General features: G+C 49.7%; 1 protein-coding gene across 3 annotated transcripts; it reads left to right on the top strand.

The window, feature by feature from the left end:
• The first annotated feature begins 16,869 nt into the window (after positions 1-16,869).
• Positions 16,870-53,270, top strand: Rps6ka1 (ribosomal protein S6 kinase A1). 3 transcript variants are annotated; one of them, XM_051173773.1, is made up of 22 exons: positions 16,870-17,080; positions 23,955-23,999; positions 32,325-32,441; positions 32,683-32,764; positions 34,620-34,700; positions 34,876-34,955; positions 36,893-36,999; positions 37,587-37,624; positions 38,085-38,227; positions 38,563-38,633; positions 38,872-38,960; positions 39,920-39,984; positions 40,250-40,352; positions 41,978-42,108; positions 43,699-43,824; positions 44,022-44,111; positions 44,377-44,535; positions 49,584-49,745; positions 49,932-50,008; positions 50,124-50,241; positions 51,846-51,983; positions 52,366-53,270. In XM_051173773.1, exons 1-22 carry the CDS (start codon positions 17,018-17,020, stop codon positions 52,486-52,488), a joined length of 2,208 nt encoding a protein of 735 aa, XP_051029730.1. In that variant the 5' UTR covers positions 16,870-17,017; the 3' UTR covers positions 52,489-53,270. The 3 variants fall into 3 exon arrangements, with proteins under 3 accessions (XP_051029730.1, XP_051029731.1, XP_051029729.1); XM_051173774.1 differs by lacking the exons at positions 16,870-17,080; positions 23,955-23,999 and adding an exon at positions 29,559-29,728; XM_051173772.1 differs by lacking the exons at positions 16,870-17,080; positions 23,955-23,999 and adding an exon at positions 31,157-31,481.
• Positions 53,271-70,376: the final 17,106 nt, after the last annotated feature.

The raw sequence follows: 70,376 nt of genomic DNA, 5'->3' as shown, positions 1-70,376 counted from the left end.
GCTCTCCTGGGAGATGCCCCTGTGGGTGTTCCTTTCACTGAGGGGGAGGATCCTTTCTGAATGTGGGCAGCACAAAAAGATAAAGGAGACAGTAAGCTGGATACCGGGCATCCTTCCCTCCCCTCTTCTCTTCCAGACTGCAGCTGTGAGACCAGCTGGCTAGAGCTGCTAAGGCAATACCTTTAGCCTGTACCCTTAAACTGAGAGCCAACAGACACTTCCTTAAGTGGCTTTTTATCAGGTATTTGGCCATGGGAATGAGAATAGTAACTAATTCATCTGAGTTGAAGGCCTTTAGTTCATTACTCAGCACCAGGAGAGTCAAAAGTTCATAAGATTAAAAAAAAATTAATCATTTGATATATACCTTTCCCACATTCAATAATTATTAACATTTGCCAAGGCTTGTTTTTTCCCTTTGGGACTAAAATCTCTACATGTCTGACCAAAAGTGTCTCCTTTTTATTTTAAAAACTGTCATTCGTGCTAGCAATATTTGGTTTCAGGGTCTCACACCCCCAAGTCTGGCCTTGTAGCCAAGGATGCCCTTGTACGGCAGCCACCTCCAGGGTGCTCGGTTCCCAGGCTTTACCACCACGCCCAGTGCTGATGTTTCTCCTATGTAACCTTTACTCTATGACAGGTATACTTTCTTTTAAAAAATTTTTAATTACTTGTTTATGTGTGTGTGACAGAGACAGAGAGAGAAAGAGAGAGACGAGAAAGAGAAAGGCCGTATTATACAGGGAAGGGCCTGTTTCCTAGTCACGCCTATCGTTCAGAGGACAATTTGTGGAGTCAGTTTTCTCCTCCCACCATTACAAGCTCCAATCCAGTACAAACCACCAGGCTTGCACAGCAAGTACCTTTACTGGCCCAGCCATCTCTCTGACTCTCCTTTTTCTTTTTTCTGTGCTCTTTATTTGTGCAGGCCCCAGAGTGCTTGTCCGACAAGAGGTCCCATCCCTTAGAAGACTTGGTGCTTCCTGGAAAGGCTCACTTGCTCTTGGCCTTAAGTTTCCAGTAAACTGGAAGTCAGATCCAGAGACGTGATTAGATGGGTTTAATGTATCTGGCAACAGTCCTTTATTGGTAATGGCCATATGCACTTCTTGTGTTGTGGTTTGTTTTTTAGATAGGATTGATGGAGTCACGCCTGACCTCAGACTCCCCACGGAGGCAAGGATGACCTTGAACACTGATCTTCCGGCCTCCACCATTTGAGTGCTGGATTACAGGTATGCACTACCATGGCTCTTAATTCAGAACTAAGGATGGAAGCCAAGTCTTCCTGCAGGCTAAGCAAGCACTCTACCATCTGAACTGAATCTCCAGCACTATTTACTCAGCAGATCTGAAAGTGCAGAGTGTCTAGCTGAAATATTCTAGCTGACTAATCAGTGGACTTCATGATGTCTTCATTATAAAAGTCTCCATCGACCTTTCACCTGGTTTGTTTGTTTTTCAAGACAGGGTGTCTCTGTGTAGCTTTGGAGTCTGTCCTGGAACTCACTCTGTAGACCAGGCTGGCCTCAAACTCACAGAGATCCATCTGCCTCTGCTTCTCTGGTGCTGGGATAGAAGGCAAACACTACCACACATTGGTTTGTTTTAAAATAAAATGTATTTCCTGTATTTTTATGTGTAGGGTTGTTTTGTCTACGTGTTATGTGCACCACATGTATACAGTGCCCACAGAGGCCAGAAGAGGGCGTCAGATCCCTGGACTGGAGTTACTGTTGTAAGCCACCATATATGTTGGAACCCAGCAGTCTGCTGACCCCGCCCCCGACTTACCTGGCTGCTCACAAATCACCTGGCTGCGCAGCAGGGGACTCAGTTACCATGGGCAAGCTAGTTTCCCTTTTAAAGCAAGCGAGCCAAGCGTGCTGCCTCCTGCCTTGCTCCCCTCCTTGCTCTGCCCCCTCTCTCTTTTCTCTTACCTTGCTCCCCGCACCGTTCTCTCCTCTATACCAATAAACTCCATGTGGGCGCTGAGTCTCGTGTTTGCGTTTCTTAGGCGATAAGATATAGCAAAAGAACAACATTATGGGTGCTGAGAACCAAACCCAGGTCCTCTGGGAGAGCAGCGCTCTTAAGCCCTGAGCCATTTCTCCAGTCCATCCTTATTGATTTTTGGTTTTTTGGTTTAAGGCAAAGTCTTCCTATGTCGTTCAGGCTGACTTTGAACTTGAAATCTTCCTGCCTCAGCCTCCCAGTGTTGTGTAATACAGGCGTGTACTGCCTTGGCCATCTTACTCTTATAATGTTTTTATAGTTTCCCTGTGTGTAGAACTGAGTGTTTGGAGAATGAATGTAGAAAGGCCTCAACTCCATGGCTTGTTGCTGTGTAACCAATCCTCTGAGCTCGGGTCTCCTTAGCTGAAGAGTAAGACTTCCAGACCCTCAGCGTTTCCAGACCGTCCACAGAATCACATCGAGGACTGGATCAAGCAACTCTCTGTATAGGAAATAAAAAGGAATCAACTGAAAATCAACACAGGGAAGGGGACAGAAGGATGGAGGAGGGAAGCATCCAGTGAAGGATGGAGGAGGAAGCATCCAGTGAAGGATGGAGGAGGAAGCATCCAGTGAAGGATGGAGGAGGAAGCATCCAGTGAAGCCTGGCACATGGCAGTTACTGCTGACAGTCTGCTGTCTCAGCATGCCCTTGGAGAAAGGGACTTCAGTTGGCAGTGATGGCACACACCTTTAATCCCAGCACTATGGAGGCAGAGGCAGGAGGATATCTGTGTGTTCCAGACCAGCCTGGTCTACAAAGTGAGTTCCAGGACAGCCAGGGCTGCACAGAGAAACCCTGTCTCTAAAAAATCAAAAAAAAAGAAAAAAGAAAAGGACTTCAGCCAGGGATTATTACTCTAGACTCCAAACATCCATGCTAGTGAGAGGGACTGCCAACTGGAGGGGAGAGGGAGGGGAGAGGGAGGTGAGGTGGGGGGAGAGGGAGGGGAGGTAGGGGGGAGAGGGAGGGGAGGTAGGGGAGAGGGAGGGGAGAGGGAAGTGAGGTGGGGTGAGAGGGAGGGGAGGTAGGGGGAGGTGGAGGGGAGGTGGGGGGAGAGGGAGGGGAGGTAGGGGGGAGGTGGAGGGGAGTGGGGGGAGAGGGAGGGGAGGTGGGGGGAGAGGGAGGGGAGGTAGGGGGGAGGTGGAGGGGAGGTGGAGGGGAAAGGGGGGAGGTGGAAGGGAGAGGGAGGAGAGATGAAGGACTTCCTCTGATCTGTCAAGTGCTGATGCAGTAGACAGATCTGCCCTGAACTTGCTGTGAAATTCTGTGAACATCCCTATGGCCCTGTACCTTGGTTACCTGGAGGATTCAGGTTTTTGGGGGATGGCATGGCAGGTGGGTGAGGATGTTCCCCTCACAGTAACTGCACTTGGTGTGTTTGGGGTGGGTTAGCTTGGTATGAGCTGGGAGACTCCCTTTCGGAGCTCCCAGCACATTTGAGGGCACTGGCAATTATCCCTGTCACTGAGCAGCCATGGGAGACTTGGCTTGGTGCCCAGCTTTGTCACGGAGCTACTACATACCTGTCAGCCTTAACTCTGAGAGTCCTCCAATTATAAAATAAACACCATGAAAGTGCAACGCAAACTCCCACAAGAGCAGCAGGGCCCAAGTGGGGGAGGGTTAGGAGGGGGGAGGGCATGGTGGGACTGGGGCAGTCATCTGAGAGGTGGCCAGTCTGTTCCTGCTGATGGGTGCAAGGCAGGGCAGGGACCCAGGTGACCAATTATTTTGTTGTTGTTGTTTTGGTTTGGTTTGGTTTGGTTTGGTTTTGGTTTTGGTTTTGGTTTTTTTTTTTTTTTTTGAGACAGGGTTTCTCTGTGGCTTTGGAGGCTGTCCTGGAACTAGCTCTTGTAGACCAGGTTGGTCTGGAACTCACAGAGATTCATCTGCCTATGCCTCCCAAGTGCTGGGATCAAAGGTGTGTGCCACCACCACCTGGCTCTAATTTTTTGTTTGTTTGTTTGTTTTGTTTAATGACAGGGTTTCTCTGTGCATCCCTGCCTGTCCTGGAACTCTTTTGTAGACCAGGCTGACCTCCAACTCACAGAGATCCCCCTGCCTTTGCCTGGATTATATTGTATTCTTACATTTTACTGTAATGACACCACTTGCTTACAATTTTGACCAACAGAATGATCTCTTTGGGGTCAATGAGATGGCCTCATGGTTATAGGCACCTGCCACCAACCCTAGCACCCTGAGTTTGATCCGCAGGACCCACATGGTGGAAGGGGAGAGCCAACCCCCACAAGGTGTCCTCTGACCTAACCATAGTGGCATTCGCTTGCTCCTCCACACCCTGCATCCCAGTAAATCAACATTTTTTTTTTTTAATGAAGGATCTCTTTAGAAATGACAATATTGTTGGTGCTGGGGGTTAAAGCCAGGTCCATGGACACGCAGGACACATCCACCACCATTGAGGTCACCCAAGGAGAAGTCAGTTTTGAGAAAGACTCTCACATATTCTGTCCTGGAACTCACTCCATAGACTAGGCAGGCCTTAAACTCATAGAGATACACCTGCCTCTGCTTCCTGAATGCTGAGATTCAAGGTGTGTACAAACTATGCCCTACTCAAAGAAAGGACAATTTTGTCACCATTATTTAGAATTGCCAGGATTTGGTGACAATAAAAGCCTACCCAGTTTCATTAAAATTCTTACAGATAATCCATGCCTTAGCTCTTGAACATAGCTGACTAGCTACCACTGATGGCCTCGGGCCATCAGTTCCTAAACTCTGACTAAGGTGAGCCCAAAGAGGCACCTCCCAAAGCTAACTTTCCAGTCCTGGCATAGTAAGGGACAGAGGCAGGGAAAGAGTTTATTTATTTTCCCTAATAAATTTTCCACAATCCATTAACCCTATCAGGCAGGTAAGTGAACACTGCCCAGAAAAAAAGACAGGTACACGGACTGACAGCCCTCAAAGGCACCGCAAAGGTGACAGGCTGCATGTGGTGGCTCACCCTAGTGATCCCATCACTTGAGAGGCTGGCTGATTCAACAACAAAACCCCCACAAATGTGATGTGTACCTACAATGTCCCCCCAAAGTTGTTCCTGAAGGCAGATTCTGGTAGGAAGGAAGGGAGTCTGGGAGGATCCTATTGGTCCAGAGAAAGGGGGCTGGTCACAATAACCTGGGATGCTGAGTTGCTGGGTGCTAGCTAGGAGGGTAGAGCATTTCCCTTGCCTAGAGTGGGGGCTCAGGGGAAGCTTCCTGTGAGGAAATGCTGCAGCCCCTGACAGAGCTGACCTGTCCCTCTGACGGTCTGCTCTGCTCTGCTCTGCTAAGAATGCACGTTCCTAGAGTCCGCCACACACTGTTTCCCAAGAGCCTGCTCGTAAATACTTCAGACTTTGCAGACCATATGGTCTCTGTTGTAACTACTTAACGTAGTGAGAAAGAAGCATAGAGGATCCACAAATGGAGCGTGGCTGTGTTCCAATAAAACTTTATTTACGGGTGCTCAAATACCATTTTGTTGTTGTTGCTTTTTTTTTTTTTTTTTTTTTTTCAGGACAAGGTTTCTACTCACTCTATAGAGAAGGCTGCCCCAAACTCACAGAGATCCTGCTGCCTCTGTTGTCTCCTGAATGCCAGGATTAAAGGCCTGCGCCACCACCACCCTGCCAAATTTGAACTTTATACAACTGTCACACATCATAATTTTTTTCACTTAAAATTATTTCAAGATGTAAAACCATCAGACTTGGTGGCCCTTCCTGTACTCCCAGCACTCAGGAAGCAGAGGCAGGTGGATTTATGAAGCCAGCCAGGTCTGCATAGTCAGTGAATTCCTGGTTAACAGATGCAAAACCTGAGGCTCAGAGAGGTTAACTTAAGTACTCAGAGTCACACGCTAAGAGATGGGCTGAGAGCTCAGGTGTGCCAGCTGCAGGTCCTGATCCTAGAGCTTTTGCTATAGTGAGATATTTTACTCTTTTTGGTTTTGGGTGGGGGGGGCAACCAACCAACTCCCAAGTCAGTCACATATGGAGGCTGGAGGCTTGGTCTCACTTATGAATGCCTGGCTTTAGCTTAGCTTGTTTCTAGATAGCTCTTCTTAACCTGCCTACCTTTTCCCTCTGGGCTGTTATCTTTCTTACTTCTTATTCTGTGACTGGGGGGCTGGGGGAGAGAGGTTTGAGGGGCTGGGGGGGCTGAGGGGACTGGGGGGCTAGGGGGCTGGGGGCCTGGGAGGTTGTGGGGTTGGGGGGGGCTGGGGGCTGGGGGCCTGGGAGGTTGGAGGACTGGGGGACTGAGGGGGTTGGGGGCTGGGGGTTGGGGGGGCTGGGGCCTGGGAGGTTGGGGGGCTGGGGGGTTTGGGGGATTTGGGGGTGCTGGGGTTTGGGGGGCTGGGCCTGGGGTCTGGGGGGCTGGGGTTTGGGGGGTTTGGGGTCTGGGGGTTGGGGTGTGGGGGGTGTGGGGGGCTGGGGTTGAGGGGGGCTGGGGAGGCTGTGCTCTGATGTCCTCCTCTCCTCGTCCTCTCATTCTCCCTTCCCCTTCCTCCTGTTTACCCTCTCTGCCTGCCAGCCCCGCCTAGCCTTCTCCTGCCTCACTGTTCAGCTCTTTATTGAGACCATCAGGTGTTTTAGCCAGGCAAAGGCTCACAGCCTCACTGAGTTAAACAAATGCAACATAAACAAAAGTCACACACCTTAAAATAATATTCTGCAACATTTTGTGTTAGGTTTTAATTCTTTTTAGTTATTTTATTTTGAGATAAGGCTCTTGATGTGGGCTGGAACTCATAATCCTTCCTCAGTCTAGGTGCTAGAAACACAGGAGTATGTCACCAATCCCTCCTGGAGTTTGCTTCTCATGGGGAAGGCAGATAGGCATGCAGGCATGACATCGGGTTACAGTTGTCAGTGCTGTATTCGTTTCACCAAAGTCCTTTCTGAGGTGGTGTCATTATAGCAGAAACATGGATAAAGTGAAGGCATGAAAACTATAGAAAGAATGTTCCAGACAGAGGGTACAGCAGGAGCAAACCAAGGAGAGAGCTCATTGGGCATGTGCAGCGAGCCACAGGGATGGTGACAGCAGGGAGAAGGCAGAGGACCTGAGAGAGGCCTGTCCTTCAGGGACTTGCAGGCTTGGCAAAGGCTTGGGTTTCCTTTGAAGTGCTATGGAGAGGGTTCACTAAAGTTTCCGACTGGGGAGTGACACTATTCACTGCCTCAGACCTACAGGAGTCCATGCCTCTCACCCCAGCTGAGCCCCCCACCCTCCAATGCTGGGCTGTGGAAGATTTGCTGATGCTGGTTTTCAGTCTGAGTTTCCAGTCCAGCTGCAGTACCTGCTGTCTAGCTGTGGACTATCCTATCCCTCTCTGAGCCTCAGTTTTCTTACCTATAAAATGGGAACAGTAATTTATGTCTTGTGGCATTTTGGGGAGACCTATGAGATTTCAGCCTGCAAAAGTCTCAATTCGAGACAGGAAATATTGTGCCTTAGACCCTCATGGCTCAAGCTGGGGATGTGGCTTAATAATAGGGCATTTGCCTAGTATACTGGGGTGGACCGCTGGGTTCTGTTTCAAGTATAGGGAAGGAAGGAAGAGACGGAGGAGGGGAAGGGGGGAGAGGAAGGAAGAGAGGGAAGGAGGGAGGGAGGGAGGGAGGAGGAGGGAAAGGAAGGAAGGGAGAAACGAAGGGAGAGAGGGAGGTAGGCCGCACCGCACCCCCCTGCCTGTGGTGGTTGTGATTTAAATAACCAGCCTAGTTCTGACACATCGTGATCACTTGGCAAAGACAATTACTGTCTCACGCTGTTCCACCTGCTGCCCACAGACATCTGTGCCATGACCCTCTCTACCAAGAGGCCAAGAAAGAATTATAACAGCAGCTCCCTTGGGGCAGGTCCCATCCAGACAAGGAGCTCTTCAACATCACAGCCAGCAGAGCCCAGGCCACAGCAGAGAGACCCATCCCTAGGCCTCAGCCCCCACTCCCGGCCAGACTTTGACAAGGTACAGAATGATGGCCTCACTGTGACATGAGTCAGTCATTTAACAAATACCTCAGCCACCCACCCAGAACAGCCTGTTCTAACCCCACATCATTATTAATACCCAGCACTGGCCATGGAGCATCTCAGAACATGGGGTAGACATGGAGTCTGGGTTATAGGAGTACCCCTGTCATTTCATCTCTGGGCTGTGTTGAGCATTGTACTTTGCCTCTTTTTCTTCTTTTGAGGAGAAATTGCTATGCTTATACTATGGCTTGAATGAGAAATGTCCCCAGAGTCTCTAGCATTTGAGTGCTTGGCTCCCAGTTGGTGGTCCTGTTTGAGGAGGCTTAGGAGGCATGGCCTAGCAAGAGGAAGTATGTCCCTGGGGCGGGTAGGTTTTTTGGATGCAGGCCATTTGATTTTTCTCTGTTTCCTGCTGATGAGACTTGAGCTCTCGGCTACTTCAGTTGCCTGCTGCCATGCTGTCTTCCCATGGTGATGATGGGCTCTAGAACCATAAACCCAAAATAAACTCTCTTTTCCGGTCTGCCTTGGTTACAGTGTTTTATCACAGCAACGGAAAAATAACTAATGTGGTAGCCTAGGCCAGCCTTGAACTCTGCCTTCTGAGTGCTGAGAGTAGAGGCATCTGGGAGAGAAGTGGAACCAAGTTTACTGCTGCATGGGTGCTGGCTTGGGAAAAATGCTGCTTCCTGGCTATAAGCCTCTCCTGAATGGCTGCTGTTCCTCCTCCAGGAACAGATGGCAAATGGACCTGCCCAGGTGCCCAGGTAGATAGAGCCCATCTGTCCTCTGGGCTACAGTGACACATGGATCTCCAACATCTCTAAGGAAAGGAGACATGGGAGGTGAAATGTATTCATCTCAACATGAAGAAGGCAGAGGCAGGTGCATCTCTGTGAGTTTGAGGAGGCCAGTCTGGTCTACAGAGGGAGTTTCTGGACAGCCAAGGTTACACAGAGAAAACCTATCCTCAAAAAGAAAAAGAAAAGTTCAAAGCAACCTTGTAGTGTGGTGAATCCCCCAGCACTGGGGAGACAGAGGCAGGTTGATCCCTGAGTTCAAGGTCAGCCTAGTCTAGAGTAAGTTCCAGGACAGGGAGGACTACACAGAGAAACCCTGTCTTAGAAAACACAAGCAAACAAACACAAAGTCCAAAGCACCAGGAGACTGGGGAGGTGGCTCAGTTAAGAGCACCTGTTACTTTACTCACAACCATGTGTAACTCTAGTTCCAGGGAACCTAATGCCCTCATCTGGTCTTCATGGGCACCAGGTACACATGTGGTACATACTTACATACATATAGACAAAGTTGTTTGGCAAAACTTCCCGGGGAAACAAAATACACTCAGCTATTCACCCTAGATAGGGAACCCACGGCAGACCAAAGTATGGATACCATCACTAAAGTTCAACTTGGTGAACCAGTGAGTTTTATTGGTTTACTTACAGGAGCATAAATGGCTCAAAGACAGGTCTGTCACCAAGGTCCACCCCTGCATGAGTGACAATGCACAAAGCTGGGAACCTGGAGCACAGTGCACAGCCTGCAGGCAGCTCCACAGGCTGGAGTGTCCTATCCAGGAGCCTCAGTTGGTCTAAACCCCTTCCAGGCAGCTTGGCAGGTTTCTGTTTCTTCCAGGCAGCTGGTCTAGTCTGAGTCTTCTTCGAAGCTTTTCTCCTCTTTCTGAGAGGGAGCTCCGCTTTTGTTGTTTACTCTGGCAAGGAGGGCACAGTGAATCTGGTCCATTTCTGGGAGTCCTTCCAGCCTAGGGAGCTCCTCTGCAGGATGGAATGTTTTGATCTTGGAGGAGGAAGCTGTTACACAACACACCACCCCTTCCTCTGGCTCTTATATTCTTTCTACCCCCTCTTCTGCAATGATTCCTGAGCCTTGGAGGGGTGACTAGATGCTCACTGATTGCTAAGAATTAGGCCACCATGTTACAGTGACAGTCACTTGTTCGCAGGAGCGCCACCAGTGGTTATGGGTTGAGGTTGTCAACAACCGTAATCTATGGACACAAACACACATGTATAGAAGGCAGTTTGACAGGCCCGCACCATCCATCTAGAAAAACCATGTTAGTTGCTTCCCCACTGGGAACGTATGACCTCCCCAGCTACAGATTTTTGTTCTGGCTTACAGTACCAGGTGTGAACTACCTCTTGTGGAAGGGGCTTTAAATCCAAATGGAAAGCTGTTGAGCTTACCCTTGATAGCCAAGCCACTATTGCACAAGCAGGTATATCCTGTCTAGCACGTTGGTATTTCTGCACAAAGGGTCCACAGCCAAGCAGGAATGTTGGTGACAGTTCCCCACCAGCAGCCTGCACGGCCAGCTCTGACATTATGAAAGCCAGCCAGCAGGGTGGGAGTTTCCAGTCCAAGTCCAGTTTAATTTCTCCATGTTCTACAGTCAAAACATGCACGTGCAGTGTCTTCAACAATAGGGTCTCACCGTCTGGTTCTGGGTGTACAACCCACAACTGTAGCAATAGCCTTTATGGTTTGTGGGACCTCAGCGGTATAGACCACTCCTGGCACTGGGGTTTTCATTCGACAACTTCTTGACCTCTAGGAGTGTCCTTTTGGATTTTCTTCCTTTCAATTAGTTAACCCAATCCCAGTAGGGCTATAAGAAAGGTAAAAGTAACATTGTACCTGGTTATGCCTCCAATGGCTTTCCAAATCTTCAAAGCACTTAGCATTATGTCATCTATATAACAAAACCTTTTCCAGAGAATGGATGAGAGAAGGCAACATCCTGAACCACCATTCCATAATAAATAGTGGGGTTACAAAGACAACCTTGGTGAAGCACTCTGGAAGTCTGTTGTCACCTGCTCTCAGCAGAGTCAGTGGATCCCAGAAGCTCACAACTAAGACCAAATGGGGGCTGGAGAGATGGCTCAGTGGTTAAGAGCACTGGCTGCCCTTCCAGAGGTCCTGAGTTCAATTCCCAGCAACCATATGATGGCTCACAGCCATCTGTAATGAGATCAGGTGCCCTCTTCTGGCCCACAGACAGACATGCAGGCAGAACACTGTATACATAATAAATAAATAAACTTAAGATTAAATGGAATGAACATAAGCAAGGTCTGATACAGTATGAAAAGGGTCCATTTATCTGTACCAGTTGCTTCCTCCACAGATCAAGGTTGAGCATAAAGCATGGATAGGAGACACTAACTTAATTAGCTCCCTAAATCCTTAGTCATTCCCTTCAGCTGTTATGTTTCTATATCCTGGAGCTGCTCCGTGGACCTCCCTACATTTCTTCACACCTGTTAATCTCGGTGGGCTGCCTGGAATCATCCTTTTGTTCACTGTGAACATATGTTGCTCTCATTGTGAATAAAAAGCTCACTGGCACTGGGCAGGAAGAGGTGAGATGGGAGATCACAAGGAAGAAGGGGCATGGAATCACCAGCCAGACACAGAGGAAGCAGAAGATGTGCTATGCCCTGTTAGAAAAAGGTGGCACCACATGGTAGAACATAGACAAGAAATATGGGTTAATTAAAGATGTAAGAGCGAGTTAGTAACAAGCCTAAGCTATTGGCCGATCATTTATAATTAATAACAGGTCTCTGTCTACTTATCTGGGAACCAGCTGGTGGGACAGAGCTACCAGTGGTCCTGATGGAAAAACTGCCTACAGTGTCCTTCACCTCACTTGCTCAGATTTACTTAGGGCTGAGGGGGAGCAAGGCCCTGTTCTTCCCAGCTACACCTGATGACTCCCTGGGTCAGAGTTGCCATGGGTTGGCACTATGGATGGAGCTGTTGCCTCTCCATCCACCAAAAATGATTGTTGGGGGAGCTCCTGACAAGGCAAAGCTTCTCCTCTTCTAGCATAACTTTTTGCTGGAAGGGAATATACCCTACTTAGTCTATGGGGATATTACCACCCCTGGGTCTGACCATCTTATCCTGTACTGTCCTATCATGGCTGTCTTCTATAAACTGCTCCTCAGGCTTTAAAGACTTCCAGAGGTCCTGGGCACACAATATGGCTTTCTACCAATTTTTTTCCTCGGGAACTCCAGCTCAATGAAAATCTTGCCATATTTGTCTTTGAGTAAACCAGACAGACCTCTTCCTCAGTTTTAGCTTTTTCTGATTTCCTAAGTGGCTTTCTCGAACCCTACAGGACTCTCTTTACATGCTGCTCTAGGTAACTGAGATCAGCCAAAGCCTTCCCTACTTATAAAGGTATGAATCCACCAAAGACACTGAAGGTCTCTGCTGGATCAACCTTTTCTTTAACTCCTCCATGAATATTGTTCTATCTGGCCCAGTGATCTGGGACTCAAACACAGCTCCTCTCTTTTTTGGGAGGGGGAGAAGGGTTCAAGATAAGGTTTCTCTGTATAGCCTTGGCTATCAACTCACTCTGTAGACCAGGCTGGCCTCAAACTGAGAGATCTGCCTGCCTCTGCCTCCTGAGTGCTGGGATTAAAGGCATGCACCACCACTGCCCAGCCTAAACACAGCCACACAGGCTCTCTTATTCCTATGTCCCTTAATAGTCTCTCTCTCTCTCTCTCTCTCTCTCTCTCTCTCTCTCTCTCTCTCTCTCTCACACACACACACACATACAGTCCTCCAGTTTCTAATATTTATGGGGACCTCAGACTGAGATAATCAAGCTTTCCTAATGGCTTTGATAAGCTGGTCATTCTGTCAGGGACTGATTTCCCTCACACTGTCTCAGGTTACACAGCCTTGGTCTTAAGGATGGATGGGTAGTTAGATGACTTGGTTTTCCTGCCTCCACCACAGTCACATTGGTCCCATTCACAAACCATACTGTGTCTGGGTCAGACTCCTTCACAGCTTGGTTAAGTCTTCCCTAATTCCAGAAGCTTCAAAGCTGAATATTTCATGTTCACACTAGTTTTCTTGCATAGACCATGACTAATGCCCCCATCTGCATGCTGCATTATAGATCTCTTCCCCCCCCCTTTTAAATAAAGGTTGGACTTGAATGGCATCTTTTATTGCTTTTACCATCTCTCTCTCTCATCCTCTTGTTCATCTAATTTAGTTGCTACTCCCATAGCAAGGACCATGCAACTGCTGTCATAGCACACAGGCACACTAACACATGCCATACAGGAAAGGAAACTATTGGAATTCCCTCTTCCATGCTTCCCTGTCAGGCTGCTCGGCCTCAGTTGCAAGCCCTGCTATCTGTAGCCAGGACCATACACTTACTACCCAACTCATCTTTGGCTCTGTCAAGAACCTGTTTGGGTGCCAATTCTGTTGTGTCACAGAACTTTTCCTGGAAAAAGAAGACATACTGTCTATTTACCCTAGATCAGGAACCCACAATGGACTAAAGTATAATAGATACCACAAAGTCCAACTTGGTGAGCCATGAGTTTTACTGGGGGTACTTACAGGGGCAGAAATGACTCAAAGACAATTGTATCACCAAGGACTACCCTAGCAGGGATGGCAGTGAAGCCCAATGCAGATCCTGTAAGCAGCTCCAGTCTGGAGAGTGTCCTTCCCAGGGGCCTCCGTTGCTCTAAACCTCTTCCTGGCAGCTAGGCCTGTTTCTGCTTCTTCCAGGCAGCTGGTCTGGTCACTTTTTTGCAACTCAGCTTTTTGTTTTTCCTCACCATTTTTTAAATTTATTTTTCTTATTTTACATATGGATCCCAGTTCCCTCTCCCTCCTTCCCTTGCTCCCTCCCTCTCTTCCACCCTCCCATGCCCCCCACCACCACCCTCCCTCCCATTCCCCCACACACACTCCACATGTAGGGTGATGCCTTCCAGGAGGGGTCATCTAAATCTGTCAAGTCATTTGGAGTAGAGACTAGGCCCTCCCTCCTGCCTCTAGGTCAAGGGAGTGTCCCTCCATGGGGAATGTGCTCCCAAAGTCCTTTCATGCACCAGGGATACATCCTGGTTCCCTGGCTCCACTGTCAGAGGTCCATTAGACTGCCCAGACCTACTAACCCCATATTCAGGGGGTCTGAGTCAGTCCCATGCTGGATTCCCAGCTACCAGTCTGGGGGGGCTGTTAGCTCCTTCTTGTTCAGGTCAGCTGTCTCTGTGGGCAACTCAGCTTTTTATTTTTTTTATTCCCCCCCCACCCCAGCTTTTGCTGTTGACTCTAGCAGGGAGCAGCCTAGCAGATCTGGTCAGTTTCAGGGACTTCCTGAAGCTATTTTGTAATGGTTTACCTCTTGCTTGAGGAGCTCCCCTGAAGGATGGAATGTTTAGATCTCATAGGAAACTGTTACACAACAGGCAACACTCATGCACATAACACCCAAGGAAATAAATCTTTATATGTTCAAAGTGTAGGCTGGTGAGACAGCTCAGGGGGTAAAGAGGCTTGCTGCCAAGGATGCAGACCTGAGTAGATCCCCATGATCCCCGTCCAAGACAGAGAGAACCGACTCCCAAAAGTTGTCCTCTAATCCCCACGTGTGCCCTGCCCTCTTCCCCCACTAAATAAGTACATGTAATACTTTTGGTGTTATTGCTATTTTGGGTTTGTTGTTGTTGTTATTTTTGGTTTTGCTTTCTGTTTTTTGAGACAGGGTCTCACTGTGTAGCTCTGGCTGGCCTTGAACTTGCCATATGTAGACCAGATAAATTTTAAGCAGAAAAGGCAACCCCTGACTCAGCCCTTAAGTGAGGGGAAGAGTCCTGAGACAGGGAGGGAGGAGGAAAACCGGAAGTTCCCCTCCTCTACTGTTGCCCACCATCCCTGCCCAGGCCTCCACCAGCATGCAGTGAGTCTCAGTGTGCCCCCCCAAGTGTCACTTACATCTGTGACATTTGTCACCTGTGTGCAACCTCTTTAGAGTCCCAAGGAGGATTACAAGATTGAGCAAATCAGAGGCCAGGATCTCGGGTTTAATTTGGATTTCAGATAAGTGACAGGTAATAATTTCATCAAGTATGCCCTAGTATCTGAATTTTGGCCATGAGCAGTCAGGGTTGGAGCAGGCAGTCGACTTGGACCGTGCTGACACTGATGTTCATAATTGCTGCCATCTGGCACCAAGCTGTCCCCAATGTCCTCATCTGCTACACTGGGTAGAATAGCCCCTGTCTCCTCAGGTTGATGTGAATAGCAACCACTAAGGGAAGACATGGGATGAGGGAAACACGTAGATTTGGGAGAAATCAGTGTCTACTTTGCATGTGTGTGTATGTGTATAAGTGTGCTATATTTGGGTGTGGATGTGCGTGTGTGCCCATGTATGTGTAGGCAGCTGACAACCCATGTCTTTATCTTTTTGTTTGCTTGTTTATTTATTTATTGTGTGGCTCTCTCACTGGACCTGGGGCTAAGCTGAATGGACAGCGAGCTCCAGTGATCCTGTCTCAGCCACCTCAGCAATAAGATTACAAATGTTTATTGCATGGCCAGTATCTGTTTCTATTTCTTCTTCAATTTTTTTTAGACAATATCATCATTATGCAGCCAAAGCTGGCCTCAAAGTCACAATCACCTGGCCCCAGTCTCCTGAATTAAATTTATTTCTATTTATTCATTTATTTAATTTTTTTTAAAACAAAGTACCACTATGTAGCTCTGGCTGGCTTAGAATTCAGAGGTCCTCTTCCCTTCCTAATGCTAGAATTGAAGGTGTGCACCATCACACCCCACTTTAAAATGTTATTGCATGTAAATTTATTGGGGGAAGTTGTTTGTGGAAGTCAGGGACAACTTGTGGGTGTTGGTTCCCTCCTTCCATCATCTGGGGCGTGGAGTCACACTCGGCATCGGTTACCCATTGAGCTGTCTCACAAGCCCACCCCACACTCTTCTAAACACTAATGTGCTTCCGATCCTGCGTGATTTTGGATAAATCATTTCATCTTTCTGAGTGTGTAGTAGGAGATGGTGAGTTCTCAAGCCACCTGGAGGTATATGTCCACGGTATCCAATGAAACTTAAGTGTGTAAAGCCTGACTCCCATACCCCCGAACCAAGCAAGCAAGGACACACACACACACACACACACACACACACACACACACACACACACATATCGGCAGGAGGCCTTTAGTAAACTAGCCAGTTTGTCCCAGGGCTCTCTCACCTGAGACTAAGTCTCAGCACACCTGGGCCCTACGACCTCTTTAGGCGCAGGCTAAATCCTGCCTGAGGGAATACTGATCCCACCAGGCCTAGACTCTGCCTCTTCACAGGGCTTCAAGTTCAAACCAGACCACCATCCGGCCTGCAGCGGAAGAGACGCTGACCTGGCCTGAAACCAGCGCCCTCAAGTGATAGGGCACAACACAGACTGGGAGGGGGGAAAATGCGTATTAGGAAATCACCCTGGGGGGCGCTGTGGGTCCTGGCGCTGGTCGGCTTGGGACACCGGCGTCACATAAGAGACCCCAGGCGGACTCCCTGCTGTGCAGAAGCTTTCGGAGGGAGGCGATCCTGGGGCTCGGCGACCTGAGAGCCTGAGGACACACAACCCAGGATCCTTTCAAGCCTCGGTCTGGATCAGTCCCAGGACATCCCTTGTAGACTGGCAGCCCCTCCCCCTGGAGGGAGAAGGCACATCTGGGTTTAGATTCCAAATGCTGGTAGACACCAAATGCTGGTGGCCCGGGCGGGGTCTGTGCAGGGACACACAGCCCAGGAAGAAGAAACCCGCAGACTCTCTGGTGGGCAGGGCCGAGAGTGGGTCAGGGGCTCGTGTGGAGGCGGGGCCGACTCCCAGCGCGTTGGGGGCGGGGGTCCGCGCCGGGAATGCCGCGCCGTGGGGACTGGGCGGGGCCACCCAGGCCCCGCCCCCGCGCAGGTAGCCAATGGGCGCGGCGGCGCCGGGTGACGGAGGGAGCCGAAGTGCGAGTGCCGCGGCGGCGGCGGACGGCCCAGCCAGAGCGCGAGGGGCTCGGGGGCGCGCGGGGGTCTCAGGGCAGCGGCAGGGACCCCGGGGCCCGGAGGCGGCGTAGCCCAGGGCCGCCGGGAGGAGCGCGAGCGGTTCGGCGGCGGCGCGATGCCGCTCGCCCAGCTCAAGGAGCCCTGGCCGCTCATGGAGCTGGTGCCACTGGACCCGGAGGTGAGCGAGAGGGGCGGGGGACAGGCGCCGGCGGCCGGCCAGCCCGGATCCGCACAGGGGCGGGGCGGCCCGCGGCGTCTCTGCAGCCCCGCGAGGACTCGAGTGCCCTCTTGTCACTAGCCCACTGTCCGGCTCCACCCCCCTGTGCTCCGGGTGTGCGTGTGCAGGGGACGGTTCTGCTGGACGCTCAGTACCTCCTTGCGGTAGCCAGGAGAGGAAACCCCACGGGGTGTCGAGATTTGACACCCTAAGCACCCCTAGGACTCGTCCCGCTTATCATCTTTTGGGAGCTGTGGGAGTTGCCCCAATCATTGCAGCAGGGAAAGGCTTGGGTCAGATGTCTGAGGTTCTACTAGAGACAAGGATCATGGGAATCCAGTTTCTTCCCTTTCCTTCTGTGCAAGAGCTCTCTTCATTCCTCCACTTCTGACCTTAGGAAGGTAGCCCTTCTGGACCCATGGCAGTTATGGAATGTGGGATGATAGTGCCTCTGGAGTGGGAATCCCCTGGTTTCCTTTGCCCCAATGCTAATGGCACACGCGTCTCCTTCGGGTTATGCTGAAGAGTGGGAAGAGACCTTGGACCTTGTGAAGATTGTCTCTGGAGAAGACACCCCGCATCCGTGTTCCTCTCTACCTCCTCCTTCCTTCCCCGTAGAAAAGGCTGGGCCCTTGGGCAGCGTGGCTTCTATTCTTTAGCCTTTCCCAGAAGCACCTCCTATCCCTCCAGGGCTTTGTGGTCCAACCCTGAGCATGTAGGAGGCCACTTTTGGTGGTGTCCTGTGACCCTGGGATCAAGGTCAAGTCTTAAAGCAGCAAGTTGAAAACTTCGCCCTGATGTCATGCTGGGAAGGTGGAAGGTGAAACTTTGCCTTTACTGGAGCTGTTAGGGGTACAGAAAACTGATGCAGACCTCACTTGACCCCAGAACCTAGATGATTCTCCTGCTGGCTTGAACCCTTACTTATGTTTTGGACCCCAGGGCAGTCACCATTCGTCCTGCCTCTCAGGGCCACAGGTAGAAAGGTCCACAGTGGGGACCCCAGGTCTTCAGGCACCCAGAGCATTCTGCCCCTTTAAAGGGATGGCCTACTCGGGCTATTGGAGGGTGGGCGCGGCTGGATTAGGTAACCAACCTGAAGGTGCAATTTGGAGTAAATTGTTCTGGGATCCCTGCCATGGGGTTTTTACAGGCCCTACACAGCCCTCAGAGGTTCTGTCGCTGACTCACCCTGGTAGGTGAGGAACACTGCCCTGTGCAGCCCCTGTGGCTTTCCCCCTACCTCAGGACTGGGCACAAGGCCTGCAGGAAAGCTCAGAGGTGTATTCCTTTGCCTGGGCACGCCCCTGCCACCTGGGCCTCCAGAGGAAGGTAGAGCCGAAAGGGGTATGGTTAGGGAGGGACTTAGCCTGGAGATTCATGGTGTTACACTAGCAGGTAGGGTAGAGCTCTAGGAGCTCTGGCCTCCTCCAGGGCAGCACTTCCTGCTTCCCTTTGGGAAATCCTGAGGCCATGGCCAGCCTCATCGGGGCCAGGTTAAACCGGAAACATCTTAGTTTGAACACTGTTGCACCTGAATTTGGGGACAGGAGACGGTCGGATTTCCTGGGATGGGGAGAGGATTTTTCAATGAGGTTTAGTTCAGGAGTGCTGAGTGGCCCTTAGTCCGCGTTCAGGCTATCTTGGGCTTCTCTTTTCAGTACCACAAATGCACTTCTAAATCTGCTTCCTAGGCCTGATGAGGTGCAAAACCCTGGGTGCTGCTGCTGGTGTCCCCTCCCCCCAGCCATGGAGGTGCCAGTGGACTGGGTGTTATTGTTTGGGTAACAGGAGCCATGGGGCAGAGAGGGTGTGCATTCTTACTTGAGAACAGGGCCTTGCTGTTCTCGGTGCAGATGACATGTAAGCGATACATGTGCCTGACCTGCAGGTACTGGCGCCATTGTGGGCAGCTTCTCGCCAGGAAGGAAGCTGGTAAAGGGGCTGGCAGAGGCATTTGGCAAAAGAGGTCTGGGTTCTGAATTGCCCTGTCTTCCCATTGTTGTAACCAAAAGTGGGCTGCTGGGTCCAGGTAGAATAAGCCAGTTGGAAGTATGGGTGAGGATGCTGCCTGGGTTTTCTTGGTTTTGGCAAAACAACAGTCTGGTCTCCAGGCCCTGTCCTGCCAGGGCGTCACTATCTGCTGTCCATGGATGTTATGTGAGTTTAATTTTCACAACTTCTGAAGATAGAAATTATGACTCCCATTTTCAGAGGGGGCAGCTGAACTTGGAAATGCTGGCATGTGCCCTTATATCTGGACCAGGATAAGAACTCGGCGCTCTTGCTGTTTCCTACCAAGCAAAGGAGACTTGGAGATGAGCATGGGCTGGGTTTAGACCGGCACAGGTGGCAGGTACTCCAAGAGCAGCTCCGGATGTTGGCACACACTTCTCAGTCCACAGGGCCCTTGTCCAGCCTTGGCGGAGGGCTAGCGGTGTCCTGGCACTTGGCCCCCAGGCTCCAACGGTACACAGGGCTGCCAATGCTGGGCTCAGACCCCAGTTCCTGGGGCTGCTTCCTGCCTGCAGGGCATGTACTATCTTCCTCCATCTGTTCTGGCCTCAGCTTTCCCAGGAGCTGCTCTGGACCATGAAGTGGGAAGAGGTGTGTCTGTTAGGACCGTCTCTGACTCCGGGAATGGGTGCAGTGCTCTAGGGGTTCTGAGCAGGTATTCATCCTCACAAGTGGTGCTTCTGAGGCAGAGAGAATAGAGTGCTCCAAGAAGCCAAAGAGCCTTCCCAGTCCCAGGCTTTTTACCCTGGTCCTAGGGTCTGGTCTGTTGCTCCCCAACTTCCTTCCTTCCCTTTCCTTTTTTTCCATTCTTCTAGGGCCTTGTTTGTGAGAGACAGGTACTCTACCTCTGAGCTAAACCTCCTCCCCTTAGGCCTTTTTAAAAAATTTATTATTAAAGATTTATTTGTGTTATTCTCACGAGTGTGCATGCATGATTTTGTGTGTGTGTGCCTGTGTGTGCGCACGTGCGTGTGCACATTGGTGTCAGCAGGAGCCAGAAGAGGGCATTAGATCCCTTGAAGCTGGAGTAAGCTGCTCTACATGGGTGCTGGGGATTTGAACTCAGGTCCTCTGGAAGAGCAACAAGTGCTCTTAACCACTGAGCCATCTGTCCAGTCCACTGTAGTCTTTTTAGGGCTTCATTTGGTATTCTGAGCCATAGAGTGCAGCCGTTAACAAGATAGATGTATCGTCATGGTACGGAGAAAGAAACTGAGGCTCGGAAAAGTGACATGACAGGTACAGGGTCAAATTAAGAGCTGAGTGTAGTGGCTGTGGCTTTGTGGTTACATGGCTGTGTTCTTTCCACTGTCCCATGCACCCGTCAAACAGGAAGGACAGATGCTCTGTGCCGTCTTCTCTGCCTCTTTTCAGTCCTTTATTGAAGACCAATCATTTCTCTAGCGACTCTTAGAGAAATGGCCCATGAAGATGATACCTAGGCTAGGATCCTAGCCAAGCAAGGCTTGGGAGGGGGGGTCCCTGAACTATGCTAATAAATAAATAAAATAAATAAATAAAAGCAAGTTTGACACTTCCTGCTGTGTCTTCATTAGGGATTTAGGCTTGCAGACACATGACTAAGTTATGACCCCGTGGCTGCCACCTGCTAGCTCTGGCAAGTCCCTGAGTGCTGAGGCTCCGCTGAAAAATGGGGTAGCAAGAATCTATTGTGGCCTCCTAGCTGTCCTTGCTGGGTTGACCTTTTAACTTTCATGTTGGACCCTGGCTCAGTCACTAAGGAGCTGATGAAGGACAAGTCATGTTCCGCCCCTCCTGAGTTACCCTGTATGCTCAGTGCTGTGAGCACATAGGAAAGAGGGAAGAGTTAGAGGTTGTGTGGGCAGAGGAGGTGGAGTTTGAATTCCGCCTGAGGAGGTCAGAAAGGGTTTTCTTGATAGGGTAAGTCACCATGCAAATGTTCGGTCATACTTAGGGTGTCAGCTCATTCAGTGGAAGCCCCAAAGAGGACCCACTATCACTTGCTTTGACGGGATATGTACTAAAACTGGAATGAACCAGGCAGTGGTGGCATACGTTTTTAATCCCAGCAGTCAGGAGGCAGAGGCAGGCAGGTCTCTGAGTTTGAGGCCTCCTGGTCTACAGAGTTTGTTTCAGGACAGTCAGAGTGACACAGAGAAACCCCATCTCAAAAAACCAACCAACAAGCAAACAAACCAACCAACTCCCCCTCCTCCCTCCCCCCACAACTGGAACAATACACAGAAGAGGACAGCACACAAACTCATGAGGTAGTCCCATCATTAAAATGACTTTAGCAGTGTGTGTGTGTGTGTGTGTGTGTGTGTGTGTGTGTGTGCGCGCGCGTGCACACGCACACGCGCGTGCATGCATAATGTGCATACATGGGCACTCCCACATATGTGGGGGCCATAGGACAACTTTGTGAAGTCAGTTCTTCCCTTTCACCCTTCCCTGCATTCCAGGGCTCGAACTCAGGTTTTCAGGCTTGGTGGCAAGTACCTTAAACTGATGAGCCATCTTGCGAGCCCAGCATTCCATGTGCTTAAAGCTTGAGAAAGAAGGTTCTTTTTGACTGCCTAACATGTTGTAAGGTGGATGAAAATGTGAAAATTTGTCACCTTTGTCAAGAGTACCCTTCAGGTGAATGTGGGATGAGTTTTCATGGCCGTCACTGGGACAGACATTCTTGTGGTAAATGTTGTCTGACTTATTACTTTAGCAGACCAGAAGACAAATAATAATTGTATGAGACAGGAACAAAAAAAAAAAAAAGGACAGGAACAGGCAGCTGTGGTGGTGATCATAATAATGATGGCTGCAGTGGCTCCTGCTTGGGCCAGTCACGAGCCAGGCCTGTGTATTTATGGGCTTGATTTATTGATTCTGCCCATGAGATATATTATTTTTATCCCCCATTTTACAGGTGAGGAGACTGAGCTCTGAGAAGTGAAATGCCCTCTGCAGGGTCATGGAAATGGTAGAAGCCAGAATCTGAACCCACTTCCTAATCCTTGTGCTGGGTAGTTGGAGATGCTTGCCATGGGTTTCATGGCGAGGGACTGGGACTTGATTCTAGCTTAGTCTCAGTCACAGAGGATGTGCAGTTTTGAGTGAATGGTGACGAGTTGAGTGACGTCGTGGAAGATGAGGGTTTGGAATAAGTCTGGAGGGCGGGCTGGGGTAGAGCTGGTGGGCAAGCTGTTTGTGACTGTAGGTGGGGCATCTGTGACATCTAGTCTGGGTACACTGGATTCAGCAAATATATCTGTCTAGCCCTGCCCCTAAGCCCTGACCAACTGTCCCTTCTCCTCAAAGTGTGTGTGTGGTGTGTGTGTGTGTGTGTGTGGTGTGTGTGTGGTGTGTGTGTGTGTGGTGTGTGTGTGTGTGTGGTGTGTGTGTGTGTGTGTGTGTGTGTGTGTGTGTGTGTGTGTGTGTGTGTGTGTGTGTGTGTGTGTGTGTGTGTGTGTGTGTGTGTGTGTGTGTGTGTGGTGTGTGTGTGTGTGGTGTGTGTGTGTGTGTGTGTGTGTGTGTGTGTGTGTGTGTGTGTGTGTGTGTGGTGTGTGTGTGTGTGTGTGTGGTGTGTGTGTGTGTGTGTGTGTGTGTGTGTGTGTCTCCATATAACACTTGGCTCTTGGAGAATATTAGGAGAATTAATGGGTCTCGGGGCAGGAAGGATGGCCTGGCAGGCAGGGGACAGCCACTCCAGAGCGAAGGGATTAAATGTAATAGGTAGAATGTAGCTTACCTGCTGCTGCCAAGCAAGGCTAGAGCTGCCCTATGGACCTGGTTCTTGGCTCCAAAGTCCCGACCTTCGGGAGTCTCCTGTCTGTTTCACTGCACTCCTCCGTGCCAGCAAGGGTGGGGACAGCTTCTTCAGTTGGGTTCCAATCTTGTAGCATGTAGGAATAGAGATACTAGCTATGGTACACCCAAGATAGGTAGTTTTCATCTGGGGTAAAGTCCAGAAGAAACAGGATAGCTCAGAGGTGGGTCTTGCACCTGCCTCTCGCTGCAGGTAGCTCCCTGGCTGTATACAGGCCACTCTACAGCAGGCCTTTTCCTTAGCAGTTCCTACATTTGGGTCACATTTCGAATCACTACTTTTCAGCTGTATGCTACTTTCCAGGTGGCCTCCTCTACCTCGTGAGCCAGGGCCTAACCCCAGGGTTGTCAGAAAGACTAAACAGTGCCACAGTGAGCCCAGCCTTGGCATGTGGCAGGCACTCATATCTGCCCTCCTGGGGCTCCCTGTTTATTGGGAAGGGTGAGTCCATGTGTGACAAACAGTACAGTAGAGAAATGCAAAAGTATGGTGGGTACAGCCATCGGTTTACCTGCTGAGGTTCTCAAAGTCGGGCAGGGCCCAGGGAAGCCACTAGGAGAGACCTGCCCCAGCTTTGTCCCCCCAGCTTCCATCCTTACGGCAATTGGGGGGAGTTAGGGTGTCTATCCCAGTGGTCCAGATTGAGAAACCGAGGCCTCTCGTGGTTGGTTCTTTGCAAACAGTTGCATGATCTGCTTTGGCAGAGAATGGCTGTGTGTGCCCCTTCCTTCTCCCTGCGAAGGAAGAGCTGAGACTCAGATGATGGGTGTTTGGGAGGCAGAGGGAGGTTGGGTGTTCTAAGCACTGGGAATAGTCTTCCTGGGTTGGGAGGGGCTGTTGCTAGGGAACTTGATTCTTACACATGAAGCAGAGGTGGAGGGGACCCGTATAGCAGTGACCGGTCTCTATGGCCTCCCGGGCTATGCTATTGGGAACGGCCAGTCCCAGGATGAGTCTGTCTCCCTGAAGGTGAATTGTGACATTGCCCCCCGTTCTGTTTCTCTTTTCCAGAATGGACAGGTCTCGGGGGAAGAAACTGGACTTCAGCCATCCAAGGTGAGGAGTAGGCACAGCGGGTGAAGTCATTGCCATGAAGGAGAGCATTGCTCTGGCATCGCCTGGATGTGAAGGCCTTGGCCTCTCATCCTTTGTGTAACTCAGCCCTCTTCCTCTGAGCCTGTCTCTGTGCTGGGGACAGAGCTAGGGACAGAACTTTCCTTTTCCAAAGATGAGGGAGGGCACTGTGCTCAGAAAGGGTAGGGAACAGGTACAGGATCCAAGAATTCTGGTTATCTGTCACCTAGGCCACAACACTCTCTGGGTTTGCGTACTTGTAGTTTGGGCCTAAGGAGTGCTTGGAGAGGTCTGTGTACCCTGCCGATCTCCTTGATGGGGAGGACTGGGTGCAGCAAGGACTTGGGAACATTTGAACCTGTGAAATGGAATTGTAGGACTGGAAACCTGGGGGGTTCTTCTGTCCTAACCACGCCCCGTGCCTCTCAGATGCCTTCTTGGGACTCCCAGCTCGAAAACTTAGCTTGTTCCCTATCCCTAGCTGTCTGCTTCCTCAGGATGCTTTACCCCTTGCTGGCTTTTTATTTTATTTTATTTTATTTTTTTAAATGCTGTTTTATTTTTTTGAGACAGGGTCTTACCACCTTTACCCACTGAGTCACCTGGCCAGTCTCCCATAGCTAAAAGTTCCTGTGTGACCCTAGTTGGGTACCTTGTCCTCTCTGAACCCGGCTTTCTCATCTGTAGTAGGAAGAACCACACCACCATCACAGAGAGCTGTGGCGTCACAGGGATAGTGGGCTGTTGAGGGGCTTTGGAAGTCCTCTGGGCAGGGTCTGTGCAAACCTGGATTGCAGGCACTCCCCCGGAAGCTCTCCTGGTTTTTGGGTCTCTGTCCTCATCATCATAAGTTGGGAATAATGCCTTTCCCACTGGACTAAGGGAAGGAGAGAAGCAGTAGTCACTGCCAGTGATGGTGGGACTGCTCTGGTACATTGCTCAGCTCGGTCTCCTTCTAGGCTTGGGGCAGCCCAGCTGTAGGCTTGACCTTTGGTTTAGAGTCAGGGTTGGTGCCGGTGTTTACATTGACTTAGCTTCCTAAGATAAGGTAACTGCTGTGGGTGTGGTGGGGCTGTGTGAGAACAGTAGGCCCCTACCCTGTCTTGCTGTTGGTTACTGTAACAACAGAACCTTGGGGGCCAGTTGGACCTTGGTTATCTCAAACGGAGTCTGCCTCTAGTTTCCTTGTAATAAAATGAGGGAGCCATGGCATCTTAGTGGAGTTTGAAGGCCCAAGGGGGTCAGAGTAAATGTTTTAGGGAACTGGTAATGAGCTGAGTTTGTTATCCCAAGAGTCTAAGGGAACCGGCCTAGTGGTACAGGCTGTAATCCCAGGACTTGGGAGGTAGAGACGGGAGAGTTTGGAGAAAGCCGTGCTCTGGTGTGTAGTGAGTTTTAGACTCTGGGCCACATGAGACCCTGTCTCAAAACCAAACCCAAAGATTGGCTATGCTGGGGACAGGGCTTGTCCAGGCAGAAGTCTTTGTGGAAGTTCCTGGTAGGAAAGGGGATCCAGGCTGTAGATAGTGAGACGGTGGGGCTCTCAGATGCCACATGGTGGAAAAAGCTGAACCTGAGCCTGCCGTCAAGCTACAAGCTTTTTTATTTTGTGTTTGTTTGTTTGTTTGTTTGTTTGTTTGTTTTCAAGACAGGGTTTCTCTCTGTAGCCCTGGCTATCCTGGAACTCACTCTGTAGACCAGGCTGGCCTGAAACTCAGAGATCCACCTGCCTCTGCCTCCTGAGTGCTGGGATTAAAGGTGTGGGCCACCACCTGGCTTCAAGCTAGAGACCTTGTACTCAGTTTTTATTTATTCTTTTTTATATTTATTTTTATTTTATGTGTATGAGTGTCTTGCCTTCATGTATGTCTGTGCCTCACATGTATGTAGTACCTGAGAAGGCCAGAAGAGGATGTCAGAGCCTCTGGAACTGGAGTTGATAGTGGCCATGTAGGTGCTGGGAATCGAACCTGGGTCCTCTAGAAGAGCAGTCTTGTAACCAGTAAGTTTCTTAACCAATAAGCCATCTCTCCGGCCTTGTGTATAGTGTTCAGAGGTAGAGTAACATGTTCCAGACGAGAAAATTGAAGCCTTATGTCACACAGAGCTGGGAGTCAAGCCTTATTTGAGCCACACTCCTAGCTGGTGAATCTAGAATGATGAAGAGGAAGAGCACTGGGTATCCGGGGCAGGGTGAGGGGTGGGGTGGAGGGCAGAGGGCTAGCACTGAGTTCCAGCTCAGCCACAGACTGGCTCGAAAATCCTCAGTGGCCACATCTGGGCTTAGTACACTAGGGGGCGCATCACCCGCAGCCAGGACATATCATTGTGTAGTGGATGGAACAGGCAGATTGCTCTTCCAGCACGTACCTGTACCCCATATTGTTTCACTGAGAGGCTCCCTCACCCAAATGTGCTGGACACCCCCCAGCCTCAGAGAGCACCCAGGTGTGGAGGGAGGTGGAGACAGGAAAACTGTGGTTGGTGCTAAGATGGGGAAATAACATGGTTATGGGCATATAGAACCTACATATAACACTTCCTCCCCCCACCCCCCCATTCCTCTCAGGAGAGTGATTAGTGGTGGGAACAGTCTAGCCTCAGCTGGTATCATCTGAGCTCTTGGCTGAGTGTGAACCAGGGAGGTGGCCTCCTCTGTGTGACAGGTGAGGGAAGGTTGGGTGGGCTCCAGGGTATCCAACTACCGTCACTGCAAAGTTAGCACTTGGCTGGGCTTTGAGTGGCAGGGGATGGAAGCATGCCTTCCAGGTAGAAATGAGGCAGGGGTGAAGATTTGGGAGCCAGGCAGTCTGAGTTCTGTCCCTAGGCTCATTTGCCTTGCCTGGGGCAAGCTGCTCTTTCAAAGGACAGAATAGAGCCTAACTATGAATGCAGAAGAGCCTGTCTTGCAGGCCATGATGGCACAGGCCCTTAATCACAGCACTCAGAGGCAGAGGCAGGTGGAATCTGTGAGTTCGAGACCAGCCTGGTCTACATAATGAGTTCCAGGTCAGGCAAGACTGTATTTCAAGACCTGTCACAAAACAAAGAAAAAAGGAACGTAGCTCTTAGGGCCACCTGGAAGAGAGGATGTGCCATGTGCAGATTAGAGCATCCGAGGCTTGTGCACAATGTTGGTATTTCTAATGCTGGCTTCTCTATCCATTACAGCTGCAAAGAGGGTTGGGTTTAACATCACTGGTGTAGAGCAAGCACGCCTTGGGTCCCTTTAACTTCTGTATACTCAGTATCTTCAGGAACATCAGGGCTCCACTTACTCTCCCTCTCCCCTCCTGGGAGTGGACTGGGCATCCCGGCCCCCTCCTCTGGTTCTCTTTGGAGCTGGACCCCTTTGAAGTCCCGCAGGTCTATTTTGAGCACCAAGTATCTCCCGCCTCCCTTCCTCTCTTCCTGTTTATGAAACCCTGATCCCTCCCGGATCCCTTATGCTCTCCTGGCCCGGGAGCTTAGGCAGGATGTGATGCCGGCTTTAGGGAGCCTCAGGCAGCCTCAGGTATTAAAGAGACACTTCTCTTGGATGACTAGAACTGACCAGACTACCTGTTTAGTGCCTGGGACACATGCCTGAGCTCTCTTCCTTCAGCCTGCCCTGTGGAGAACCTGAGGTTCAGTACAGAGGTGTTTTGTTTACAATGTCTCTTTTCTCCATGGTCCATTTGGCTTCTAGAGAGCCTTAACAGAGAACAGACACTGAGATAAAGACTCGGGGAGCTCCTGGCTTGCACGGAGTCATTGTTCCATTTCTTAGGCACCTTGCTCACAATGCTCTTTCTCGGGAAGCATGGACTCTTTTCTAGTCCCTTTCTGTTCAGCCAGTACCTGGTCATCCTTAAGAGCCAGCTGCACCTTCTCATCCCAAAGTCTTCTCTCCACCTCTGGGAGCTTCAGAACCTTAACTGCAGCCCCATGGCAGGACAGTTGTGTTTGTTTTGTTACCAAGTATTTCTTTTCGGAGCTGCCTGAGGATAAGACAGGCCATCCTTAGCTGTGTGCCTCCCACCTGGGCAAAGCAGGGGCCAGGAGCTGTCAGCCATGCCCAAAGGAGAGAGAGGTACTGCTGTCTAGTGCTTGCAGGAATGTTTTGCTGGAGGTGTCAGGGTGGGAGGGGATGTGGGGATCATTGATGAAGTGTGGGAAAGCTTTGCTGGCACAGGAGCCAGGCTTTTTAGTTTAACTCTTAGTTGTCCCCTGTGCCGTCCCCATGGGTTTGGACTTGTCATTTTCTGTCTGGGTTCTGTTTCCTTATCACTAAAATCGGAAAAGGATCCTTCCTTGAGAGCTGTGCCAAGCCCAGGCCTGGTGGATCTACCTCAGCCAAGGCTGAAGGAAAGACTGGCCGTGTGGTTAAGTGACCATGTGACAGGAGGCTCAGGTCTCATCGATTCTTCCTTGGCCTGACCTGGTGCTTGGGACCAGCCCCTCCCTTATGAGGCCCAGGCACAGTCCGCCTGCCAAGAGGCATGCTGAAAGTCATACCTGGAAGGGAGGGCCTGCAGATTTTGCCTGCTGGGGAGGGGATTGTTGGTGCCCAATGAGGCCAGCAACTGACAAGGATCAGATGGTATGGCTGTGGGCTTTCCTTCCTGCTGCTCTGTGGAGGAAGTAAACACAGAGGAACATTCTCTGGGGGACAGGGCCAGGACTCAGGAGTGTAAGCCGATTTTCATCCCCTACCCATGAGAGGCTTCAGGTTCTCACACAGTGCAGCGAAGGCGGTTCTGAGAGCATCCCTTCCTCCTGCTGCTACCCTGTCCCTTCCGCTACCCTGCTTGCCCCAGTGCTTCTTTCCCTGTTTATGGGGACTAGCGGGTTGAGGGAAGCCTGGCATAGGTGTTTGTGGCCAATCTTCGGGCAAGCTGCCCTGCCTGGAGCAGCAGCAGGGGAGCTCTGGTCTTGGCTAGGCATGTTTCACAACTTCACAGGCCATCTACCACAGACTTATCAGCACTGGGAGGACAGGGAAGGGGAAGTACAGTGTGTGTAAGGGGGGCATGTGTTTCTACACCGGGCTGTCTAGAGAGGGTTTCCGATCATCAGCATGCGTGTATCTGTTCCTGTGGGTGTGTTGATGTCAGAGGAGAGGAAGTCCCATAAAGGGGATGGGCCTGGTCCACGCCTGCCCTCAGGAGCCTATTCTTCTTGGGTCTTCTGAATTCTCGTCCATGCCAGGGCTTAGGATTTCTGTCTGAACAGAAATAGGATGAGGCAGGGTACTGCCTGCTCTGTGGAGGAAGGGGTATTTCACCTCCCGGGCTGGGCCAGCCAGACTAGCCTTGCTGACTTCGGTCCCTTATGTTCTTGGGGAACCCCTAGGGTGCTTATTTTCAAGTGCTGAATACATATTGTGTGGACATCTTATCGCCTTCTGTCTGCACCCCTGTTGTCCCTCTGTTGGGACAAAAAGGAGACAAAAATGGATGCACCTTTAGGCTCTCCCTGGGTCACAGCTTAGGGTCTGCAGTGTCCCCTCCTTATCAGGGGAGCCTGACCCATCTTGAGTTCCTCCTTCCTGCTGAGAGGGAAGTGAGAAGGAGAGGAGCCGGAGACCCTGCCTTCTGGGCTAGGAAAGCTAAAAAAAGCAGAAGTTGTAGGAGTAACGGGCTCCTCTGGCCACCAGCTTGAGTCCCACCATGCAAACCCCAGCAGATATCCCCAGGGTTGAGAGAGACTCCGGCTTCTGTCCCAGGAAGGTGAGGAGATGGGTAATTTGTCTCCACAAGTGTCTGTCATCATGACTCTGAACACAGAATAGGTTTGGAGAAAGCTCTCTGTCCCCTGGAGTTTCCGGATAGCTGCATATGTCCCCAGTGAGTCTTCTCAAGCAGACAGTGGAGTAAACAGCCGATCCCGGGGTGGGGTGAGCAAGAATTGCTGTGTGGCCTTGCTGTAACCACAGTCATCCTTCTGCCTGTCCCAAGGTGATTCTGGGGGGGACTACGTGTTCTTGGGTTTGATGGCGCATTTGAGAGCCTTGGGGTCTCTGAGAGTGACGACTTGGAATGGGAAGCCCTAGACTGACGTTAGGACTGAGAGGGAGGACAGGCTTGGGTGGGCAGGGAGTGGGCTCTGGCTGACTTACCTACCCACCCCTTCCTGGCACTGAGGCTGCTGACTGCAGTCAGACAGGACAGAGGAGGGACTTGTCAGGACAGCTCTGTCATTGGTCCTGTCTTGACCCTGAACCGTAGTTTCCTGTTCCCCCAGAGGGGTTAGAGGTTTTAGGGATATTTGGATCAGAGTTCACTTAAGGGACGGCTCTCTCAGCCTCTCCCTCAATCCTGGGTCACCTAGGAAGTCCCTGGGAAAGTTTTGGAAGACCTCACAGAGATGGGGTTGCGCACATCCTCGGCACTGGGCTAGTGGCTTGTGTTCTTGCCTCTTCCTACCCTAAGCGCTTGAGAAAACCCACAGCTCTGCCCTGTCCTTGCCTGGGGAACCCTGCGCTGCTGCCTGTCTGGGTCTGCCCTGGATGCCTGTCAGTCTGTGGAGGTCTGAACTCTGCCTGCCTCCCTGCCTGCTGCCAGCTCTATCTCTCTTGCTGCGTTTCAGGCCCTGTCTCTAGTTGATAAGTGCCTGTCTTCATGGATTGGGTACACGATAAATGCTGAGTGGCTCCTTGTATCTCTGCATGTTCAAATGAGTCTGTCTCTCATAGGCACTCATAGTCCTGTATAGTGGATATGTATGTGTTCTTTGCCTTTGCCTTTGGTCTGCCTTTGGTCTGCCACCCACCTCCGTGTTGACCATGTATACCTATCTGCCTATCTGTTGGGTAACGGTCCCAATCTATCTCTTACTGTTTGGGGATATGCCTTTATAATACGCTCCCCTGACTGTTTAATTAATGTGTATATACTATATACACATTATATGTGTATATGCTAATGTGTACACAGTGTATGCACGTCTTATGGCCTCTGCCTGCTCAGTGTCTGTCCTTGTCTGCAGCTACGTGCTAGATGCCTGTCTCTGCCTACCCGGTACCTCGTCAGGTCCCTCCTCTTCTAGGACCTGTCTGCTCAGCTGGCCTGGTATGGGGCTTTCTCTTTGTAGGCCTACAGGGAGGATGAAGGAGAGGGCCAGAGGGCAGACCTCAGGCACTGCGGAGGGGTGGGGTAGAGAAGAAGGGAACAGAGTGAGGGTGGAAGCCTGGAGATGGGAAACCACAGGCCCTATGTGATTGGCTGTCTCGGGCCTGGCCCAGCCCCCGCGTCCTCACCCTGCACATCCGCCTTGGGCCCAGCCACCTCCTCAGCAGCCCTGGTGGGTTGTTGCCTGCCCTTGCCATGGTGCCCTGGCCCTGCTGGGCGGATGGAGCAGGACCCCAAGCTGCCCCGTCTGCGGCTCAGGGCCCTGCTCCCTTGGCTGCTCAGGAAGCAACGGTCCAGGATCAGCCAGGCTCTGCCTGGCTCTGGCCCTGGCTCTGGTCCCCAGCAGGACTCGGTAAGTGTACCCGGATATCTGGTGCTGGCTTGGCAGTGGCCCCTGGAACAGGTGTTGGGGCAGCCAGTGTGACCTAAGCTAGCTTTTGACTCTCCTGGCCCTGCCACATGACTGGACCTTGCCCGGTTTGCTTCCTGGGGAAGTAAGGCGGTATCTCAGTGCCACAGGGCAAGACTGGCAGATGGGAAGGCCAGAGAGGTCCTAGCACAGCAGTGACCTGACAAGGGCTCCTAGATGCTTCTCAAGGGAAGTTTGGTAGGGCATAGGGTCTCTGGCCTGAACCCTCATTTGCTCCAGATGGGCACTGAGTGGGTTGAGAGGGATATCTGGTGACTCTTGGGTCTCTGTGTACCTCAGCCTTATCCATACAGCCAGAGGGTTTGCCTCATCTCATCCTAAGTAGCAAAAAAGGCCCAGTCCTACCTCCCCATTATGAGCTCAAACCTTACTTCCTATTGTGGCAAAACCCAAACAGCTGGGGGGGGGGGGAGGGGAGCTTTAAGGGCGGGCCTGAGAAAGTCTCCACCAGACCCAAGCCTTGGGTCAACTCATCCTGCCATGTCTGTACCTTCCTGTGGGTCTGAACAGGCCCGAGCATCCATGCCACAGGAACAGGGCCTCACCTGAGTTGGCACCCTGGTAGTTGGCCTTCTTGGCCTGTGAGCCACTGTTGGTACTCATGTGTCTGAAGGCTGCTGGGGGAGTAGTCTATTGGGCCTGTTTTGATCTGATGGGATGGCTTGGATAAGCTGTATGCCATGTTGCCCAGGAAAGGCCCCATGCTTACAAAGGGGCCCAGGCCTACAGAGGGGCCCAGGCCTACCACCTCTGTCCCTCCATCAGGATGAGGGAGTCCTCAAGGAGATCTCCATCACACACCACGTCAAGGCTGGCTCTGAGAAGGCTGATCCATCCCATTTTGAGCTCCTCAAGGTTCTGGGCCAGGGATCTTTTGGCAAAGTAAGTCAGAGAGTTCCCTTACCACAGGTCATGTCTGAGGTGGGAGGGCACCACAGGTCGTGTCTGAGGTGGGGTGCCTGTTATCTTGGAGTCTATCAGAGAGTCAAAGGGCATGGGTAAGAGGTTACCTTGATGGCCCAGGGAGAGCAGATGATCATCTTGGGGTCCCAGGGAATTTTATAGGTCAGTGTAAAGGCTTCAAGCTAGTTGGGTCAGCTCCACCCTGTTTCTTCCTCCTCAGGTCTTCCTAGTACGCAAAGTTACCCGGCCTGACAGTGGGCACTTGTATGCCATGAAAGTGTTAAAGAAGGCAACATTGAAAGGTGAGTAAGTGTGCTTCCCTGAGCAAAACTCAAGACGGGATTGTGTGAGGAGAAGGCCCCGGCCTCAGGGTTGTGGAGATGATGAGGGAGGGGCCTCTGTTTTCAGGAGGTTCCAGCATGGAGGCGGAAAGCAAGCCAGCCCTCAGCTGCCCTTGCCCCGCCTTCTCCCTCCCAAAACCAAGTGAAGGCCAGTGCCTAGAAGGAAGTAGTGGGGTGCAGAATGTTTGAGGGTAGGAAACTCAGCTATCACACTGTTGGGCAAAAGTGCTGTGTCAGCAGAGTTGCTTCATGATGCTTGGATGTAGCATCACGGGGAAGCCTAAGGGAGACCTGTCAGGTCTCTGGGAGGTTCAGAACATAGAAGAGTATGAGACAAGAGGCAGGGAGCCTGAGGGACCCATAAGAGAAATGAGTTGGGCATGAGGCCACAGAGCTGGATGACAGAAAGGTTCAAAAGGGAGCCCCAAACTAAAGTCAACAATTCTGGGGACTTCAAAGGTGTATGAGGGTGGTTAATGACCATGGGTCCATTGTTGACTCTGATTGGTCTGGGAGCCAATGTGGCCAGAAGTCAGGTGGAGCCCAAGCTAAGCCTTGGCTGGGGGTGAACATGAAGAAAGGGAGGGGCCAGCCTTAAGGACAGATTTGTCCTTGTCCTACCAAGCGCCTTCTGCTAGATGATGGTGGCTTTAGTATAGGCTGACAGTAGGATCATCCCTCAGGAGAAATTGTGGGAGCCACAGGGGAGGAGAAAGATGAAAAGATACAGTCTCTATTATAAGGGGCTTGTGGACTGGGGGAGAGTCTTAACGTGCCTGGCAGGGACGTATGCAATGTCAGGCTTGTGTGGATGGGTGCCCTGGCAAAGGAGCTGAGGGACAGGATATAGAGTCTTAGAGGTCAGCTGAGGGGTCTGGGACTCTGAGGTAAAAATGATGAGAGCCCTGTGCCTTGAAGGATGTTAGGAATTTGCCAGAACAAGATAGTGAAGTAAGGAGCCCCATGAAGGAGGAACCATGACCCTGAGGTGGCTAGAAACGAGGTGTGTTTGAAAGTGGCTGGACTAGTTAACTGCAGCTTGAGCCCTGCCACATCTAGGGAAAGAAATGAGGGTTAAAACAGAATAAGACATGTCGTGACCCATCAGCATAGAGGAAACCCAGAAAAGCATCCTCAGAGATGCTTCCTGGAGGTGGTATAGGGTCTGAACCTAGTCAACCAAAAACCTGTTGGTGGCCAGAATTGGCAACTTCTGTTCTTTATCCCCAACCCCACCAGACATTCATGAGACCTGTAACTGAAGCACGTGGGAGGTAGAGGCAGAAGAGTCAAAAGTTCAAGGCCAGTGTTAGCTACAGAGTGACCCTGAGGCAAGCCTGGGCTACATTGCAGCTTGTCTCAAATAATTCTCCCCAGCAAGAAAACAGAGAAGAAGAAACAGTAATAAACAGTAATAAACAGACCCACCCAAGAATTCCGTTTTTTGGTGTTGTGCTTAGGGATTCTTGTGGAAGATGGAAAGGGGGTTGATAAAGTTTTGCTGATGGAGGCACAGTCAAAGCCTGGGGCCCTGGGGCAGGGGTGCACAGGGTGCTCAGTGGCTACGGAGCATGGTAGAAGACTAGACACCTGGACAAGACACCAGGGACTCTGCCTGGACTCTATGAAGAACAAGAGCAGGCCAAGGATCCAAGAGTCTGGGGAGGAAAGAAAACTGAATGCCTGCCCGGAGGGTGAGAGAGAGCCTTGGGAGTGTAGACTCGGAAGAAAGAGTGGGAAATGGTACTTAGAATTGGGCTTGCACAGGCTGTGTTGGGTATGTAGATTTTAGTGATTTCCTTTCTCCTCCGGCCAGTACGTGACCGTGTTCGGACCAAGATGGAACGAGACATCCTGGCTGATGTGAACCACCCATTCGTGGTGAAGCTGCACTACGGTGAGATCACAGACACTCCCCAAGAGCCACCCCCCTCTTCAGTGTCCACCTTTGCCTGGGAACTGCTGTGTTCCTTGTCCTTGTCCCCCTCTCTTGGGCCAGACCGAGGAGCCAGGAATAGAAGCGTTGGTCCCAAGGCCCATCTGACTCCACTTTGCCTTCTGCCCTCTCTTAGCCTTCCAGACTGAGGGCAAGCTCTATCTCATTCTGGACTTCCTGCGTGGTGGTGACCTGTTCACAAGACTGTCAAAGGAGGTAAGCTGACATCCCACCACTGGGGATGTGACGCAGAGTCCCATCCCGGGGCCTTGTGAAGACCGCTCTTGGTGTGGTCTAGGCCTGTAACTCCCCCAGCTTGACAGTCCTGAAAGAGAGGCCACGCCTGGCAAAGCCTCTGCAAGTTCCTCTGATAGGCTCAAGATGAACCGGCCTAAATGAGGGAATCTCTCAGTGTTTGAGGTAGAGCCAAGGCTGTCCTGGTCCAGGGAAAGAAGTCCAAACTCACCTAGGAAACTAGACTTAAGGTTCTCGCCAGCAATGGTAGCTCATGCCTTTAATTCCAGGCTCCCAGGCAGAGGCAGGTAGGTCCCTGAGTTTGAGGCCAGCCTGGTCTACAGAGGGTGTTCCAGGACAGCCAGGGCTACACAGAAAATCCCTGTCCCAAAACAAAAAAAGAAGAAATTAAGTTTCTTGTCGTGTCATATAAAAGGATATAATATAAAGGATCCAATATAAAAGAATCTGCACCTCAGTTTTTAAAAATTGGGACCATTAATACAATCTGTCCTTTCATTAGAACCAAGCTTTGCCAGGCATGCTGGTACAGGCCTGCAATCCCAGCCACGAGGGAGGCTGAGGCAGGTGGATTATAAGATTAAGGCCTGGGGCTGGAGATGGCTCAGTGGTTAAGAGCACTGACTGTTCTTCCAGAGGACTTGAGTTCAATACCTGGCAGCTCACAACTGTCTGTAACACCAGTTCCAGGGGTTACAACATCCGTGGGAGAAAAACACCAATGAAAAAATAAAACAAAAACTCAAGAGTAATCCTGCCTGATTACTAAAAGTAAATAGGGCTGGGGGTGTGACTCAGTGGTAGAGTGTTTGTCTAGTATACATACAAGGACCTGATTTACTCACTAGAAAATAACCACACTTTCTTAAACGTAAAACAACAGTATTTACATTTGGAAATATGCACGCACACAAGCATGTACATGGAGGTCAGAGGGTAGCTTGTGAGAATTGATTCCTTCCACCATGTGGGTGTTTCAGGAGGATAGAACTCCAGCGAGTAGACTTAGAGGCAAGAATATGCACAGAACTTTCAATATTTAAAACGTTAATGCTTATTAGGCTATCCATTTTCACAATTCAAAAGAAAAAGATCTCATTACTACAATTCCCTCTAGCCCCCTATAGGGTAAACATTTTTTTTTGTTTTGGTGTGGGTTTTTTTTTTTTTTTTTTTTTTTTTTTGGTTTTTCAAGACAGAGGCTGTGGCTTTGGAGGCTGTCCTGGAACTAGAGTTCTTGTAGACAGGCTGGGCTCGAACTCACAGATCCGTCTGCCTTTGCCTTCCAAGTGCTGCCCTATTTGATTTGGTTTTCTAGGAAGGGTTTCTTAGTGTAGCCTTGGCTGTCCTGGAACTAGCTGTGTAGACCAGGCTGGCCTCTAACTCACAGAGATCCACCTGCCCCTGCCTCCCGAGTGCTGGGATTAAAGGCGTGGGCCACCACTTCCCGTCAAGTTAAACATTCTTTATTGGTTTCTTATTAACCTTCTCAGGTTCCTTTGGTAAATACATTCCGTACATGTTCTGAGTCCCTACCCCATGTCTTACCTGAGAAGTATTAGTTTCTGCGGTTGGTTTCTTGCATCTGAGTATCTTAGATTGTTGTGTACCAGGATATGAGAAGCCTCCTTGTTCCACGTTACAGCTGCATAGCTGTTCATTTTGCCTGGGAGACACAGTTTATTCTAGTCTTTCACTCGTGGGTGCTTGGATTATTTTTCTGTTTGCTGTTTTCAAACTCTAGCACAGTGAGTGACTCATGTATTAGAGAAAGGTATGTGACATTGCACTATGTCTCCAGGGTAGACCCTCAACACCCAAAGGCTCTGACTGCTCCATAGCCCGGCAGTGAGGGAACAGGATGTCCCAGCTGAAGCATGTCTCTTTCTCTGTGGCAGGTTATGTTTACAGAGGAGGATGTGAAGTTTTACCTGGCTGAACTGGCACTGGGCCTGGACCACCTGCACAGCTTGGGCATCATTTACAGAGACCTCAAGCCTGAGAAGTGAGTGGGGCTCCAGCTCTACTCCTGCCTCTCTACAGGGTGCAGGGGCCTGAGCCTCTTCTAGGACAGGGCCACTCCAGTGGAGATGGCGCGTGGTTGGAGGGAGTAGTGGTGGCCGCAAGTTGACCTCAGGTAATTAGGGACTGCCTGATCAGTCGTGCTGTTACCAAAGGCCACCAGGCAGCTGGGTCATGTACAGGCTGACTTGGGGGTGTGTCTACCTCTGCCACCAGACTGTCCTAGTTCTGAAGGTAGCACTGGAAGGCAGTGCACTTAGATACCAAAGAGAACCCCAGGAGAAAGGTATCAGGAAATGATCTTTAGTGGCAGCATCTCTGATGTCCCATTGCACAGGGGTGGGCATCCAAATCTTGTGGAAGGGAGTTACTTTTGTGAGATACAGTTTTCCATTTAGTAAAGTAGGGCCCTAATGTCACTGCTGGGCTTCCGTCCTGCCATTCTTTCATTGGGTAGATCTGGACAGAGCCCTCTAGGCAGGCCCAAGTTCCTCCATCCCATGGTACCTACCATGGGAGTCCACACAGTGCTTGTTGCTAAGGCTCCTGACTCCTGTCTCTTTGTTACAGTATCCTTTTGGATGAGGAGGGTCACATCAAACTCACTGGTGAGTGTCCACTGAGGTCTGGGGGTTCCATAGCTTTCCTGAGAGGTGGTGCCAGTTATAGACATGGATTCAGAGCCCAGGTTCTGGTTATGTTACTTATTTTCATTTTACGGGGCTTTTACCTGTACACGTGTCTGCATACCTCATGCATGCATTGCCCATAGAAGCCAGAGTGCCCTGGAACTGGTCGTTAGCCAACATGTGGGAGCTGGGAATTGAACCTGGCTTCTCTAGAAGAACAACCAGTGCTCTTAACTGCTGGGCCACCTTTCAAGGCCCCCAGGTCCCGGGTTCAGAATCACAGCTCCCCACTACCACCTTTGGCAAATCCCGTTGGGTTTTCAGCTTTCTCCTGGTATCTTGGAGGTGATGTCCTGCTCTGACCAGGGAAGCTATGTGTGGTAGCAGTGTGGAAAGCAGGGGTCCTGTAAAGATGGCTTCTCTCCCCTCCATGCTGCAGACTTTGGCCTGAGCAAGGAGGCCATTGACCATGAGAAGAAAGCCTATTCGTTCTGCGGGACAGTGGAGTACATGGCCCCCGAGGTTGTCAACCGCCAGGGCCACACCCACAGTGCCGATTGGTGGTCCTATGGGGTATTGATGGTGAGTGTCCCAACAAGGGTCAATGATCTGGCCCCAGGCTCTGGACTCAGTTTACCAGGTGTATAGCGAAACAGGGTCATCTTGCCCTCTCCCGTCTCACAACCAAGCTCATTGCACCCTTTACTGTTGCACCTTCTTCCCTTGGAAGATTCGTGGGCTTCAGTCCACCCCGAGAACCTTCTCCTCACCTTCCGGCCTCGGTGCTGCTTCTGGACCCCAGGTTGGGCTGGGGGCAGAGGCAGGCATGGTCCTTGCTCCAGGTAGATTGGATCAGGGCCTGGGAAGGAGGAGGAGGATGTGGGAAACAGACTAAAACTGCTCCTTTTTTCCTGCAGTTCGAGATGCTGACGGGCTCCCTGCCCTTCCAGGGCAAGGACCGGAAGGAGACCATGACATTGATTTTGAAGTAAGCACCAATGCTGTCCTGGCATCAGGACGCTCTTCTTAATCCCACCCCAGTTTCCCTGGCTCCACAGACTCTTGTGGGCCACCGGGGCCAGTGGGAGATTCCCTTAAAGTCTTTGGGAGGTGAGTTAGTGGCTGGCTTGTCTGGACTGAGCTGGTAACGAGACCTAGACAGAGGGAAAGGGCTCTGGGGCTTCTGGGGTGGGGTTTGTCACTGATGAGACTTTCGGCTGTTACAGGGCGAAGCTAGGCATGCCCCAGTTTCTGAGTACGGAAGCCCAGAGCCTCCTGCGGGCCCTGTTTAAGAGGAATCCTGCCAATCGGCTTGGTAAGCAACCCCAGCTCAGGAGAGGGGGCATGGCAGTGGGGGACAGGGTACAGCTGCAGCCTAGGCCACAGGGCCACATCTGGGGCTGAAAGGAGTCGTTGTCCTTTGTGTGAGCAGACAATGCTGCTGGCCACCCTATTTTCTGGCTCCATGTGTGGTGTTGGGAGGGTGACCTGTGTGTAGGGGGAGGGCAGGAACTGAGTCATCCCTACCCCCTCAGGGACAAGGACAGAGGCCCCCACACAGCTTCTCTGCCAAGGTTGCTGGCTCAAGAGAAGGCACATGAGCTGGGGAGTCAGAAAGGTCCCAGTACTAGCTGTGTCTGTCCCCGCTGCCTGGCACCTAGCAGGCACTGTAAATATTTGTTGAGTAATTGGTACGATTTATGAGCAACATGATTGGGCAGGTAACTTCACCACTCTGAGCCCCAAGTTCCTTGTGTCTGTGGAGATGGTGATCCCAGCCTGGCTCCCAGGTTTCTTTGAGTCAGAGAAGGACGCGCCTGTTGCATACTGGAGTCTACAGTGTTTGTTGATTTTTTTTTTTTTTTAATTGCTGGCTTTATCTGGACCTCAGCCAGCTTCATAAAATCCAGCCCAAGTCCCTGAGTTGAATTGAATGAGAGTTTGTGTCAGGGATGAAGAGGGCAGTAGGAGAAGAAGGGCACGGATGAGGCCGGTGGCAGGAGCAGATGAAGGACCTCAGAAGTCCAGCTTCTCTTCCGACTGTCGCTTGGACAAGTCGCCTGCCCTGCCTGGCCCTGCCTTCTGTCCATACACGGCACTCGATGATCAGAGGCACCGTAAAGCAGAAAACACTGAGTGGGCTACGAGCTTCAGGGTGATGGATGCTGATGCGGGCAGGGAGAGCCCAACCTGTCCTCGCTGCAACAGCTTGTCCAGAGCACCTGGGGGACAGGCTCGGTGTCTGAGGCTGGGCCTACATTTGGCTTCTTTCAGGTTCAGGTCCAGATGGGGCAGAGGAAATTAAGAGGCATGTCTTCTACTCCACCATTGACTGGAATGTGAGTGAATCTGTCTTCACTGTGACTCTGTGATAACACAGGAAGGGTGGGAAATGGGGCCTGAGCCAATGAGGCCCTCAGATGTGAGAAACAGAAGGGGAGCAGCTTTTTAAATGCCCTTGCAGGGCAACGCCATGCCCTTGAAGGCAAGACTGGTGTCCCAGGGCTTCAGACTTGCTGTTATCTCCTGGGCACCATAGCCTGCTGGGGGCTGCTGGCAAACTGTGGGCTACCATGGTGATCAGAGTATATAACCCACCTGCAGAAGCTCTACCGTCGTGAGATCAAGCCACCTTTCAAGCCAGCTGTGGCCCAGCCAGATGACACCTTCTACTTTGACACTGAGTTCACATCCCGCACGCCTAGGGGTATGTGTGTGATCTGCTTTGTCTGCCTAGGCCCAGGCCCAATCAAGCAAATCTTTGGGGGAATTCTGGGATGCAGAGGTGTCCAAGGTCTCCGGGAGCTCAGGTGTGTGGGTAGATAGGCGCTCAGGAGTGTGGGTAGATAGATAGGCAGTGTCTGACTCCCTGGGATTCATACTTGATCCTGGCCTCACACTGCCTGGCTGCCTCTCTGGGGCTCTATGGGCCTCTTTGTTTCTGGGTGAGGGAATGAGATGTGGGGGTGGTTTAGGCCACAACAGGAAAGTCAGGACCCCTGCCCCAGGCATCTCCCAGCCCGTTGGGAAGACTAACCAGGTCAGGCCTCCACTAGCATCAGGCATGAGGAATCTGACCTCCCTGTGATGGGAGAGAGAGTCTGGCAGATCAGAGGTGGGATGAATGAGGAATGGACTTTGGCTTCCGAAGCTGGGACTCCTTTGCTCCTCTGGAACATTCGGACAGCCACAGCCCTGCCAGTGAGGGATCGCGGGACACTGACATTCTGGCCAGTGGGTGGGGAGTTGCATGTTAGTTTGTGATGCCGTCTCTGAGGGTGATCTTTCTCTCTGTAGTTTGCACACTGCTGGTGACAGGAAGCTCATCACTTGTGAGCTATGTATCTTTCTGTACCTGCCAAGTCCATACCAGGTGTCTGCTGTGTGTCAGCCGTAGGAGAGAGGTAGTGAAAACAGACGTAGAAACATGGTGAATAAGACAACCGGGTTGCTCAGGCTGTCAGAGCAAAGGAGATTTCAGATGGTCAGAGCAGCAGCCTCAGGCAACTTTCTCAGGGGAGGGCATATGAACTAAGCCTTGAATGGTGGACAAGGAGGGGGACAGCTTGTGTGACTTTTTTAAGGATGTGGAGCTCCAGTGGGGCTGACTGCTGGAGGGGACAAAGGGTAGCTCGGAACACAAGTAACCCAGACTGGCCTCAAACTAGCATCGGTCCTGGGTGCTGAGATTACAGGCGTGTGCCACCATGCCTCATTTGCTTATTTATTTACTTAGTATGTGGATGAAAAACTGAAATACGCGGAGGAGGACATGACTACCTCTAAAGCAGAAGGGAGAAAGTAGGCAGAGGGAAGAGTCCGGGCTGAACATGGCTGGCAGACTAAACCTCACCATGAGACGGGAGAGGGAGAGTAAGAGCCAGGGAGGAGATGCTGGCCAAGGTGGATGACACAGATCAAGAGGCTGGGGTAGCCAAAATGGCTGAGTTATATAGGGATCAGGCTGGTGGAAGGGAAGCAGAAGCCCAGCCCCTGGGAAGGGGGGGCTTTGGATAGGGGGCAGGGTGAGTAGTTGCTGGGAGGAGCCACAGGTACTTTCCCAGGTTTCCTTGAGACCTAACAATATATATGTTTGTATTTCTTTTGCGGTTCTGGGAGTCAAACCCAGGACATCGTACACTCTAGGCAAGTACTGTACCACTGAGCTACACATGTGAACAGACAGGCAAAGGCCTGGTGTGGATGGCCTTAGACATGTTCCTGGCATGGCTACCTGCTAAGGCAGGCCAGGATCCCTGTAGTCTCCTTTGCTGGACTGCCTTGGGATCATGGGTATCCTCTTACTCTCATGTCTCCCCCTCTCCTTGACAGACTCTCCAGGCATCCCCCCCAGTGCCGGTGCTCATCAGCTGTTCCGTGGCTTCAGCTTTGTGGCCACTGGCCTGATGGAGGATGATGGCAAGCCCCGGGCCACTCAGGCCCCCCTGCACTCGGTGGTACAGGTAAGGGAGGGGGAGAACTGCCTCCTAGTTACCCTTTTCCACGCAGAAGCCACAAGCAGAAGGGCTGAGAGCACAAGCTCTATAGCTGAACAGGTCAAACTTCTCTGGGACCCAGACAACCTCCAAGCAGGATCCTGGACCCTCGCTGTCTTCATGTGTAAACCTATTAATGAAACACAGTTGGTGACACCTGTCTCAGAATAGCCCTGATTATCGACCAAAACCAGAGATAGAAACTTCTTAGGAATGCCAGAGATTGCCCTGAGGGTAGAGTGAGGGCGTGGCCCAGGTGTTGCTGATAGGAATGAGTGGCAGGGACCTTGTCTGGCTCACATTTGCCCCTCCTTTGTACATAGACTGCTCCATGCAAAGTGTACAGCTAAGAGGCAATAATGCAGTCATCAGAACTCGTGGCCTGGGCTCAGAGCTTACAAGGTGACCAGTCTCTGGAGGAGACATGGGCCCCTGTGCCTCAGTTTCCTCGTCTGTAACTGGGGCAATGACAGAACCTTCCTCTGCAGCATTGTAAGGCTTCCCAGGGCTGGTGTGAGTTAAGATCACCATGTAATTCTTTGTTTTGGTTGTGGGAGACAGGGTCTCTCTAAATAGGTTAAGTACCTTGTCTGGCCTGGAACTCTTTATTGTAGACCAAAATGGCCCTGAATTCACAGAGATCCTAAGGCATCTTCCTCTGGAATGCTAGAAGGCATGTGCCACCCTGCTCTGCCCTGCCCACTGTAATTTCTTACCTAAATTGGGATGTCCTTGTCCAGGACAAACATTAAACCGGAGTAGATATGAGGCTAGCAGGTGCAAGCCAGACTTGTCCACTGGAGAGATGGCTCATTGATTAAGAGTACCAGCTGCTCTTCCAGAGGTCCTGAGTTCTATTCCCAGCACCTACACGATGACTCACAGCTAGCTGTCCATAAGTATAATCCCATGGTATCTGGTGCCCTCTCTTAGTGTATCTTTTTTTTAAAACCCTGAGGCGTGGGGCTGAAGGAATGCCTCATTAGTTAAGAGCACTTGTTGCAAAAAAGAGAACCTGGGTTCACTTCCCAGCATCCTCATGGCAGCTCACAACCGTTCCAGGGAATCTGACACCCTCTTCTGGCCTTTACAGGCCCTGCATGCATGAGGTGCACAGGCATATATACAAGCACCCACCCATACATAACATACATCTGTATAATTAAATTAAAAGTTAAATCACATACATACATACATACATACATACATACATACATACATTCATATTGGTTTTTCAAGACAGGGTTTCTCTTTGTAGCCCTAGCTGTCCTGGAACTCACTCTGTAAACTTCTCAGTGTCTGGTTTTCCCGGTCTGCCCTGGCCCATCTTGTGTCATGTGTTGTCCTGTCCCCCACCCCCACCCTGCCTTGGGCTACCCTGTGATTGTACTCTGCAGTGAGTGTGCCCATTGCCGAGTAGAAACTGAGGCTCAGAAAGGGCACTTACACCTGGTGACTCTCCTTTCCCCGTGCCATCTTTACTGAGCCACCACCCGATGTTAGGGATGATCCCTGGACGGTAGCACCTGGGGTCAAGCTGACTCTTGTCTTCTGCAGCAACTCCATGGGAAGAACTTAATTTTCAGTGATGGCTATGTGCTAAAGGAGACAATCGGCGTGGGCTCCTATTCCGTGTGTAAACGCTGTGTCCACAAGGCCACCAACATGGAGTATGCTGTCAAGGTCAGCTTCCCAACCATACCTTGATTAAGGCTGCTGGGTTGGGGGTGAGGCCAGTGTACTATGGCACTTCGAGGGGAGGGTCTGAGGATTATGACAGGTGTGTGACCATTCTCCCTGGTCCTGTAGTGGGATTCATGGCAGAGGGAAGTGGATGATGGGGTCTGTGCCCCTGACTGCCATGTGCTCCCACTCTTCAGGTGATTGACAAGAGCAAACGAGATCCCTCAGAAGAGATTGAGATTCTTCTGCGGTATGGACAGCACCCCAACATCATCACCCTGAAAGATGTGAGTGGGAGGGCCCTTGTTTTTGACTTCAGAGCCACCTCCCAATGCTAATGAGAAAGGGCGGTGGTCTCTAAGCCCCACACCCCAGGCTCGGGCATTCTCCGGGCCCTCTATAACCACCAGTGCCCACTGTCTAGCAGGATGGGAGCTCAGACAGGTGGAGGTACAACAGGGTCACTGGAATGTGACAGGGCCTGGCCCCAAGACTTCCTCATTCGGAGAGTTGGTGGCGAGGGTCCCAGCCTGATGGCAAGGTCTCTGGCAGGTGTATGATGATGGCAAACACGTGTACCTGGTGACAGAGCTGATGAGGGGTGGGGAACTGCTGGATAAGATCCTGCGGCAGAAGTTCTTCTCAGAACGGGAGGCCAGCTTCGTCCTGCACACCATCAGCAAGACTGTGGAATACTTGCATTCCCAGGGGGTGAGTGTTGATTACATCATGACATGGCAAGAACTGGCTGTCTCAGGTGTGGCGGTCTCCAAACTGTCAATCAGAGGGACCGGGCCTAGGTAGGTGGGTGACTCTAAGAGGAAGGAAGAGATTAGGCCAGACTCGGGAGCATCTGTCCAGTACCTACCAAGTGCCATACACCATGCTATGGTTTAATTTATGGGAAAGTTTCCTTTTTATTCCAGTTGGATTTCATAAAGTCTTGAATTAGATGTAACTGGCCCTTGGCAGGTCAGAAGTCTGAGGCTTGGAGTGGAAGGTCATTTTCCTGGGAGCCCACAACTGAGGAAAGTAGAGACGGGAAGTTGCCGGGAGGAGCAGATTTTGTTTGGAAATGCAGGGGTCCCTGTGGGGAGCTTTGAGGCTTCAAAGGGGGAGAGGGTGACCCAGGTGCTAAGAAAGACTAGCTGGGTGGTGGTGCATGCCTTTTAATCCCAGTACTCTGGAGGCAGAGGCAGGCAGATCTCTCTGAGTTCTAGGCCAGCCTGGTCTACAGAGCAAGTTCTAGGACAGGCTCCAAAGCTACAGAGAAATCCCACCCCCTTTGGAGACAAGGTCTCAATAGGTAGACCAGGCTGGCCTCAAAGTCGTGGAGATTCATCTGTCTCTGCCTCCTGAGTGCTGGGATGAAAGACACCAGGCTGACTTCATTTCCAACCCCCTCACTGTCTGATCAGAAGCACGCCCAAACATCACACCACCAGAGAGAACCTGGAGGTAACTGCACCATGAGGAACTTGTCACTTCCACTTGGCCGATTCACCCAGGGCAACATCAGTCAACAAAGAAGGCCACACCCTGCGCTTTGGCCCTTCCCACTCCCCTTAACCCCCCCTTTTTTTTTTAGTTTTTCAATACAGTTCTGAACCTGTTGTTTCCTGTAGATACCAATTACATTACTTTGTAATTCGCATCCTGCCTGTGTTTCTTGGAAACTAAAACTTGTTGCAACTCCTCTAGCCCATTGCAGGACCATGCCTCACCACTGGCTTTGATGATGATGAGTGGGAGAAAGGGTCTTTTTTTTTTTTTTTTTTTTTTTGTCCATGCTGAGGATCAAGCCTAAGTCCTCATGTGTCTCATGTGTGCTAGGAGAACAGTACCCTAAAGTCTTTACTTTCTTGCAGGGAGAGTGGGAATAAGGTTGAGAAGGCCAACCAAGGTCTGGGATCCAAATGAATCATATAGCAGGCTTAACTAGTTTTTCTTAATTATTATTGTTGTTGTTAGTTTTGAGACAGGATTTCTCTATGTAGCCCTGGCTGTCTTAGAACTCATTTTGTAGATCATGCTGGTCCCGAGAGATCCACCTGCCTCTGCCTCCCGAGTGCCAGGGTTAAAGGTGTGCGCTACCATGCCCTGCTTTTGTTTATTTTTTTGAGACAAGGTCTTGAAATATAACCTAGGCTAGCCTGAACCATGCTATGTAGCCCAGGCTTTTCCTGAACTCACTATGTGGCCTTGCCAGGCTGGCCTGGAATTCACAAAGATCAACCTGCCTCATCCTCCCTGGGGCTGGGATTATAGACCCAGGCAGAATACTTAACTATTGCAGGCCACTGACCTTCGAGGAATCCCAGTTTTCTTTGTCCTTTACAGACAGACTATCTATAGAGGAGGACTCTGGGAATGGGCTTATTGTGACTGTGTCCAACCCTTGGCCTCCAGGTCCGTATTTTAGTGACTGGGATGGAAGCAGGCGTCATGACGTCCTCACAGGTCCTCGAGCTCAGGATCCCTTCTACTCATACCTAGGGGCCAGTCATAGGACCTAAGCTAGTTATGAAGAACAGTGATGCTCCCATTTGTATTTACACCCTGGCTCTTTTTTATAGGACTGTTTGGTCACTAAAGTGGGGGTAGGGGAGCAGGGTCACATGTCCACTCAGTGTGACATTGTATTTGATCCTGCATAGCATCCACAGGCACAGCCTCATGTTGCTCCTGATTACTCAAACCAGGGGGGAAGACCCATTTCCTCATCGGGATTTACCCTTTCAGAGCCTTTGAATCAATTCCTTGGCTAGATGTGCAAAAACAGCAGTGTTTGATTACATGTAACTTACTGGGGGAATTCTTTCACATTTTAATTAATTTAGTATGGGTAGTAGTGTGTGTGCCACAGTGCATTTATAGATGGCAGAGGACAAGTTGTAGGAGTCACTTACCCCTTTCAGCATGTAGGGATTGGGCTCAGGTTGTCACACTTGGCTGCCTTTTACCAACTGAGCCATCTCAGAGCCCAGAATTCTTTTTTTTTTTTTTTTTTTTTTTTTCTCTTTGGTTTTTAGAGACAAGGTTTCTCAGTGGCTTTGGAGCCTGTTCTGGAACTAGCTCTTGTACACCAGGCTGGCCTCGACTCACAGAGATCTGCTTGCCTCTGCTGGGATTAAAGGTGTGTGCCACCACCACTTGGCAAGAATTCTTGTATAAGGGACTTAACCTTATAACCAGAGTTTCAGTTTGGTTGCCACATGTGTTTTTAATGGTCATGTTTGAAGTGGCTTTGGTTTCTTAAATGGCCAATGCAAGCAGACTAATATTTAAACATATCAAATTAGAGAGTAAATGTTTCTTTTTCTGTTTCATTCTCAAGTTAATGCTGGTTGAAGATCCCCCTGAGGGCTTTGTTCAGTGCTTAGAGTGCTTACCTAAGAATACTAGAGGTCCCGAGTTCCAGTCACTGTTCTGTAGTGGGAGGGGCACATGTAGCTCCCACACTCAGGAGTCTGAGGCAAGAGGATCGTGAATTTGAGGCCAGTCTGGGCTGCTATGTAACAAGCTATAGGCTAGCCTGGGCTACATAACAAGTTATGACAGGGTGGTAGTGTTGCAAGCCTTTAATAATCCCAGTGCTCAATCGAAGAAGGCAGAAGCAGGATCTCTGTGAGTTGAAGGCCAGCCTCATCTACAGAATGAGTTCTAGGACAGCCAGGGCTACACAATGAAACCCTGTCTCAAAAAAAAAAAAAAAAAAAACCAGAAGGAAGAGGAAGAAGAAGAAAAATTTTGGGCCTGAGTTGCTATGTGGTGACTGTCACCTAGTCCCCAGGGGCAGTGTTTAGTCTGGTTGCTGTGTTTTCCTCTGTGTGACTCCTCTCAGGCCTGCCCAGCCTGCTGTGACTTTCTATGATAATGTTCATACCTGAAGGCCAGTAGATACTATGATGATTTTCCAAACTGTTCCCCCTCCCCTCCTCTGTTCCAGCCTTGGTGGGGCACAGTTCCTGTCAGAGTTACTCATTTCTTTGTTGCTAGGGCAGGGTAAGATCACAAACTTCCCTGTCCCTGTTCCCCTGCCAAACTAAACTGAAAAGATCCTGCAGCCGTGGTCATGGCTGAGTTCAAGTCCTGCCCTTGTTTCTCGAACAAGTCAGTTTTCTCTCAGGGTCTCTGTTGCCTCTGTGAAATGTCACCTGCCTACATACTGAGGTGTGGTGAGTAGCCCCAGTGAGATCATGATTGTGAAGTGATGTTTTAGGGGTTTTTGTTTTGTTTTTCGAGATAGGATTTCTGTGTATTGCTTTTGACCCTGTCCTGGAACTAGCTCTGTAAACCGACTGGCCTCAAACTTACAGAGATCCGCCTGCCTCTGCCTTCTGAGGGCTGAGATTAAGAGATGTGTGCCACCACTGTCCAGCTATGAAGTGATATTTTTTAAAGGTTTATTTATATATGTGTCTGTGAGATTGTGTGTGTGTGTGTTGTGTACTTCAAGGCCGTTTGTGCACATGGGACAAAAGAGGGTGTCACGGATGCACTATTACTCTCCATTTGTTCTCTTGAAGCAGGGTCTCTCCCTCACCCTGGGGCTCACATTCCCTTGGCTAGGTTGAAAGGCACTGAGTCCTCCTGTCTGCTGCCCACCCAGCATGGAGTTGGGGTTACGGGCATAGCACACCAATTTCTTCTGTAGGTTCTGGGATCCAAAATCTGGTTCGCATGATTCTCTGCCAGGGTTCTTTTTTTTTGAGGGGAGGATGGGGTTCAAGATAGGGTTTCTCGGTGTAGCCCTGGCTGTCCTAGAACTTGCTTTGTAGACCAGGCTGGCCTCAAACTCAGAGATCCACCTGCCTCTGATTGCCAAGCGTTAGGATTAAAGGTGTGAGCCACCAATGCCCATCTGCCACTGCCTCCACCTCCCCCTGCGCTGCCGCTGCCACCCCTCCACCTCCCCCTACCCCCCAACCTGCCCAGCCAGGGTTCTTTCCTGCCAAGCCATTCTTCTGGCCCTGCTTTTGTGGCTGGGTGGTTGGTTGTTTACAAGGACTGTGTATCTCGGGTTGGCCTCTAACTTACTGTGTAGTCAAGGGTGAACTTGAACTTCTTTTCCTCCTGCAGGGTGCTGTAACACTGAGCTACACACCCAGTCCTCCATTTACATTTTTATTACACTTTTCTCAGTGAGTGAGAGAGTGTGTGTGTGTATGTGCGTGCGCGCATGTGTGCACGCGCTCATAGCATGTGTATGGAACTAGCTCTTGTAGACCATGCTGGTCTCAAACTCACAGAGATCTGCCTGCCTCTGCATCCCGAGTGCTGGGATTAAAGTCATGCGCCACTACCGCCCAGCCGGGAAAGAAATTTTTTAAAAAGGAGGAAGAAAAGGGAAAAGGTAAATACTGCAGGAAGGAGGGGGCTGACTAAGAAGAGAGTAGGTGATGAGTGGATTGAAGGGGAGACATTCAGGTGGGCTCAGTTAGAGCCACAGGCATCTTCACGGAGATCTCAAAAAGACAATACAAAGCTGGCGAGATGGTCCAGCTTGTGAAGGAGCCTGCTGCCAAGCCTGACAGCCTGAGTTTGAACCCCACGACCCAGGGTGGAATCACAAAACTGACTCCCTTGGGTTGTCCACTCCGGCACACCAAACCTATTTTCAGGCAGTACTGACATCAGGCCCCATTCCAGTACTTTCCCTCCCTCCCCGGGGTCTGTGTTACTTTCCCAGTTCTGACAAGCGGCATGACTTGCTAGTACCTCCTGGACCATACACTGACCCAGCCCTCTGCCACTAGGTCGTCCACAGGGACCTTAAACCCAGTAACATCCTGTACGTGGATGAGTCCGGAAACCCCGAGTGCCTACGAATCTGTGACTTTGGCTTTGCCAAGCAGCTCCGGGCTGAAAACGGACTTCTCATGACACCTTGCTACACAGCGAACTTCGTGGCACCTGAGGTGAATGGCGGGGGGAGGGGGGGTTGGGGGGGATGCGACAGGCACCTGCTCTCAAAGGCCCCATGCTGTCTAGAACTGAAGTGTTCATGACCTCGGCCCTGGCCTATAACCCCTGCTTCCTACCCTTCTGGGAACTATCTGGGAATGTCCCTGAGCCTGACCACACCCCTCTCCCCCTCCTGCCAGGTGCTGAAACGGCAAGGCTATGATGAAGGCTGTGACATTTGGAGCCTGGGCGTTCTGCTGTATACCATGCTGGCAGGGTGAGTGTGAAGTCTGGGCCGGTGGCCCCGCCTCTGGGAGCTGCCAACCTCCTAACCTACCCCCCGGTGCCAGGATGGAGGCCACAGGCTAAAGCCAGGTTCGGAACTTCTCTAGATACACTCCATTTGCAAATGGGCCCAGCGACACACCGGAGGAGATCCTCACCCGGATCGGCAGCGGGAAGTTCACCCTCAGTGGGGGAAACTGGAACACGGTCTCAGAGACAGCCAAGGTGAGTCTGTGCCGCCTGGAGGACAGAGCCAGGCTGGCAACATCAGAACTCTTCAGAGCTTCATGGATAGATCTGCTGCAGCCTCTTTCCCCTAAGTAGAATGTTCCACAAATCCCCATAGCAGTCTTGACCCAAGTAGAAGATCCCCAGACATACTTCCTTCCCCCTCTTTGTCTGGATAACTTCACTGACCTTTCTGTGTTCTGGTCCCTATGGGATACAGAGAACTGCCTAACCCCTGCCCCTCTCTGTGGAAAGCTGATGTGGTAGACAATATAGGCCTACACATGGAAGCTGGTCTCTACAGCCAGGCATACCTGTGCGCTGTGGAATGCCCTCCCAAAGGAGACTTATACATGAACTTACAGCATTAGGAAGTTTCTAGTCACCAGGAACCCCTGTGTAGAATCAGGTTGAACCTTCATGAATAGCACCACCTACACCAGTGTTTAAGGTGAGTAAACTGAGGCTCACAGAGTTAAGTAACTGTCCAGTACACCCAGGCTGGTGAGCAGAAGAGCAAAGTTTAGAGTTATTATTTGTTTGAGGTTCTGTTACTGTTTCAGAGTTTGGTTTGGTATGGTTTGGTCTTACTGTGTAGTCTAGGCTATCTGTCCTACAATTAGGTCTGTAGACCAGGCTGGCATTAAACTCATGTTGATATGTCCTCCTCTGTGCCCCCAGTACTGGGATTAAAGATGTGCACCAAGCTGGTCGTTGGTGGCACACATCTTTAATCCCAGCACTTGGGAGGCAGAGGCAGATGGTCTACAGAGCTAGTTCCAGAACAGACTCCAGAACAATACAGAGAAACCCTATCTCAAAAATAAATAAAAAATAAGGTATGTACCACACCACCCCCAGCCTTATTTTTATTTTTAATAATATGTGTGTGGGAATGTGCATGTGAGTACAGGTGCCCACAGAGGCCAGAAAGCTCAGGGCCCCCTGGAGCTGGGTTACATCTTTTGTGAGCCTCCGAACAAGTGCTGGGAACCCAGCAAAAGTCAAATTTGAACCTTGTGTGGTGATGTCGTGTGTGTCTGAAGATCAGTGGGTGGAGCTTGCCACTCGATAACCATAGAGGTCTGGGGATCTGTACAGACAGACAGGAAGTGAGATGGCTGGGCGGAGGAAGGAATATAAGCAGGAGGAAACAGGAACTTGTTCTCTTTTCCCCTGGGAAGCGAGTGAGGTAATGGTGACGGTGGCTTGGTCCTTCTTCTGTCTGATCTCTCTGCATTTTCCTCTGTAGCCGACCCCAGGCTCTTATTATTATGGCCCTATTAGAACTCATGCTACACCCGTGTCTCTTTGACCTACGAGTCTTTAGCCAATTCCCACCTTTTCGTGTGGCTTTTCAGAAAAAGAGAAGGAGGAGAAAAATGTTCTCCAAAATGTCTGCAGCAGCAGAGATGGAAGGAAGATTCCTGGGCTGTGAGGGAAGGCTTTGGTTGTATGAGGAATGGATTACAGGGGCTTTTATAAGGGCCCAGGCCAGAGATGACTGGACTCAATTGCCTCCAGTCATTGTCTCTCAGTGGGGCGCAGCTATCTGCTCCCTCAGGGCCCACCCGTCACCTCCTTGTCCACTGTGTCTCCAGGACTTGGTGTCTAAGATGCTTCATGTGGACCCCCACCAGCGCCTCACAGCCAAGCAGGTCCTTCAGCACCCCTGGATCACCCAGAAAGACAAGCTTCCCCAGAGCCAGCTGTCCCACCAAGATCTGCAGCTAGTGAAGGTGGCCATGCATGCCGGGGCTGCTGACCGTGAGGGAGGGGTGGGGTGCTCTCAGACCAGGGGGTGGTGGCAGAGACTTGAAGTAGCAGAGCCAGGCAGTTCTATGCCCATTTTCTTTTTCTTTAAGATTTTATTTTTATTTTATTTTATGTGCCCAAAACCATAGCTGTGGCAAAAAACATAGCCCCGCCTTCAAGGTAGTCCCAGACTTGCACGCAACAGTATCGTCGTATTCTCGTGTCCGAGGGAAAACCAGTGGTCACGAAGCACCACCAAGGCTAGGAACAGTGGGCTGGGTGGGCTGTGGGACCTGAAAGGGGTGATCCAGACGTGTTTTATTGTCTACCCTCCCTCATCATTTGATCTCCTACCCTCTCTCTTAGGGAGCCATGGCAGCTACATATTCTGCACTCAATAGCTCCAAACCCACTCCCCAGCTGAAGCCCATTGAGTCATCTATCCTGGCCCAGCGGCGGGTAAGGAAGCTGCCATCCACTACCCTGTGAACCACAGTGCAGACAAACTGCTTGGCGGCAGAGTCCTTCCCAGAAGGAGCAGGCCTGGGTCACAGGACCAAGTGAAGTGGAGTTGGAAAGGGCCCAGGAAGTAGCCAGCCCAGATCACCCAAGCGAGGGTGTGAAGTGCCTTCTTCCTCAGGATGGACTCTTCTGGGCTTGGGCTCCATTGCGTGAAATCCATTCACTGTACAAACTATTTTTTAAGGGGAAAAAATGGCATCATTTACCATGGATTTTTACAAGATCCATTTGCCTTTCTGGCCATTGCAGTCCCAGGAGGAGCACTGAGTCACACAGAGACTCGACTGTATGGCCAAAACTCCCTTGATCAGCTTTGGGCCCTCCCCTAAGCGCCCCCTCTATTGGCCCTGGAGCCATCTGCACACGCCTCCAAACAGCTCAGTGTCACCTCTCAGAGTCACCCACTGGCTATTCCGGAGAACTTGGTCCCCAGCCGGCTCCTCTCCGTTCTGTTCTGGGGTTCTAGAACCACTTTCTGCTAGAGCCAAGGACACGGCCCTGTCAGCTCTTGGCTCCAGGCACCAGCATCCACGTTGCCCATCCACAGTAGGCCCTGCAGTCGGGGCGGACAGCCCGATGGAGAGGAGGCAGAGAGACTTTTCTCAGCAGACTTCCTGTCTGCCACTGGACAGAGTTCACAGGAGACCAAGGAGTGGGCCATGGGGGACGAGGGCTTTTCATTTCCTCCTCAGCTGGTAACTCAGGGTTCATCTGTCCAAGGCCTTTCTAATAAACTTACAATCCAGTCAGAGTGTGTGCTCTTACACTCTTTATCCCACTTGGGGGCTTTGGCAGTCAGGAAACAGGCTAGGGACAGTTTGGCGTTCATGTGTTCCTACCAGAAGATCCCACCACAGTAGGGATAAACAGAAATGACACTAGCAACGTGAATGTTTGTGTGCCTTCATTGGTTTATATGTACCATGTGTGTGCAGTGCCTGTGGAGGCCAGAAGAGGGCACTGGATTCCCTGGAACTGGAGTTAGTTTAGAGCCACCTGATGTGGATCCTGGAGACCAAACTCAGGCCCCCTGGAAGAGCAGCACATACTCTAAATGCCAAGCTGTCTCCCCTGCCCATGGCTCCTGAGCATTTCTTGAGTTTTGCCTGCCCATTTTCTTTTTCTTTAAGATTTTATTTTTATTTTATGTGCACTGGTATCTTTGCTTGTATGCATTTCTGTGTGACAGTGTCAGATCTCCTGGAACTGGACTTTGGTTCTCTGGAAGAGCAGTCAGTGCTCTTAGCTGCTGAGCTATCTCTCCAGCCCCTGTACCATGCTTTCTGTGAGTACCTCAGAAATAGGGAAAAGGTTGGCTTCCTGCCCATATTAAACATCCAAACATGCAGGATCTGGACACACAAATTTAAACCCTTCACTCAAATGCATAATGACAGGTCAGCAGAGGCCGGGTCAGTCTGTGGCTTGGCCATTTACTGAAGAACAGTCAGTGGTGTGATTGAGTGAGCTCCTCTCAGCAGGCAGGGCACTGATGTCAGTCACATTCATCCCTAAAGCAGTCTCAGAGAGCTGAGGCGCCTCCATTGGTAGACAGCTTTCCTCGCATGCACAAAGCCTTGGGTTCCATCTCCAACACTGTGGAAGTAAAGGCAGGAGGATCAGGGGTTCAAGGTCATCCTCAGCCACATAGCAAATTTGAGGCCTGCCTGACTCATTTAAAAAAGAGAAATCCCAATAGTCTCATGAGGTAGGTGTTCTTGGTTTTGGAAGAAGGAAATTGAGGTCAAGTGAGGGTGTGACCCAGTGTCCAAGCAAGGAAGTGGCTCTGCCACATTCTTTAAGCATTTATTATTGCACGTGGATACGTGTGTGGGCGCCCATGCCATAGCGAGTGAGTGGAGGTCAGAGGCCATCCTGCAGAAATTGGCTCTCTCCTCTTACGTGGTTCTGGGAATTGAACCCAGGCCATTAGGTTGGCTGGTAAGTACCTTTATTTGCGGAACCATCTCACCAGCCCCATGTTTTGTTTTTGGTTTTGAGGAGACTAGTTCCTATTGCCAGGCAGGTCTCTGTGTTGCCCAGTCTTGCCTTGAACTCCTGGGTTCAAACATCCTCCTGCCTTGGACACACCACACTGTCACCAGTGAGGCAGGTTTTGAACCTAAGTCTGTCCTGCCTCAAAGTGTCCCACATTTGATCCTCATTCAAAGTCTAAATTTCAACTCATAATGACTCATAAAAGCCTACAGTGAAAAGAGCCGTGAAGGCCTCGTCCCAACCCCTGCCTCCTACAGGAAGCACCTTCAGATAGCCAACCAGACCTCAATTAAATATCGTCAGCCGTGGGGACTCTAGCAATCCACAGGGTAGTCCCCACAACCCTGGAAAGTTCCTCCACTCTGAGCTGAGATTTTCTGAGTAAATACACTTTTTTTTTTTCTTGAAATGGAGAGACGGGTTCCCCACTAACTCGGGGGGACTCAGGGAAAAATGACTCAGTACAAAGGAGAGGAACCTCCCTGGATGCTGCCCCTTCAGTGACAGTAGCAGCCACAAGCCACAGACAAAGGGGCGGCACCAAGGCTCCACAAGGTGTGAGGGATCAGCCAGGACACCTGGGCCCCTGTGGTGCCCAGGTCATCTGAGAAGGCAACAATGGGTGGACAAAACAGATACCAAACCAAGTCAGTTGGATCTGTGATGACTTCAAATGCCAAACAAAAGTCAAAGTCCTTTTTTTTTTTTTTTTTTTTTTTGTTTTTTTGAGGCAAGGTTTCTCTGTGTGGCTTTGGAGGCTGTCCTGGAACTAGCTCTGTAGACCAGGCTGGCCCTGAACTTGGGATTAAAGATGTGTGCCACCACTGCCGGTTTTTATTTTTTATTCCCAAGCAAGTGTGTGTGTGCACACAAAAGCCAAAGAAGGACCTTCAGTGTCATCTTCAGAAATGCACTTCATGTCTGCTGAGGCGCAATTCTCATGGCCTGAGCTCATTAGGATACACTAGCTGGCCAGCTGATCCCAAGAGTCAGAATCTCCTGTCTCTGCCTCCTGGGGACCAAGCTTTTCGTGTGAATTCTGGGGTTTGAACTCAGGTCCTTGGGTTTGCAAAGGGGAACTTTGCCAGGCCATCCCCTGCCCCCAAACAGTTATTTCAAGCATTGATAAAGAATACATTTTAAGCAAACCATCAGGAGGGTGAGGACTTGGTTGCTGAGACTTGGGATCAGGCTGTTCTGTTTGGTTGGGATTTATTTATTTGTTTTTCAGACTCAAGTTGGTAGGCTGGCCACCAACTTTCTACATAGCCAAGGGTGACCTCCACCTCCTGATCCATACCCATTTCCCAAGTGCTGGGGCAGCCACCAGACGAGCTCTGGCCTTGCTGTCTGACTCTGTGTTTTGTGTACGGGGGATTTGACCGAAGCCCGCACATGCTAAGAAACTCTGAGTATGGGCAGTCTTGGTTTACATTCCACCTTTGGCCACTGGCCAGCAGACCTTGGGTAATCCCTTGAAAACTCTTGCCTTGATTTTCCCATCTTTTAGTTCTTTTGGGTTTTTGAGACAGGATTTCTTTGTGTAGCAGCCCTGGCTGCCATGGAACTCACTTTGTAGACCAAGCTGGACTTGAACTCACAGAGGTCGGCTTGCCTGTGCCTCCCGAGTGCTGGAATTAAAGGTGTGTGCCACCACTGCCCGGCTATGCCTTTTTTTCTATTTCTTTTCTTTTTTTTCTGCAGGTGAAACAAGATAGCTGAGGGTTGGCTCAGGCTAATACACTGCCACCCTCCCAGATGACATACTCCAGCCTCCTAGCTCACATTCGTTCCTCATTCCAAACAGGAGAAGCAAAACTGTATCCAAGGTCTGGAGAGAAGTCGGCTTCCCTGAGGATCCTTACCCCGGGGAGCAGAGGGACCCTTCCACCCGGCCCTCACTCTTTCCCTTCCTGCCCAGAACCGCTACCGCTATAACTCCTGTGTGACTCAGTCTGAGACTGCTTTTTATAAGTCATTTCCTCTGCCTCTTCTGCGGCTTCCACACCTGCCCCCAAGGCTGTGGGCTGAATTGAGAAATCAAGAGGCAGATGACACATGTCTGACCTGGGCACGAAGCTTGCCTCTGGGACAGGCCCTGGGTCACTCATCTCTGGCAGAAAATTCTTCCGAAGGCTGGATTTAGCTGAGCCCAGTCCCTCCTTACTGTTGCTATGGAGCTTTAATGACTGGGCCCTCAGCAGGGGCTTGGGGGGGGCATCCAACTGGAAATTAACTCTGAGGAAGGAGGGGAAGTTAGTAAGGGCACAAATGAGGTTGAGTCTCACTCCAGCCGTCACTATATTTATTCTCCGCCCCCTCCCCACTTGGTTATTCGAGACAGAGTTTCTTTGTGTAATAGCTGCCCGGGAATTAGCTCTGTCGACCAGGCTGGCCTCGAACTCAGAGATCTACCTGCCTCCCAAGTGCTGGGATTAAAGGTGTGCCACCACCACCACTACCGACAGGCTAGCTGTATGTTCTGAAGCAGTCACCCAGCCTGCTCATCTCAGTTCTCACAGCTAGCTTCAAAGCCTCCTCAGAGCCAGTGGGAGCACTTTTAAAGGAATTAACATAGCCAGATCTGGTGACTCAAGGCTGGCTGTAGTTCCAGCTCCCTGGGAGGCCAAGACAGGAGGACCCAAGTTCAGTGTTATCTTGAGCAACTTAGTGTGACTAACTCAAACTAAGAAATAAAAACAGGGCTGGGAACGTAGCTCAGCAGTAGAGTGCTCGCCTACAATACATAAGGATACGAGTTCAATCCCCCAAGCTGGGAAACAAATGAGGGAGGGTCTGGCAATAGCCATGAGCAGAAGAAATGGGCACAAAGATGCCTCCTGGCCTGGGTGTGGAATTGGTGCTGTAACCCTATCCTTGGGAGGTAGAAGCAGGAGGATCAGGAGTTCAAGGTTGCCTTGACCACGTAGTTTGAGATCAGTCTATACTAAATGAGATCCTGTTTCTAAATAAATGTTAATTAAATAAATAAAACCAAATAATGCCAGGAATGATGGCACATGCCTTGAATCCCAGCACTCAGGAGGCAGAGGCAGAAGGAGCTCTGTGAATTTGAGCCAGCCAAACTATCAAACTATTTGCTTGTAGACTAGGCCTTGAACTCACAGATATGCACCTATCTTTGTCTCCCAAGGGCAGGATTAAAGGTGTGTTATACAGTGCTTGGTGAGACAGCCCTCATTAGTTCCCAGGGGTTTGAAATATACTATAGAGCCCAGGCCAACTGTGAACCTGCTGTGGTGGCTTGATGTCAAACCTGAAACTCACAATTAATTCTCCCGCCTTGGTCTCCTGAGTGCTGGAATCACGGGTATGTCTCCATCTCAGAGACATACCCAAGATCACAGAGTTCTGAAGGAAGCCAGCCCCTTCTGGGCTGGAACTGAAAATCTGACCAAAAAGCCTTTTCCTTGATGCCCCTCAGAGAGAAGCTCTTCCAGGAATATGGACTATGCTGCCAGGTCACCTCCAGGGGGTGCTAGTGAGCTGTCTACCAGTCAAGTATCCAATTCTTGCCAGTTCACTTGGACAAAGATTTCTCTTCATAAATTCATAACTCAGGCTGATAGACCCAGGAAGGAATTTCATGTCCCTGTTTATATTGACTATGTTGACTTAATTCACATACAATAAAATGCACAGGGTTTTACAACTGGAAGGTATTTAACAAACTTAATGCCTATGAAAGCCACACCAGTCTCAAGATACAGAGCAGAACAGAGACAGAGCTGCTGTGCAATGACTACACAACCGTTCATTTTGAAGATCTGGGCTCCCTGATCTGTTTTTCCCTTGCCCTGGCTCTCTGGTGAGGCGGCATGAACCTGTAGTCCTGCGAATCTGGAAAAGATTATTTCAGGATGATGTTTGATAGTCTTAAAGTGTGAACAAGTCAGTAAACCTTGTCTAAGAAAGTGTTTTTTTTTTTTCTTCAGCATATAGATTTTTAAAGCCTTAAATTTTTATTAAATGAAATATTAATTGAGAAAGTGGTTTTTTGATTTAGTTTTTTGAGACAGAGTTTCTCTGTGTAACAGTCCTGGCTTTCCCGGATCTTACTTTATATACCAGGTTGGCCTCAAATCACAGAGATCCATCTGCCTCTATGTGCTGGGAGTAAAGGTGTGTGCCATCACCACCTGGGAAGAAAGTGGTTACTGAAAAGGCTACTTAAGGCTAGAGAGATGGCTCAAAGGGTTAGGAGCACTGACTGTTCTTCCAGAGGTCCTGAGTTCAATTCCCAGCAACCACATGGTGGTTGACAACCGTGTGTAATGAGATCTGGTGTCCTCTTCTGGCCTGCAGGCAGAGAGAACACTGTACACATAATAAGTAAATAAATATTAAAGAACGGAAGGAAGGAAACAAAGGCCGGCGTTGGTGGTGCACGCCTTTAATCGCAGCACTCAGGAGGCAGGGGCAAGCAGCTCTCTGTAAGTTCAAGGCCAGCCTGGCCTACAGAGCTAGTTCCAGGACAGGCTCCAAAGCAACACAGAGAAACCCTGTCTCGAAAAACCAAATAAATAAGTGAATAAATAAATAAAAGTACTGCACAACTGATACCCTAGGCCTCAGAGCAAAACTCTGTCTTGAAAAAAAAGCATACATATGTGTATGTTTAAATATACATACATACATACAGTCTTCCAAGGTGCTTATGCTACTTTACTACCAGGAATACATACATAAGTTCCAGCCATTACTCCCAGGCTTGTCTAACCTTTAGCCAAAGGGCTACGTGGGCCCAGGGATGGCTATGAATGAAACCCAGCACTTTGGTAGATGACAAGAGCCTGTTGAAATGTCAAAAGGTTGGACACCTGTACTTCCATTGTGACGCCGGTTGTTTTAAGTTTAGTCACGCTGGTGGGTGTGCAGTGGTTTCTCTTTGTGAGTTGAGTCTGCATTTCCTGACGACTAACGGTAGTGAGTAAGCGAGCGGTTCCACTGCCATTTCTACAGGGCCCTGCTCATGGGAGCCTTTGGCTGAGTCTTTCACCGAATATTTCTCCTATAGATTGTAGAGCACTCGTGTGTGTTTATATCAGGCACAAGGCTTTTACCTTATATATAATATATTTTGAATATGTTCTCCAAATCTGTGACTCATTGTTTTAATTGAAGATTGAAGTTTTTGTTGAATAAATGTTTTACGTATGATTTATTTGTATTTTATGTGCATTGGTGTTTTGCCTGCATGTGTATCTGTGTGAGGGTATCAGAAGCCCTGGAACTGGACAGTTGTGAGCTGCTATGTGGGTGCTGAGAATTGAACTAGGGTCCTCTGGAAGAGATGTCAGTGCTCTTAACTGCTGAGCCATCTCTCCAGACCTGCTGAAGAACAACTTACAAATTTAAAATAATATTTTTAATTTAGCTGTACATAGTGACTCACACCTTTAATCTCAGCACTCAGGAGGCAGAGGCAGGCAGATCTCTGTGAATTCAAAACCAGCCTGGCAGCTTGGTCTACAAGAGCTAGTTCCAGGACAGCCTCCAAAACCACAGAGAAATCCTGTCTCCAAAAAAAAAAAAAACACTGAAAAACCACTGGCTGCTCTTCTAGAGCTAGAGGACCTGGGTTTAATTCCCACAAAGTGGTCACAACTGTCTTTAACTGTAGTCTGATGGGATCTAATGCCCTCCTCTGGTGTGCATATATTCATACAAAACGCTCATGTACATAAAATACATACATTAATAATTCTAAAAAGTTAAAAATCCAGCAAGCCTTTGATCCCAGTACTTGGGAGGCAGAGGCAGGTGGACCTCTGAGGTCAGCCTGATCTACAGAGCGAGTTCCAGGACAGGCTCAAAAAAAAAAAAAAAAAAGTTAAAAATCCATGTTTTACTAAACTTTTTATTTTTATTGTTATTGTTTTGTTTTCTTTGAAATGGGGTTTCTCAGGGCTGGAGAGATGGCTCAGAGGTTAAGAACACTGGCTGCTCTTCCCAAGATCCTGAGTTCAATTCCCAGCACCCACATGGTGGCTCACAACCATCTGTAATGAGATCTGGTGTCCCCTTCTGTTATGCAGGCAATGCAGGCAGACAAAATACATAATGAATAAATAAATAAAAATAAAGAAGAAAAAGAAGGAAAGAAAGAAAGTAAGAAAGAAAGAAAGGAAGGAAGGAAGGAAGAAAGGAAGAAAAGAAAGAAACAGGGTTTCTCTGTGTGACCTGGCTGTCCTAGATCTCACTCTTGTAGACCAGGCTGGCCTCGAACTCACAGAGGCAGATCCTCCTGCCTCTGCCTCCTGAATGCTGGGCTACACAGAGAAACTCTGTCGTGCCTGGCAGTAGTGGCTCAGCCTTTAATCCCAGCACTCGGGAGGCTGGCCTCGAACTTGCTATGCAGCTCTCTTGCCTCTGCCTTCTGAGCGTGCACGTGTCTACGTTGCATGAGCCACCACACTTGACAGCGTTTGATTTCTCAAACCTATTTTTTTTCTTCTGTGTGTGTTTCTTTTTCTTTTAGAAAAAATTCTAACTTTGCTGGTTGTCAAAGGATTGTGTCTGTTTCTTCTTCCTGTTTACCACACACACCTAGGCACTTTCCTAGAGTGGGAAATGCAGGGCAGCTTCCAGGCCTAGAGTCTAAACCTCAAGCTTTTCTCTTCATGTCCGTATACTGTTCTTACGTAAGAAACCGTGTGGTGGGCTGAATGCATGCAGTTAATGAAGTATACAGCCCCATTTGAGGCACCAAGGCCCCTTTTGTGTGGAGCCCTCTGAGTCCGTGGCTACGCAGGCAGACAGGCCACTTGTGTGTGTGAGAGTGAGAGAGTGGGTGCTAGCGAAGGGGACAGGAGCAGAGGCAATCTGTCAGCAGTACTTGAACAATGAATTCCTGCATGCCTTCACCTATAATCCAGGCACTCAGGAAGCCCAGGTAGGCGATCTCTGTGACTTCAGGGCCCTAAACAGAGCACTCAGGAGGCAGAGGCAGGCAGATCTCTGTGAATTCAAAACCAGCCTGGTCTACAAGAGCCAGTTCCAAGACAGCCTCCAAAAGCTACACCGAGAAACCCTGTCTTGAAAAACAAAAAACAACAACAAAACTTGGGGACTCAGCGAAGTAGTAGAGAGTGCTTGCTTAGCTATAAATGACATCATTATAGGACCACTCCCAGGAAAGGAGGTGGGAAAAGGAGGGGCTTTCCCTGTGTCTGCGCGCCTGCGGTGTAGTGTGACAATGTTCACCACCCCCCTCCCCAGCGCTGGATACTCACCAGTCCACTTAGGCTGTGTGGATGCTGTTTCTCATTCTCTGCTCAATCCTTTCTCAGCACTCACCCCCTATTTTTTGTGTCTGGCTTCAGAGAACTCAGTGTGGTTGTAATTTGCATTTCTCTGCTGACTCACGACGGGACTTCTTAGGTTTTCTAAGTATGTCTTTTTTGGAGAAGAGTCTGTACAACTCTTTGTCCGTTTCTCGTTGGGTTGTCTAACTGGCGGGCAGGGTCTTTCTTTTGTTTTGTTTTTTGAAACAGGGTTTCTCTGTGTAACAGCCCTGGCTGTCTTGGAACTTGCTATTTAGTGGCCCCGCCTGCCTCTGCTGGGATGTGTGTGCCACCATGGCCCAGCTGAGCAGATTCATTCTTAACAAAGTCTGAATATAGGGCACTTGCCAAAAACACATATTGGCTGGGCACAGGGACACACCTGTAATCTCAGCTCTCTGGAGGTAGAGGAGTAAGATTTACTCAAATTCTAGGCCAATCTGGCGTAGGTAATGAATCTATGTTTCGCTGTATCTCAAAACAAAAAAAGACCTTTTCTTCCTGAAGTCTGTGGAAGAGCAGAAATATCTAATCTTGATTAAGTGCCATCAGTCAGATGTCCTGACATGGGCCTCGGTCTGAGAAGAATCAAGATGTAAGGCTGACCTCAGAGCTGGGCAGTGGTGGCCCTCACCTTTAATCCCAGCCCTGGAGGTAGGGGGTGGGGTGTTGGGCAGGGGTATCTCTGTGAGCTAGGGGCCAGCCTGCTCTACAAAATGAGTTTCAGGACATCCGGGACTATCACACAGATAAACCCCATCTCAAAAAACAAACAAAAGACATAGCAAATCTGAGACCAGTCTGGGCTACGTGAGATGAAGAGATTGCTTTCTTAGCCCCTGAATCATAACCTCAACAGTTTCCCCTTACCCCCTCCTGAGGAAAGCCTCCTAACATTAGTTCTCTGTTCTTGATATTTTACTTCACAGTTTTACTATATGGTTTTGTTTTGTTTTGTTTTGACTACTTGTTAAATTTCTTCTTCTAAGCTGGGTGGTGGTGCATGCCTTTAAACCCAGGTGAATCTCTGTGAGTTCAAGGCCAGCCTGGTCTACAGAGCAAGTTCCAGGACAGGCTCCAAAGCTACAGAGAAACCCTGTCTCAAAAAACAACAAAGCAAAACAAAACAACCCCGCCCAAAATCAACTTCATTTGTGTGTGTATGTGCCAATAGAAGTCAGAGGACAGCCTGTGGCAGTCCGTGCTCTCTACCACTGTGGGTCAGGTTCCAGGGATTGAACTTCGTTCTTAAGCTTGGCCTCAAGTACCTTTATGCACTGAGCCATATCACTGACCCATGTTCCATTTTTATGAGTATGTCTGTTCATATAATAAACCAGTAAACTGTTGAAAAATAAAGACAGGAGGGAAAGAGTAGGAGGAAGAGAGAGAGAGAGGCAAGCAGAGACAGAGGGAGAGAGAGAGAGAGAGAGGCAAGCAGAGACAGAGGGAGAGAGAAAAATGGGGTACATCAAAACCCTTCACTAGATGGGCATCTTTATTTCCTTGCTGTTCTTCTTTTGAACAGCAGGTGGCAGGCTAATCACACAACAGGTGACCAGGACTTGCTTTAATTGCACTGAGAAGAAAATTGCTTCTTTTCCCACATGGGTTTTTTCCCCCCAGATAAACAGTGCCGTGAGCATCTGCCTGCTTATCAAGGAAGTGAGCCACGTAAGAAGGTCGCTTCTCAGTCAAGGGACATGAGGCTCGCCAATTCTGAGCTTCAGGTTACAACACAGCCAGGCGAGTTCCTCAGAAAGCAGCCAATGTTGCTTAAAAGTCCGTTGTTAAAATTCCACATAATCTAGGTTTCCCTAGTTAATAATCATAAAAAGTTTAAAACCAGAAATTAGAGGCCCTTCTGTCGTAATTGTTAGGGTTTTAGAGTCAGTGGAACACTCTCCCACACAGGGGAAGTTTTCAAAGCCAGACACACACACACACACACACACACACACACACCGCACACACCCCCCACCCCTCTCCCCACCCTTCACAAAACTGCAGGGTAATTGACTCTTCCTGGGATGAGTTTGACTTCCCACCCTGATTTGGTAACAGACGTTCTTTTGGTGAGGCTCTTTGTTTGCAAATGCACAATAAAAATGGCTTTTGAGTGACTTCAGAGGACTCTCTTTTTCTGGTGCCAATAACAGATTCCAAAGCAGCTATTATCCCCAAAGTGGGGGATCAGGTCCCTTGAGACTGTTTAAGTATCGGTTTTCAAAGTGCTCCGAACCTGAAATGTCTTGTACGGTATATTTGCAGGTGCATAATTGGCCCAGTACTCTGGGGTTATAAAGGCTGCCTTCCTGTGGTCGAAATAGACAGACTGAGCCTCTTGCTAAAATTGAAGGCTGCAATGTTGATAACAAATCTGATTCTAACTCTCCCATGTCACTTCAGCCCAAAGGTGCCTTTGTGTCCCAAGAAAAAGAGGGTTGGAAGTGAGTGAATGGCCCTTCACCAGAGCTATGTGGAAAACACTGCTGAGGGATACTTTTGTCCTCAGACTGAAGGTTTAGGGCTGATATGTGTGAAGTGAGTTTTCTTTGTTCACAGCCAACCTGCCTGAATGCGTGTGATGCAGAGGTGACGGCAAAATGCTTTAAAAGCGGCCTGCAGTGGGAAACTTGGAGCACACAATGGCGTTATTTTTGTTAGACATAGTTCTCCTACCTCGCCTTTTTATTGCAGGAACCAAAATAAGTCTGGATAGGCTTAAAAGGCTGCCTTGATGTTGGAAGGAAAATGGATATTGTCTCTCCCCGTAGTGTTTGAGTACATAATCAATCCTAGCTATATCCAGATCGGAACACACCCCGCCCTGAGAAAGGTTTCCTGGGATAGAATAGCACCAAGAAGTTTATTCACAGTGGGGCTGGAGGGTTCCAGACTGTCTTACCTAAACTTCTAAAACCTAAAGAGATACCTCAAGAGCTCTTTTCACTTCTGTTTTCAGTTAATGCTTAGGTGCACAGCAGCATTCTGACCCCCTTTACCCACCACGTCCAGCTTTTGATTACTTGATGACCACCCATGAAACCCTGGCTCTCATCATCATCATCGCAAAACCGCAGGGCTGTTGACTCCGGACAGTCAAATTGCTCAGTGTAGGAGAGCAGGGAGCCAGGGAGCTCCTTCTGAGATTAAGTGTGTCTTTTCGTTTGTATGCTTGTTTTTGTTTTCTAAGACAGGGTTTCTCTGTGTAGCCTTGGCTGTCCTGGAACTCACTCTGTAGATCAGGCTGGCCTCGAACTCAAAGAGATCTGCCTGCCTCTGCCTTCTGAGTGTACCACAGCCTGGTTTAAGTGTGTCTTTAACACATTAAGAGCTTCAGTCTCAAAGGTTTGGGTGAAACTTCTTCTCTCAGGTAAACTGGAGGTGGGGGGATGTGGGTACCACATTCAAACCCAAAAGGTGCCTCTCAACGGAGAAGATTTGATCCGATCACCCTCCCAGCATCAGCTGCCAGCTTTGAATGTTTGCTTGTTTGCATTCCAGGCAGATGATGCTACTAATTATGGGAGCAATTCCCATGGATACAGAGAAGAAAGAGCCAAGCCCTGATCAGGAGGGGGGCTGAGAAGGTGGGTTGGCTCAGTGGTTAAGAACATTTGTTGATCTTGCAGAGGACTAGAGTTCAATTCCCAGCACCTATAAAATGACTCATAACTGTTCCAGGAAATCTAACACCCTCTTCTGACCTCTATGGACGTCAGCATACACGGTACACATACATACATGCAGACAAAACACTCAAACCAGTTGGGCATGGTAGTGAACACCTTTAACTCCAGTGCTTTGGGAGGCAGAGGCAGGTAGATCTCTGAGTTCAAGGCCAGCCTGGTCTACAGAGTGAGTTCCAGAACAGCCAGGGCTACACAGACCTTCAAGTGTCCACTACCATTGTGAGTTTATAGCCCACCCCTCTCTTTTCTCCTTACACAGGGCAGGTGCTCCCTATCCCTCCTCCACCCCTCCAGCTGTCTGTCTCATTTGTGTCAATTAAGAATTCACTACTGTTTGATTTAATCGAATGAGTTTTCCCTGAATAGAACCTTAACGGCAGATAGAGCATCAACCATCTCTCCCATTGTCCAAGAACAAAGATTATTAAGTCACAAGCAAGGCATCAAGTGTACCTTAGAATATAGCAAGGGGTCCTGCCGGCTCTGCCAGGGAATGAGAGAGTAAGACAGCAGGACCCAGCTCCCTGCAGATACTAGGTCATGTAATAGGAGGTCTCTCTAGAGTCAGCAACAAAGACAAAGATCATTTGTGCTTTTACAATGGGGTCTTGAGGTTTCAAAACCAAAGCATCAACTAGAAAAATAGACTTCTTACTCTACAAAGGGCTTCCCATTCCTCAGAAGCACGGATTTGCCTTTCTAGTCAATCAGCCCTTTAATAAAGTAGACCCATGTCTGTTTGTTTTCAAATAGGATCTCCTGTAGCTCACACACACACACACACTCACAGACATCACACATCACACACACACACACACAGCACAAACAGATGGGTAGACAGATTGATAAAACAGTGTCCTAAAAGCAGGAAATAAAATTAAGTTCCTGTTTTCAGGTGCATTAGTTTTCTCATCACTAAAATAAAATGCCAGAATGCCTGTGTCAGGCCTTCCCTTCCTTCCTTCCTTTTTTCTTTCCTTCCTTCCTTCCTTCCTCCCCCCCCCCAAAAAAAAAAAAAAAAAAAAAAAAAAAAAACAGGGTTTCTCTGTGTATTCCTGGCTGTCCTGGAGCATACTCTGTAGAGCAGGCTGGCCTCAAACTCACAGAGATCCACCTGCCTCTGCCTGTCGAGTGCAGGACTAAAGTCATGTGCCACCACTGCCCTGTGGTGATTCAAGCCTTTAATCTCAGAATTCAGGGGGCAGAGGCAGGTAGATGTCTGAAATTGAGGCCAACTTGGTTTACATATAGAGTTCCAGGTCAACCAGGCCTCGAGGTGAGATCCCATCTAGATAGATAGATAGATAGATACATACATACATACATACATACATACACACACACACACACACACACACATATGGAGGGTTTGTTTTGGCTCACAGTTTGTAGGGTTCAGTCCATCACAGCTAGATATCTAGTTATCCTAGAGTTCAAGGCAGTTTGTAGCCTGACCACAAGCCTGCTTATTTGTATATTGGTGAGTCAGGAAGCCAAGAGAGCTTGGGGGCAGGTGGTGGGGGGCAAAACCCTAAGCCCCAGCTAATCCATTCTCCCTTGGAAAACTTCCACACCTGCCCATAACAGCTCCATACCAGGAGCTGGGAACTGGGTGTTCAAATGCACGGGCCTGTGGAGGATGCTTTATAACCAAACCATATTGAGAGCTTACACTCTAATGCAAGGGGAGCAGAAAGGAGACCTTTATAGTATGTGGAGTGCTAAGGAGACCCATTAAGCAGTGTGAAGGGAGATGGCTTTGAGCAGTTTGTGAGTTTATAAAACATGGTCAGAAAGGACAAACTTAGAAGGGATTTTAATTTGAGATGAGATGAGAGAGAGAGAGAGAGAGAACCACACAGATCTGAGGGAGAGGAGTATTCCAGAGAAAAGATGGCAGATGCACAGGCTCTGAGACACAAGTTTGCTTGTTGAAGACCAATGGACTAAGGACTAAGGAGAACAAGCCAAGAGACAGATGGGAGACAGGTCAGGAGAGCAGGGGTGGAGGGGCAGGCTTTTTTCAGCTTGCTAAAGCATGGGAGAGTCTTTGGTCCTTATTCACGGAAAGAGAAGCCACCAGGGAGTTTTTGGTACAGTGATGACTTATGTGTTTTAAGCTATGTTAATCTATGCTCTAAGCTTGTAAGCTGTGTTGTTTCTGGCTACCACACAGGAAATGGGAGACAGCCATGCAAGGGTAGAAGCAAGGAGAAGAGGAAGGGAGATGGCAGGTCCAGGAGGCAACAGTGGGGATGACAGATGTTTTGGGTAAGGGGACAATGTTCACTGATGATGGACATGATGAAAAAAGAGATCATGGCTGGACATGGTAGCTCATGCCTGGGATCATTGTACTCAGTGTGAGAGGCTAAGGCAGGAAGATTGCTGCCAGTTCAAGGCCAGCCTGGGCTATAGTGCAAGACCCATCTCAAAACCAAGAAATGAAAATGATAGCCTTAAAGATGACTCAGCAGTTAAGAGCACTTGCTGCTCCTGCGAAGGACTGGGGTTTGGTTCCCAGCACCCACACAGCAGCTCACAGCCATCTGTCCCTCTAGTTCCACGGTATCTGATGCCCTCTTCTGGCCTTTGAGGGCACTAAATGCACATAGTACACATACAACATATGAGCAACCACTAAAAAAACAAAATAAAAATAAATAAATCTTCTCAAAAGAAGAGTAGTGTTGAAATTATGAGAAACGGAGCTCAGCTCCTAGAACCCATGTAGCAGGTCAGGTGTCCCGTGCATGCTTGCAACCCCAGCTAGGATGGGAGGGTGTCACTGGGGTTTCCTGGGCAGTTTAACTTAACCATTTATGCTCAAAAACATAATCTGGGGCCAGCAAAATGGCTCAGTGGGTAAAATCTCTTCCTCCGAGTCTGTTGACCTGAGTTTGATCCCCAGGATTCATATAATGGAAGAAGAGAAACAAGACAGGCAAATGATCTTAACATGCATGCACACTGTATACTCATGCACATACACACAATAAATAACATGGTAATTTCTTAATCTGCTTTCTATTTTGTACAACCTGAGTCTATTTCTTTGATGGAAACATTTCTGTCTGGTTGAATCAACGTCTTCAACTCTTCTCCTATACATAATATACCAGACTTAATGTCTATGTACCGTGTCAAAACTGATTCTGTTCTGGGGTTTGTGTGTATGTGTTCTTTTGTTAAGGATTGAAATTTATCTTTAAGGCCCAGCATGGTGACAGCGACAAACACCTGCACTTGGGTGGCAGAGCACACCTATACTCTGGACACTGGCACAGGTGGATCTCTATGAGTTTGGCACCAGCCTGGTTTACAAAGTGAGTTCAAGGACAATCAGGGCTACATAGAAAAACCCTCTCTGTCTCTCTCTCTCTCCCTCTCATACAGACACACACACACACACACAAAGGCCAGGGTGGAGAGTTGGCCCAGCATGCACGAGCACTGGCTGCTCTTCTAGAAGATGAAGGTTCAATTCCCAGCACCCACATGGTAACTCACAACCATCTGCAATTCCAGTTCCCCAGGGATCTGACATCCTCTCTTGGCTGTGGGGCATTACAAGGCACATGTACATCACAGAGACAAACTTGCAGGCAAAACACCCAAACACCCATACAAATGAAATAAAAATAAAAGATTTATTTATTTATTTATGTTTTTTTGAGATGGTTTCTCTGTAGCTTTGGAGCCTGTCCTGGAACTAGCTCTTGTAGACCAGGCTGGCCTCGAACTCACAGAGATCCATCTGCCTCTGCCTCCCGAGTGCTGGGACTAAAAGTATGTGCTGCCACCAACGTCCAGCAATAATAAAGTAAGTTTAAGGCCAACCTAGGCTACACAAGAAGACCTTGTCTTAAAAATAAATAAATAAATAAAGTTCAGGGAAGAGATGAAGGCAAATGGAGAAACCAAAGTTGGGAGAGAGAACCAGATAGTCAACATTTAGAGAAATTCGAGCAATAAGTGACAAGGGTCTTACTTGACTGGAGTGGTTTTGGAAATAGGGAGAAAGAATCAAATTCAAGAAATGTAGGCGTCCTTTCTATCTCTCTCAGTTGCTTGAATCCGGGTACTGATAAATGTTGGTGCTTGGCCAGCTCTGTGCTGTTGTTTCTCAGCTTCTGCGAATTCCTTGTCCAGGAGCCCAGTGGTAGAATCGGATAGAGTTTCGGCTGTGATTAAGGCTTCCAGCCTTTAGGACCTATGCCTTGGAACCTGTGCCAGCTGCCTGCCCTCTGGTTTTAAGTTTAACTTCACAAGCAGCCTTTCCAATGGCACTGTGGCTTTTTCTCCCTTTTATATGACAGATGTGGTTTCACAGGGCACCTAGAGGTTGCTTAGATTTGGAGTGAATGCTGAGGGTAGCTATTCTAATTTGGAAACTGAAACAACAACTCTGATAGAAGAAATAGGCTATTTGGAGTCAAAAGACCTGAGTTTTAACACTTGGCTCCACCATATTTTAGCTGTGTGACTTAAGGCTAGACACTTAATCCCTTTGGGAATAAGTATCCCAATGAGTACTGAGCATCCCCTGTGAGTACTGAGCTCCTCTTGTGAGTACTGAGCATCCAAATGAATACTGAGCTTCTCTGTGAGTACTGAGTGCCTTCGTGTGAGTATTGAGCTCCTGTGAGTACTAAGCATCCCCTGTGAGTCCTGAGCATCCCTGTGAGTCCTGAGCTCCTCCTGTGAGTACTGAGCATAAGGGCAGTCAACAGTCTGTACTTCACAATGCAGGGCCAGCCTACCCTGGTCTTATTCTGGTCTACCCAGGGAGTTCTTGAACAAACAACCAGGGGAACACAGAAATATCCTGTCTCAAAAAATTCAGGTATAGGAG

This window comes from Phodopus roborovskii, unplaced genomic scaffold (assembly GCF_943737965.1).
Source record: "Phodopus roborovskii unplaced genomic scaffold, PHOROB, whole genome shotgun sequence".
In the NCBI taxonomy this organism is placed as follows: Eukaryota; Metazoa; Chordata; class Mammalia; order Rodentia; family Cricetidae; genus Phodopus; species Phodopus roborovskii.
This window is presented reverse-complemented; position numbering and strand designations above follow the sequence as displayed.

Bases quoted from the DNA above. Each gene is read 5' to 3' on its own strand.
- Rps6ka1 (XM_051173772.1), top strand. From the start codon at position 31,194: ATGGGAAACCACAGGCCCTATGTGATTGGCTGTCTCGGGCCTGGCCCA. The intron at 37,625-38,084 runs GTGAGTGTCCAC...TCCATGCTGCAG, and splicing joins GGGTCACATCAAACTCACTG to ACTTTGGCCTGAGCAAGGAG. The intron at 50,242-51,845 runs GTGAGTCTGTGC...CTGTGTCTCCAG, and splicing joins CGGTCTCAGAGACAGCCAAG to GACTTGGTGTCTAAGATGCT.